We start from the raw sequence: 72,089 nt of genomic DNA on the forward strand, positions 1-72,089 counted from the left end.
CATCTCTCCTTGGTTATTAGAAGGTCAGCTCTCAAACTGGCCGGCCTGTGCTGCCCACCGCTGCTGCCCACCATGGAGCTGGATGTTCAAACAAGATATTCTGCACTTCCTTGTGGACTACCTGGGACAGTAATAAACATCCATGTAAAGACCAAGCCTCTTTATTCCACATCCATTCTTAAAAATCTTTTGTACCTTGAAGCATTTAAACTTCAATAAAACTTCAGCTGTTAGGAAAAAAAAAAATTAAATACTGTTATCAATTCTGCTGCTTCCCTGTATCCTTGTCTAGGAGCTGCCTACGTGTTGCCCGAGGTTGGTACATACCACTGTGGTGAGAGTGTTGTTCTGTTTGTCCAGCTCCACGCTCAGCAGCACTTTGTCCCCCGATTAGGATGCCTAAGCGAAGAACAGAGCAGGTTTAATTGAGGCTGTGGTTTTGCCATGTGAAGAACAGTGCCCACAACCTAGTGGTCCTGCTGGAGTTGGAAAGCTGAAGGCGCCAAGGAATACTTTGACCGTGGTGGTATCTATGCTGTGGAAACTTGTTTTATTTCTAAAGGAGTAGATTAGGAGTGTGGGGGACATCAAGTCTAAACCAGCTTGACACTACTTGGCAACATCCAGTCGTTGTCCACGTGATCTATGAAAATCATAGAGTAAAATGAAAACACATTGAAAAGACAGTCATTATTTCTGCAGGGTAAGAGCTTGAGCCTGCGAGTACACTGTGGCAAACTTGGACCTTAGGAAACACAGGAGGGAGTGAATCTGCCAGATTAATTTTCCTTTTGACCCAGTTACTATCGTGCTGCTTGGTGGTACTGACGAGAAGTGTGATGGTAATAGTCTTTTGTACCTGTGCTCCCCTTAGTGCACACTTTTAATTTTGAAAACACTCATTTTGGATAGAACGCATTCAGTGTTACTGACATCTGATGGCTTTGACTAATGGTTGAAGAGATGGTGAATCAATACTGAAGTTTGTTCATGTTGTTAACTGGTAACAAGGAAGCAATAACTCTGATGTTTTCACTCTTAGGATCATCTTGTCTCTAGGCAAAAAGACCTACTAGCTTCCCTACAAGGATCTGGAGTAGTGCAATGTTCTTACTTGTTGCAAAACAGGTTTTTAGCAGATGTGAGGAAGTTCTTTTGTCTCAAGTAATACCTTTACTTTCTACCTTGTATAATGTTAGTATCAAGAGCTCCACCTTTATTCCATACCAAACAAGACTTTTTTTGACGCATAGAGCGCGGATATAAATCAACTCAGGGATCAAAACTTGTGTTCAGTAGCTGATTGCTTAGTGGTCTTACCCTTAAAGCACAAATATTAAATACTTTTTTAAAATTACAATGTACTTTTTACATCTTAGCCACTTGATCCTGGCTGATTTGGTTAATATTGGCCAACATATAAAATATTAAAGACAAATAAACTGTCTCTGGGTTTGGAAATCCTTGAGCCACAAACTGCTGGAGAGCATTCAGAGGAGAAAAAAAATCATTAAAAGTCTGCCCTGTTCTTATACTCTTCTCTTCACATCTAATATTGGCCATTGCTAATGACATTGCTGGGCTGGATGAATTTCTGATGTGTCCTGAAATGGCTGCTCTTAAATCCATCATCCCATCCTGGCAAAGGGGAAAGACTTACCCTTTATAAAAGCAGGCTTCGTGTAAATGAACCAGCAGCGTGAGCCAAAAAACACAGTTATATCAACTCAGGTGCAGATTCTGCTACCTTCCCTTCAAGTGACGGGAACTGCACTCTTGAAGTACTGCTATGGAAATCGGTGTAACTGCTCAAGGAGGGAGTCTCTACCCCATGTAAATAAGAATGTCCCTGAATAATTTTGTTCATTTATTTCACATGTTAAAAAAGTAATTATCAAAATAATTTCAAAAACAACTTCATCCAGTCCTCTTGTGGGAAATCTCAACAGACGACAAGTCAATTGAATTAGCTACGGTGTTACCAGGGTAGACATTGCAACAGAGCCAGAGCAAAGGCACTTCTGCCTTCTCCCTGGTCTGCAACAAACACCTCCTGCAGACAAATGAGGACTCTTGCTCTTAATTATGCACCCACTAATAATCTCGAGGTTTGTTCCAGTAGTGAAGTTTTTTAGGTGTGGCAACGAGTGAATTGTGTTTAGAAGACTTCTGAGAGGACATGAACTTGTCCCCCACGCCATGTTTTCTCTCATGCAGCCAGATCTACGTCAACGGTTCTGGTGTTTTTTGCTCTTGCCTTTCAGAAAAGTATAACTGGAAAGACACATAGACAGCTTGGTCCTACTTCCGAAAAAATTCTATGCTTTGAACTTTGTGCCTATAGAAGATCTTGCCTCTCAATACCACGAATACCATCAAATGACAGTCTTCAGAAACAGACCGTCCCATTAATTTGTCAAAAGACCGGAGCTAACCAAGGGACAAGGGAGGCATTAAATGCTACCAGCAATAGAAATACTCACATTGCTTTATCTTCCATTCAGTTCAGAGTATTACATTAGGAGAAAACTGGCACCAGAACATGAAGGCTTGGACGCACGCTCAATATTGCTTCTCACAGTTTGAAAAACTCTGGGGTCTTCCCATATCTGTTAATCAGGCGCCTGGATAAACCTAATATTTTTCCAAGAGGGGCTTTTGAAAGATCTGATTGCAGTAGCAAAAACGAACATGACACACACGGGGCTTAGCGAGCTCTCCCACGTGCCAATGCTGCTCAAGCAAACGCCAGATGCAGTGGGGTAGTCCTCTGCCCAACCCAATACGGATCTGCTAGCTGAGAGGCCTCCAAATCGGAGCTGACTCACCTCCGACATAGCGCAAGCGGCTGGCCAAAGGGCTCGAGCTGGCAGCACCCAGCTGTGCAGATAGCCTCCAGTGAGTTAGATGGCAAATGCAGAAAAAGCAACTAAAAAAAGGAGATGAGTTAATGCCAGACAACAGGTTATTCAAGGCAGCAGAATTGCCTAGTGCTGGAAGAGACCCAGGCGCTTCTCCTGACTTTGTTTTTAGCCTGTGAAGTGACTGACAGGGCAAACATTTCTTTATCTCAATATTCCTCGCCTTTTCTGCAAAGTGTTTTGGGATTTACTGGTAAAAAGCAACACCTTCTAGAAGAGTGATATGGAAAACCAGCAATGTAATTATAACATCATTATTATTAAAGCAATCTCGAGCACTGTAGCACTGCATTGTGTCCAGATACACTGCTGAATAAGACTGGATTGTTTTGTACGTGGGGAAAATACAATGGAAAAGTGAATAGCCAGTATAATGGAAGACGACAGAATAAATCATAATAAAGGTCCATTTTGTCTTTGTCACCAATGAATAAAGCTTTGCATTTCAAAGTCTCCCTATGAGGTTGCTCAATGCTATAATACGTCTTGCCAAGACAGCACGTACATGACAGCTGTGGTTGGAGCCTTAACTCATGATGGAAAGAAAATAATTTTATTACTTACCTGAATTAAAAAGAAAAAAATCTCTTTCCCCTAGGAGATACAGACCAAACCCAAGTTACATCAAAGAAGTTAAAGGGGAAAATCCGCCCCCCCCAAACCCCAACAACTTATTCTGTGCTGTCCCCCAAACTCTCCTCTCTGGAATCTTAGTATTTTCAGAGTATCGATGTCACCAAGAAATCTGTAATGTCATCGGGAACTGAGAGGTTCCTTTGCTGGCAAGCTCCTTTAACAAAGACACCAAGCATCTTGCAAAGGATTCTTTAAAAACTTCCTGCCATCTCCAGCAGTTACAAAAAACGCAGACTGCCTTTCTCAGTACAGACCTGGCAATGTGCATTATCGCCACCGCTCTAGCAGTAAAAATAAAAATGGAAAGCCTTTAACGTGGCCAAATGAAATATTATGAATACCCACTTTAACTGGTTTGGCCTTTCCACTACACCCCTCGCCTGCTAATTTGACAAATGCTTTTCTGTATACTTTCTTCTCTTTTGGGAATACTAGCTTTGCATGCAGAAAAAAAGTAAATACATCAGTCTATGTAGAGGTGCTGTTCCCTGCCAGGAAGTGTTTATGATTTGTCCTAGGTCTATAATGAACAAAACTTAATTACAAATACGGTTATATCTTTAAATCAAATCATAATCAACTGCTAGGCTTTGACTGGCGAGACTGCAATAGGTGCCTGGGACAGCTTTCAAGCTTTTTGCATTTTTATTTGCTCCCAGACCAACTAGTGAATCAAAGATTTGAAGCCCTAAACCCACTAACCTACATAGCTGAAACTTTAGAGTTGTGGTTTTCAGGCTTTTTGATTTCCAAATGCCTAAGGCCCCCTTATGAATTCAAGTCATCTGATAATAGGTTTGCTTTTTTTTGTTATCTTTTTATGAAGCCTTAAAATCCGTTCATGAATCATGAGGGTTTTGCAGACCACAGTTGGAAAACCACTGTTTAAGGGGCAGCAGCTTGCCCACATTACGTGAGTCAGACTTCGCATCTTAACTCTGCGAATCATCATCATTTAAAAAACAAAATAATATTTAGGAATAGTAAACAGACTGGGACAAGGGTTTCTGGAACCCAGCCTATTTAACACATGCCAACAGCAAGTAAAACAGAAGAACCTCTGTAGCAGACTAACATGCAATAAGAACAATTCTGAACACAGTTACAGACTTGGAAGCTGAAGCTGTTAGTCCCCCCAAACAGGCTAGTCAACTGAGTTGCACGCTGCTTCTTCGTAAAACCATTTTCTTTGAAATGTTTCTCATGAAGAATGTTTCCCCCCACCCCCCACCCCCCCGAAAGAGGCGATTGTGTTCTGAACAAATACAGTCCTTCAGCAAAGATCGACTCTCGCCTGCAATGCACACCTACCTGATACACCCAGTGGCACCGGGTCGCCTGCCCTCCGGCGGGAGATGCAACGCCCTTCTGCCAGCAGGCTGTTAGTGATTCAGACATCAAGCCTGAATCAGTGTTTCAACTGAAAGAAACCATTAAACCAGAGATAACTGCTTTAAACCTTCTAGATTCAAAGAAATGGCACTTATTTTTCTGATTAGCTCTATCTGGCATAGCCGTTCCCTGCGTCATCCACCCCATCTCCCAGTTGTTCAAGGATAAACAAGAGCAATGGCTGCAAACTACCGTAGCTCTGGCGGTCCCCTACGCAAACACTGGAGCAAGCCCCGAAAGGCAACTACAGCACAGACTGGGGAGTCCAAGATGAACTAATGAGGTACAGAGATGAAAAAAAAAAAAAGGTCCCAAACCAAACCACAAAATCCTTTCCTGAGTTCCTAACGCATCAGAAATGTTTACAGGATGGAAACTAAATTTCCAAAGATGCTTTATTTTATCACAGGAGTCCGTTAGAAGTTATTTTTCTTTAGCTTAGAATCTACCTGCAATTGTAGGTCTGGGACTGGGCTGGTCTAACACAAACTTGTAAGAACAGAAGTGAGAACAGTAGGTCTTTCTGGGACACCAGCAAATTAGATTTCCATTCTAAAGGTCGATTTGTTTATATTACCTACATACATATTTGGAGGCTTCTTTAATAAAATGGTTTGCCAAGTAGATTTCTCAGTCCCATACCCTATTTCTGTGACTCTTTGTAGCATAAAATGATTAGGATTTAGATCAATGCCAAATTCTCGTTGCTGTCTCTCAAAGGGCCTCCATCTGAAAAGCTTTAGTTCACTGTGCCAACTAGTCCCAGCTTTCTTTTGGAAAATACATGTAATACACATGCCAGATTATAAAGATCTCACAGAAGATGTGAAGCATTATTCAGTGTGATTGTTTATATTCCATAGAATAAGAGATTTAAAACAGCTGTTGAATGATTTTATTTAAATATTATTACAGTGATTATCTGAAGAAAATGAGGGTGTCTCTGGAACGTAACATAACTTACTCAAAGATTAATTCAATGAAAAGGATTCTCTGCCTCAACGAAAAATAGCCACTGAACAAACGCATCTCCTATTTTGTTATTTCAGACATAAAAAACTTAACAAAAGAAGGTCAATAATTATTGTGAGGAACCACAGGAATATACAGAAAACAAGCCAATGGTTACTGATAATTTTGTCATTCTCCTTATCTTAGAAATCAGTCGACCCATGAGCACCAACAGCTGGAAGCAGCGGGAACCAGAACACACGGAGGTAAACGTGAACCATCGTCGGCAGAAGGCACAGACAAACTCTTCCTTCACACTCAACAACCCTCTGCAGAGAAATCACGAGGGGTATGTCATCTAAAGCTGAAGTGAGACAGGATCACAGGGGCAAGTGGGATTGTTGCAATGACCGGAAAACTTCTCTCTCCTACTTTAATAACAAGTTCAAGGAAAATAGTTAGCCACCAGCAGTAAGCGAGCTTTTGCTTACACTGAAAATACCACAGAGAAGCCGTGATCTAAGAGAGAATTAACAAATAATATTCAAAGTGGTAAAGAACTTACAGCAACTGAAATATTGAATTTATTGGCCCTCCTGGTATATACAGTATATAATGGTCAGTTTAAACAAATGATCATGCAGCAAAGTTTCTCCTGCAGATGCTTAGGGTTGACTCAGATTAATGTGAAAAAGGTCGGCTGCGTGATAAGCAGGATCATGGGAATTAACATCGGGTCTGAGTTTTGCTGGCCCCGCCTGCCTACCGGACACACAGAATGTGTTTCATTAAGTACTACACAAACATTAACCAAGTTTAACAACCTTCTCCTGAGATGTCCCAGGAAACGAGGTAGTAAAATTAAAACAGTTAGATGTCTGCTGAAAAGCAAATATATTTATTATGCACTTTCATATACACAGGGATTTTTGCTTAATATAATACAAGGAATAAAATAAAAATTTTACAATGTGAAATTCATTCAATGTACATTAAAGGCTATTTACAACCCACTCCAGGAAAAACAGTCTATCTGCAAACCAAGTTAATTGAGGAGTTCAGATGGGGAATATTAAGCATAACAGACATTTGCATAGCAGAGTAACTGATGAGGGAAAATACCTTTTTATTTTTAAATAAATGGTAATGTTTTCAATACTGATCACAGAGAAGACAAAAATGCATCAATTGTGCCTCTGTATCTCTTAATGCATTTCTCTTTTGAAGAGTTTTTCCACATGCACACAGTATTGATATCCGTGTCCACAAAACAGCCTTTTCCCTAGCGCTCCCATCAAGAATTCTAGACGTCTTGTGGAGACAGCCTCGGAAGGACCAGTGAAATGGGATGGAGAGAAACAGGATTCATGTTTTATTCAGGTTTTGCAGGTTGTGAGAACTGTTACACTGCCAGAAGAAACCGTGCTGCGTCGCAGCTGTGCAACTCCATTCACCTCCATGTGATTGTACAGATGCGAGAGCAGAGCAGAACAGCGCAAACAACAGGGGGAACGGCAACTTTTCTTTGTACGCAAAACTCTCACAAATGATGATATTAAAAAACCACACGCAACAGCAACGTGGAATTACACAGACCTTCTGAGAAAGTGGATGTTTTAAAGCAGATCGTGCTCTGTTCCAGATGATATTCAAAATCTGTAAGAACTGCCGTCCTGAAAACGTTTCACCAGGCCTACTTTCCGCTGATTTGGGTATGAGGTTTCCCTACCAACTGTTTCAAATGTAAATATCATTCACACAAAACCCACCAGGCTATCTGTAAGTTGTGGCCCCTTGTGAAACTGGCCATATTTTTACGTCCTCTGCCCACAAGGTGCAATTAATAACAACACAATAAAATTAAATAAATATAATCCCAATGACAGTCAAGGTCAGTAGAAAAATGTCGGCATTCAGGGATCCCTTTCTACAGAGCAAAACATACATCTAATAACTAAGAAAAGCTGTATTCTTGCACAGTATGGCAAATGTACTGTACTTGAGGTTCGGAACAAGCTTGCCGAGAACATTTTGGTACTCTCACTTTACTGAGCCACTAACCCTCTTAAGGCCATTCTGCTAGACTCCTGTTATGTTTATTTTATAATTGTCCCACAGGGACAAGAAATTCAATACATGAAACATTCAGAATAATCAATATTGCCATGTGTCAACTTTCAACATCTAATTTTACTATATGCTGAATGCCTAACTATAAAAGATTCTTTTTACATTTAGTAACAAGCAAATAAGCATGGAGGTGCAAGATATTAAAAAAAAAAATGCTCTGGTGATTGTTAATAACAAGACACGGAGCCCTTTAGTGCCTCAGAATATGCACTACATATACATCCAGGGGCCATTTATCAAAGTTTAAGGATAGCCATACATCTAATTAATCCTCTAAGAAAAATAACCTTGGCTTTCTATCATCTTATTTGTGGAATGATCAGAATTAGAGTATGAAAAAGATGAATCCCAAGCCTTTAGAAGAAATACTCACATACAAAAATAGGCTTATCTTCTAAAGAGCGAGGCTGTGTAATGGTGAATAGTAGAATATAGCTTGCATTTTTAGAAGAAAATATCCCACTTGTTTCATTTTATCACTCACAGAGCTGTGCAAGTAAGATGTGCACATTCACAGGAAAAATTCATACTGTTCACTTTCACATCAACGGCCTTGATTTTGCTCTCTTTCATACAAGTAAAATTCTTCTGCTGTAAGAGTGGGGGACCAGCCTTCCGTTATCCGTAGATGGACTATCCAGGCTGCCGATTAACCACGCTCCAGGTACAGAGATACTCATGCTGGCTCGACCTCATCCATCTGAATCCGTAACCACATTCATACGAGTTTGTGCTTTAAAGAGTTATCGCCTCAGGACGAGGCCAACTCAGTAATCTCTGTACTCCCCAGACAACGGTAGTACTAACCGTTTGCTTTTCCATTGTACTCTCACTGTCTATTCTCTCGGCCTCAATAACAAAGCGTCTGTATTTTCCATGGTTTGTTTTACTGACATTGTCAATACTGTCCTTTGCTTTGGAAAAAAGAAAGAGCTGTTTCTAACGTATAAAGATACACATGAAAGCAGGATCAGACCTTTTACTTTAGCACCTAAAACATACCCATATTCAGTTACCTCATTACCATAACAATAACGGAGGCTATTGAAGCTCAGGTGTCCAAGACCAAATTTGCCCATTGCTGTCAGCGGTCACAGTCTGCCATCCAGCTTCGGTGCTGTAGTACCAGACGGGATTTTGTCTCTTAAAAATCCCAAAGATACTGCAGACGGTTGCGGTCCAACTCCTTTGCTACCACTGAACAGCTACTACACAGACAGAACACACAAGTACAGTATTTATAAAATACTGTTGCAAGACTTGTATTTCTGGAGAGAACTTTTTGAAGTACACAGGGAACTGACCATACATTACAACAACGCAAATATGACAAACCGTTTGCTTATTTTCTTTAGCCACAGGAAAATAAATACAAAAAGCACTGCCTTTCCATACACAGTTCACTGTGGCACATGCACCTCTACCGAGCATTCTGGAATAGGAAATCAGAATTCCTTGTTCTCATCATTTTCAGCTGTTGTCAGGGAAATACAGCATATTATCTTTCTGCAATTAAAAAAAGTGCTCGTTCTGTGTATTACATACAAAGTACACAAAATAAATTTTTGAAGCACAGAGGGCTATACTGAGAAGGCAGCCTGAAAATGTAGGCACGTTACAGTAATTAAGGTAACTGTACTGTAGTAATCACATTCTTGAATTTCTAGGTGGACTAAACAAGCATTGTATGCTTTCATCCCAGCCAGCTGATAAATCATTCGGAGCAGAAGCGCTTCTGTTCATAGCATCATGGAATTGGCCTAAAAGTACAAAATAGAAACATTAAGTTCTGAAATATTCCATAACACAAACAGTGTTGTCAGAGCGCCGTATCGTTTCTAATTAAAGTTAAAAGCACGCAACAACATACCAACGATGAAAAGTATTTCCTGCCTAACTCAAATCCCATGATTGATTCCCTGTGCTCTCCACCATCCAAAGCAGCCGCAAGGTCCCCAACAGCAGGAGAGCTTCCCGAACAGAGCTCGGAAGCGGCAGCCAGGGAAGGAAAGCCATTCCTCAGGTGCTCCGGTAGAGTATTTCTGATATGATTCTCCACAGGTGACTAATGTATTCACTGGTCAGGGAAATTACTGTTTTTGTGCTTGAGACTTGGCAGAAGAGGAGGTAAATTATAGCCTGCGCCAAGCAATTCATAATCCACGCAAAACTGTTTTAAACTTCCATATTTAAAATGAAGCTATGAAAAAATCGTTAGAGAAATGGCAAAAGGAACCATTTGGTTATCCATCACCTCATATGCTTAGCTACTTGCATAAACAAGTACTTCACAGAAAAAAAACCCGAATTTTCAGTAGAGCACTATTTGTTCCAGGATAAAGCAAAGCCCAATTCGAGTTTCAAAATTATATGTGGGATGTTTCAATTTTTTTTACATGCTTTGCTTACATTTTAAAATCAACAAAGATGGAAAATTCATGAAAACTCTTGATGACAGGTCAGGTCAAATCAATACGTCCTACGTCAGAACCATACCATTTATTTACAATAAAGAGTAACATGAAAGCAAGGACTGAACATCAGGCGCTGGTACAGAGGAGTTAGGAAATACAATCCTTAATTATACATTTGAATATGTTTTAGGAAGGTAGGAAAAAATTTACAGACATATTTAAATCCTGTTTGGACACAATGTAGAACTGTGGGAATCTAAAGTCCCTTTGACTTTTGGGAAGATTTAGGGCCCATTCTCTCTCACCTGCCTGTTCCTCTCTACGCCTGCTCCTGTCATCCTGCCTCTTCACTTTTGCCTGCCCCACAGCTCACCTGACCCTTTGCTAATATTTGGATTTTATAAATGTGCAGGCTCTAGTATATAGTTTTTTAAAAGTCTGTATTGTTTCAAGTATTTTAATTTAACCAAAATGCCAACCCCAAGGAAACATCCTGGAGTTCTGCAATTCACAGGAAACCTCAGCTACCTCTAGTGATGCATTCCATTAAAGTGAAATCCATTTCCAGGGCATTTTGGAAAAAACCCTGTCTATGTGTTTTTGACAGCTGAAAACCTCCCATTTGTGGATGCTGCACCACCTGCAATTGTCCAAGAAACCTGCAGTCTTTGAGGACTTGCAGCAGAACTGAGTCAGCCAGCAAGAACACTCTTGCTTTAAGGAGCAGCAGTCTGATCTGTAAAAAATGCAGCATTTACACAAACAAAATATATGCTTTCAAAAACAATCAAATAAGCAATAAGAGATGTGCATACATTTAATAAAAATGCCGCTGCTTTGAAATCCAAATAGAAAATATATTAACATATTCCCAACACCCTAAAAAAGATAAACCTCATCACGAAGAGGGAGAAAAATAGTTCTATTTTAGCTGACTCACTGACAATTCAGGTCTGAAAAAGCTACGTAAAATTCCTTTTTCAGCTTAAAATTCAGTATGGGAGAGAAAGTGAGCAATCTAAATGAATTCCACTGATTAAGAACTACAGAACGGTCAGAAAATTGCCACCATAACATAGATTCTAATCTTGCTCTGAGGAATGCCATCTCTTTTATAGGAGGGTTACCTTCACAGTAAGAGAAATATAAAATCAAAGCTTTAGTGTATTTTAACTTTTTAGTGTATTTTAACTTTTTAACTTGTAGGTAATTATGCTATTGAGATTTCACATTTAAAATCCAAATTCACAAAAGTAAAGTGGTTGCCTGTAACTTACAAGAAACTTCAGAAGCTTCCTGAAAGGCATTTTTGTAAACAATGAAATAATCACTGTATCTGAAAGTATCACATATTAAAATTCCCGGCTATCCTTGTGTTTGAAAAGAAAAGTCTAAATCAGTGCTACATGAAACCTGCTGTTTTATTCAGTCAAATATCAAAGATAGTGGGGTATGATTTGTGCAACGAGAATTCAACAGAAAATGTGACGGTGATCCAATTCCTCTACAGTTGATGCTTATAAGCGACATCAAAACAAATACTAGCCAGGCTAAGATTTTAACATTCGTGGTTTTCATTAAGAAAGCAGTTATTATGATAAACGACAGTGAAACATAATCTTAGCATATTTAAAACGCACATGATGACATACATGCATTTGCTTCCCTTGTGACTGGAGAGGTTACCTTTTATAATGGTGTTTCCTTCTTGTAGTTGAAACTTGGGTCGCTACCTTCGATCTGAAGTTTTAAGGCTTGCTTAAGGCTGAGTTCTGTCTCTGCGGGAGGATAGCCTTCCAGTACTTCCTGATGCCCTCTATCCTGCACTGTTCGTGGGACAGACACCCTACCAAGAAAAACCTGATTGCTCTGAAGATGGTAATTTGGATTCGTCATAATTCCATTTCTCTTCTTCTGTTCTCCACTCTGTTGGTGAATTAGGAACTGTTGCGGAGATCGACCAACTTCTTGCTGAGCTGGAGGGACCAAAATTTTGCACTGTGGCTCTGCCGGCATTGATTTAAGCGGCACGCTTGTCCCAGATTTGGCAACGGGTACTCGTTTATCAAACTGAGTCATTTCGTACTCTAACACTTTTGGTTGGGAGGAACTACTTTGTTTTATTTTTTTTCCAGCTGACCCAGATTTGCTGGAGCTGTCCGTTTTCCCCCCTTTGTTGGCTTTAGTTGATTTCAAACTAGGTTTTACTTGGCTCCATTCAAATTCACTACTTGGTGAATTATGATTTTGACTTAGGGAATGAGTTGTGGAAGAAGGAGAAACAATAGACTGCCTACTTCTGCTGCGTGGCAGGGAGTGCTGCTGTATTTGCTCTGTGAATGACAGGCTGTGGAAACTATCAATGGGCACCGTCTGAGCAGTCGCAGTTGATGATGTGGTGCGGAGAGAAGAATTTTTGGAACTCTTCAGGGAATTATTTGATAAAGATGACTTCTGACGGTCAACTGTAGAATCAGGTGACTCTGAAGGAGAACTGAAGGCATGAGCAGGCCCATTAGATAAGCCACGCATACTAGGCTGCATATCTCCACCAGTACTCCCTGAACTATTTGACTTCATTGTTAATGACTGCATTTTAGAGGAAACCGACTGTAAGGGTTTTTGCTCCATTGTGTGGACCGGAGATGGCGTGCAACCATTCAGAGTAGATGCACCATATTTTTCCAGTAATTTAATAATCTGAGAGTGTCCATTTTTGGCTGCAACACGCATAGCAGTGCGCCCGAACTGGTCGGCATGATTTGGATCAGCACCATGCTCTAGTAATATTTGGACAACGTCAATGTGCCCTTCTTGGGCTGCAATGCAGAGTCCAGTAGCACCTTGATTACATGTATGGTCAACCAGAGCTCCATGCTCAATGAGAAGCTGCACTACCTTCACGTGACCTTGCCATGCAGCAGACTGCAAAGCAGATCTCTTCTCGTTATCTGCAGCATTCACATCAGCATGGTATGTTATCAGCACCTGTACCATCTCCAAATGGCCCTGCCAGCAGGAAACATGGAGTGCCGTTCTTCCTTCAGCATCACTTGCTTCTACGTTTGCACCATTTTCTAAAAAATACTCAGCCATTGTAAGCTGGTTTTCTAACGCTAAGATATAAAGTGTTGGCCGGCCATCAGCATCTTTGTAGTTTACATCTGCTCCATGGCTGAGCAGTAGTTCGACTATATCTCTGTGACCTTCTAAAGCAGCAACCCGGAGAGCATTTCTCCCATCATAGCCTCTCTGATCAATGTTGGATTTATTTTCCAGTAATATCTGCACACAATCATAGTGACCTTCTTGTGCAGCTAATATGAAAGGTATACGTCCATCATTATCAATTTCGTTTGTTCTAGCACCTTGTTCTATAAGAGCTTCACAGATCAACCTGTGACCTTCAAAAGCTGCCATATGCAAAGGTGTCCAGCCTGCATCATCTCTATGATTTTCATCTAGTCCCCTGTCCAGCAGAGTCCGTACTACTTCAACATTGCCTTGTGCAGAGGCTATGCTCAGAACTGTTCTCCCTTCACTGTCGATGCTATCAACAGCTGCACCCCAAAATAAAAGAGTATTTACAACTGAAGCGTGGCCCATGGAGGCTGCTGCCAGAAGCGGTGTACGACCGTTGTTGTCTGTGTGATCAACATCAGCTCCTCCTTCTAGAAGCAGATCAACAACATCTACGTGTCCTTCATAAGCAGCTACCAGCAGTGGAGTCATGCCGTCTTTATCGCAATGGTCAACTTCAGCACCACGGTCAATTAGAAGACTAACCACGGAGGCATGTCCCTTACTGGCTGGTACACAAAGCGCAGCCACAGACAGCGCAGTCCTTCCATCCACATCCTCATGGTTTACCTCTGCACCATGATCCAGCAGGTGCTCCACAATCTCTTTATGCCCCATGTATGCGGCTGCAATCAAAGCTGTTCTGCCCTCATTATCAGCTTTATTAACTTCAGCACCATGTTGAAGCAGATTCAGCACAATATCTTCATGTCCTCCCCAAGCTGCTGCTCTCAGTGCCGTTCGACTGTCAGCATCTGCACAGTCCACTTTGACTCCAGCATAAAGGAGGGCAGAAACCACCTCTGTGTGCCCACCCCACGCTGCAGATCGCAATGCCGTCCAGCCATCATGATCAGTGTGATTAACGTTAGCCCCACATCCGATCAAGCAATTGACAACCTTGGTATGTCCCTGCCGAGCAGCTAACGTAAGTGCTGTTTGCCCATGAGTATCTTCTATCTCTAAATCTGCTCCCCTTGAAACCAGTAAGTTAACGACATCGAGGTTGCCGCTGTACGCTGCGTTTGCCAAGAGCGTTCTCCCATTGGAATCGCACTGGTTCACTGATGCTCCGTTGTCTAACAAGGTGCGAATGGAATCTTCTCTCTCCAGAGCCTGCCGAACAATGCAAGAGGTGCGGTCATCTTCACTGTTGACGTGAGCACCAGCTTTTACCAGTAGCTGTAATACTTCTTGTTCTTTAGGAATTAAGGTTGACAGGGAGTCTTTGACAGGTGTGCCATTCCATATCATCCATAAAGCCAGCTCTGAAGTCTCTAACTGTAAATTTGAATTAATTAGATGCAATGCAAACTCTTGAGCTTCTAATGGTGTTAAATCCTTTGCTCGGCAAGTGTAACTCATTGCCAGCATTCTGTGTCCCTCTGCTGCATTACACAAGTATTTCTGCGTACAGTGCTTTACATCTAGCAACCATTCTGCAAAACTGTAATGAAACAAGATTTTTGTATTTCCAAGTCCATCAATGAGGACTTTTGACAGGACATCCAATTTGCGTTGAAAGTCTTCCATCGTCAACGTCATGTTTTTGGTCCACACTGCATGATACAATTCCGTTGTGGTTAACGGCCTACAGGCTGCAAGAATTACGTTAAGAATAGGCTGGACCTTTGCAAATTGTTTTCTCACAAAAAGCCTCTGACAGAGCCAAAGGTATAGGCCATTTAATGTTCCGGGAATATCACGGATCTCTCGTAACATAATAAAATTCTCCACAACTCCATCTAGGACACGTTCCAGATACAAAAAGCAACCGCTGCTTTTGATGTGAAGCTGATTCAGCATTTCTGCAGTTTCTTTTGTGAGATGTTGTCTCAGCGCTTCCTCCTGATCTAAACGATGCAGAATATATTGTTGCACATCTTTCACAATGTAAGCCTTTCGTAGATCATCCAAACTCATTTTTCGAAAACCTATTAAAAGGGAAGAAAGTTATTATTTCTGATCTAGTTTCATTTAACTCAATGTTAAAAAAAAAAAAGAGACATTTCTGGGAAGGGAACACCCACAACCATGTATTTGGTGTATACACACAGTGAAAGTAAATTAATCATAATAGCAGAGAACTTTGATAATAGATGTATTTTATCATCATCTACTATTAAGATGAAATACATGCTACCTAGGAAGAAAACTTAAAATATTACTTTGAATTGCGTGTCTTCCTTGGACAATGCTAAACACCTAAGCAAAACCACCAGAACTGCAACCAAAATAAGATTATTAAGTATTATTATATTATTAAAGGAATAATCTCTTCTCCAATGTGGTTAACAATGGAATTCCAAATAATTTTCAGCTATTTAGATTAAGACAGCTATTACATTCATATAATTATAGAAGAGGTTATTCACACCTGGTGAATAGGTACATATGCATGGTGAAATGTACATAAACCACTTCAACCTTATCACCTTACTTTCTTTCAAAAGGTTTTAAGACATGGGAGACACAGACCCTCAAAAATAGTTTTAAATATCTTTACACCTCTGTCCCCTGAAAACTACCTTTTTTTTCCTTTTTTTTCAAGTAAGGACTGAGTTTTAGATAAACACCTCTGTTCTTTGGTAGGTGACTCACTGTATGAGGAAACAGGTTTTCTTATAGTCATATGATCTCTTTGTTTTTACAACCTGTTTACTATTTAGAGGAAAAAGGGAAATTATTTCATACATGCATACTGTGTACATCTCCTCCCTACACACGTACACACACACACCCCCCGCCCAAAGGAAAGAACACGATTTTTAGCAGCATGTGAGAAGTCCCTAGGGCAACCTCGGTGGCCATAAGGCTCTCAAGAACGAGACGGAATTCAGATAGAGTTGTACCCACTACATGGCTATCCCTGTCATTTGAAACATTTGCCTTGGTAGTGCCTAGTTAAGCATTTCATGAAGACCCATCCTCTTTGATTAACAACACATTACATTTTTTGAACAATACTCTTATGGAAGCTATTGCAAAACCACAGAGGTCACAGACACAGAAGCTTAAACCACTGTGTTTTAGGCCCGAACTGTACCCCATTTCTCCAGGGACAGGCTGTAAGCTCTTCCTCCAGCGTAGCAGATTGCACACATTTCCTTACAGTCAGCTCAGCTAGTCATAAAAACCCCCAACTTTGCTTTTCAAACCAAAGCAGTTACTAACCTCCAAATTACACTCAAGGAAAAGCAATGCATTCGATGCAATTTTGTCCCCCTCTCCATGGAGCAAATAATTTTAAGGGAGTCTCTGAAGAATGTTATTTTCAGGTCTATGTTTTTCTTGTATTTAAACACTCTGTGGACCAAACTGCTTAGTCTGTGAGCTTGCTCTGACAGAAAATGCAGCCCGATAACAGAGCTGTGTTTTTTGTTCCTGAGTGTCCTCAGCAGAAGTTTTGAATGTCACATCAAGCTCACACTGTTAATTGTTTAGTCTACATGAGCATTGTACAAACACAACGGATTAGAACTGAGAGGCAAATTATGGTGGTGTTACTAAGATATTTCTGCTTCCCTTATTAATTCTGGTAGCACTGCAAATCTAACAGGACTAAATCAATAGAATGCCTAAAACAAAATCATGCTTCTCCCCAGAATAAAATCAATGGATAGGACACTTCTGCACAGTCACTTCTCAGGCTAAGACTACGCCAATAAGGTTGTCTACCTGAAGATTTCTGAACGAGAAGGCCAGGAGGCAGAAAGTAATTATTCTGGGGGATCTTCCTCCATTCCACAGAAGCATTTTTTTTTTTCTGCTTTCAAAAGCAATACAGAACCATCTTGATCCACCATAAATTGTCACAACTTCAAGTAATGTCCTAAGCTGACCTACAGAATGGCATAATTCATCAATTTACTATGTATTTGATTAAAATATCCTGTATGCAACTCTGTAAAGCCCTTAATTCTTGCACATCAGCCAAGTAAGAAACTTTGCTCAGTAAGAACAGGCAGTGCCCTGTGATTCTGCAGATCTCAAGCTTCCACTTCAAATGAAACACTGTTTGTAGGTTATGATGCTTCAGAAGATACAGAAGTGAAAATAGAGGCATTAAAACCAGAGCGTAGCTTGGTGCATGCATTCAGCCATATGCACACACAGAGCAGTAATTAGACACAAGTGTCCCTTTGGTCATCTTGGGAGCAGGGAACAGCTCCGTTTCGCTCAATTCAGAGCAAATGCAACCACTGCGTTCACTCACCTTCCAGCTTTTTGAACCTCTCTGCTTCTCCTAGTGCAGATTTGTCCCTGTCACTTGGCTGAATGAGAACAGGTTCAGAGCTCTGTAAACTCCTTCTCCATGTGTTGAGTCATGAGCGACTCTGCTCACAACACCCCCATCTCTCACACTAATCCCATGCCCACATCCTTCCTTCCAATATATATCTGCACATGTAAGCTGTTTTTATTTTTAAATTACTCAAGTGTTTTTTTCAGGTTTTACAGCAGTGGATTTCATCTCCCCCAGTGAGCAAACCCCTGACTGACTCACATGACAGCAATCCTGAGATTTCAGCTCACGTTCAGTGTTGACTAATGACTACACTTCGCCTCCCCTGACTCCCAGCCTTCACATGAAAACTTGCAGAGTGATCACTGTTTAAGCATCTTCAGTCCCTGTATGTGTGATTCAAAAGCAAAAAATTCTTGCTTATCTTGCAGTGTTCTTTGAATGCCAATTTTAATTTTGCTTCCCAAAACGGGTGGGGAAGCGAACAAAATCATAATTTTGGATGTGATTTAAAAAAACAACACCAAACCCTCCCAAAAAAGTAGAAAAGGAAGGGGTTGTGGTGGCTCCCCCCTCCCGCAAATGAGGCTGTATCATTACTTTATTCCATATTAGGGTTAAAAATATTGCCCTACTCTGTATTACCTGAGACATACCAAATGTCTAAGCACTTCAGCCAAGCAAATAAATTTCAGAAGACTTCTGAGCAGTGAATATTCCAGAAGTCAGTAATTTAAACAATTTGGCTGGCTGTATGTTCGCTGAAGCTAAAACCTGTTTCTTTTCTTTTGCAATATTTCCAAATATTCCTTGTTAATGAGATCCTATATATCATATCTGAAGACAAGTTTGTATAGCGAGAAGCACACTACGCTCATACAGATCTTCACATATACCAGGGATGTGTATCTATATCTCTGATAAAGACACATGCTCCTTAAGGGCTGGGATGCTGGGATTAACAAACTGCCGTTGTAACAGACTTTTGAACAGAAATAGGTTGTTAATTTTAACCACTGCACCATGCCATACTATAATAAGCAAATAACTCAAAAAAGGCCTTACAATTTTTTTTTAAAGCTCAAATTCTTGTTGCTAGCTTGAAGGAGGGAAACAAAGCTGTATTTTTTTGCCCAAACATCTATCTAAATGAGGTCGTTTTACATTTCCAAACAAAGATCCTGTAAACTCGCTTTTCAACCCTACCAGATACAATAAGTCACTTTCATGGACAAGAAGCACCAAAACATTAAGAGAAAGCTCATTTTGTTTCAGAGGCATTCCCATGAACTACTTAAGCTCAGCAAAACAGAGGAGTGCAGTAGACAGAACTTGCAGTCCCACGACCCTGCTTTTTGCATTGTTAAAACTATTCTTACAACACACCACTTTCAACCCAATGGGAGCTCCAGTATGGACTTTCCCGATTTATTAAATTCCTGGCAGTTCTGTAAACAGATCAGTTCCAAATGTATTTCTTGGCAAGATCTAGGGTCATTCAAAGGAGAAAAAAAAAAAAAGGTATCTTGGCTATACAAATACCTTTACAGTATGTCAACCTTTTCAAACTTTAATAATAAAAAATAAGGTATTAACTGGCAGGTTCCAGTAATTACTTAAAAATATCCTTCTATTTTCATATCTTGAAATACATTTATGTAAGTAAGCTACAAAAGTTTTAAGTACTTTTTCATATATTTCATTTAACTGACCTGTTAAATTTAATCTAAATTACTAAAAACATGGCAGTGTTTTGGCATTAATAATTTACACTGCTGACCCAAGCATATACTAAAGTAGGTATATCTATGGCCATTTAAGCACACCTGCTCAAAAAGAGTAACGTATCCAGCAGAGTAAAACGCAGCTGAAAACTCAAGCAGCACACTTAGCTTTTAGTGCATTTGCAGTATACCATGCATTACAAATTTCACTGCGTCTACCTCAGATGCTAAAAGACACTGAGGATGAAATCTGCTGCTCTCACTGGTCCGTGTCATTGCATGGAAGTTTATTAAGTTAGATTTACAGGTAACAGTCCATTTAAAACAATTTAGTCTTCCCTCTTTAATTACAAAGGAAATAAATTCAACATTTACCCACAGCTTTTTACTAGGAAATATGAAATTCCCTAGTATCATGTTTTCAAAGTGGCAATCAGAAGAAAGTGGTAATAAGAAAGGAAACAGTAATTAAAAGCTCCCAGTTTATTTCCCAAGCCTTCTAAGTAATTTTCTTTCCAAAACCTAAACAAGAAATTAAATTTTTCAAAGCTTTGACATTATAGAAGTGAATTTTAAAACTACCAAGTTATATAAAAATTATTTTTAATAGTAAAAATCCAACTCCCATGATGACTTCAAAGCAACATGAAACCACCCAAATAAATTCCAACGTACACCGAAAAATTTGAGGACAACTTAGATTTTCTTTTTCGAAGCAATTTTTTGAAGCTATCTCTCCTGAAGTGGTCTCATGCCATTTCTTCTCTGAAATGGCAGCTAATGAGAAAAAGGTTCAGTTCCAAAGCAGGCAGCTGATTCGATTTGGGGATTCAGCAATACAGCTACCTGAGTAGCTTCAATCACCGAACAGTATGACTTTTCCGGGCACAGAGTAGCTCAGCTGTGATTTTTACTATATTCTCTGAAGTTTTCACATTTTTGCTTATTTTTTTTATTTTAGGAAAGGCTACAAGAAAAACCACCCTGCCTATCTATTCAGACCAGAACCAACACATAGCAGAAATATGAGAAAGACTTAGGCTCCCAAGATTTCTAATCCAGAATAAGTTTGGATAAATATCAGCTCTTAAGAATATCTGGTTGTCTGGAACTGAATGATAGATAAAAGGATGAGTGAAAAATGAATGACAGACTGTCTGCTTTTGCCTATGGATAAGTGGGTGAATGGAGCTTAAGCTGCCTCTGAGGCTAAACGGAACCCTTTCACATCCGCTTTTGAGTCTTTTTGTTTCCAGTATCTTTCCGCTATCTAACATCAACTTCATTGAAACTACGGCTCCCTGAGATGTGACATCTGCGTGAGTTGTACCACACTGGCGCACTCATGCCTCATGCATGAGAAGGAATTCTTTGGATGAAGAATGTCAGTGTTTAAATGAGGGGTATAATCAAGCCAGATGCCACAGATATTTGATTTACGTGCGTAGCAGAGAAGAAGAAATTAAGCAAATGGCTATTATGAAAAGCCTCTATAAACCAATAAATATAGCATTTGTACATATGCACTTTTGTCTATTTACTTTTATGCTGTTATTGAGAAATTATCTGCTTTTCACTCAAACTTATCTGAATAAAATTGGCTGATTTTAAAACGTCTAAAGTTTTAAAACTAATACGATGGATGTTTAGAGAAAGGAATTTAGCTTTGTAAGAACAACTGCTATGCTTTCAAGATTTAGCCTCATTTTAGAAGATGCATTTTTCTTAGCTAATTAGCTGAAGCGTAAAAACTAAAATTGTATGCTCCGTGCCACTTCAGGTTAGCGGGCTTTTTCAGTTATGTAGAAGCACAAGGAAACCTTTTCTAACATTATAATACAAAGACTGGAAAGATTGCGTTCAATGTAGCTGCTGGCCTGTCCGTACTTGTAGCCAAATGAGAGCAAATGATGATGTGGGAGATAATGTGGACAATTACCGGTGCAAGACAGAAAATTGATACATTTAGGGAAAAAGTCATAAGAAAAACAAATGGGCCCGATGTGGCAGTTGGTGACAGTGCAAAAGGAGGAAGGAGGACACTCATATTCCCCACCTTTTTTACTCAGCTGGCTGGCTTTTGCTCACTGTGGAGGGTGACCACAGACTTACGAAGGCATCATTTTACATTTGGTTCATATTTTTGAGGTTGTCTCTGCAGCCACAAAAGGCAAAACCCCCCCTTTTTTTTTTTTAATTAATGAAAGCTGAGAATCTGAGTAAGGGGAAAAATCTGTAGCACATTGTGCTACTACAGAATCTGGGAATACAGAAGGGCCCAGAACACAAGCTGCAGCACATGCAGGCACAACTACTCAACTTTCATAAATAAAGTCATCAACAAAAGTGAAGGAACAAAGAGGACCAGAATAAACACCCGTCCTTTTCTCATTCTTGGAGAGGGAGTGATGATGTATTCACCACTGGCAGCAGCAAGATGGCAGTGGATGAGAAAGACTGAACTCCTCCTTCCACGTCATCACTATTTTTGGCTAGGGAGATGCTTGCAGAACTCTCATCTGTACTGGACACCCAAAAAAAAAGTATCATCAGGACCAGGCCACCGCAGCAATCCTGATCCCAGCCATTAACATCACTTTCTGACAAACAGGTTTAGCTCTCATTTCAGCAGATTCCTGAAGGAAGTTTTCACTGCATGAAAATTTTAAGTGAAAACTGACATAAGCTGATCGTAAACAAACTGACATCCGTTAGTATAAATTTCATATTGTACTCTAAAATTTTTAGCAGAAAGAACTATAGATGGGACGCATTTTCCTAATCCTAAAAGGATTCCAATCTATCGTACTAAGTTAGAGTGAAACTGATTTTTTTTTTTGGTTCCAAATTAAAGAAACACATTTTCTTCAAATGTACAGTGATTATATTATCATTACGGTTGCAATTTACTAGGAAATTGGAAGTATTAGAAATTCAGTACAATGGTGTCCCAGAGCACAGCGCACATTGCACACCATTTATTTCTTCAGTCATGAGTGCAAAAAATACCCAGCATTGATCTTGAATTCTTCCTGCCCACCAATTAAATAGCTTTATAAATTGGCTCAGCTAAAAGTAAACATTCAAATACCAGGAGAAGAGTTTGCCCCAGTAGAAGTGTTAACGACAGTCTATCAGGCTAGACCCAGAAATGACCATTATCTCAAGTTTTGCAGTGTATCTGGAGTTAACAGACGCTTCGGCCATGCTCCTCACATCCTCACTATACCTGTCACAAACTTGAATATTGACTGTAAAAAGGAAAATCATCCAACAGTGTATTAAGCGAGCAACTGTCACATTGGCTGTAATGTCACAGCTTTCTTTCATCATTGAGAAAAACCCACCACTTCCTCCAAATACAGCCTAAAATTTCTTCTTAATTTGTGTCCAATTATTTTGGGATTCATTCTTTCTTTGCTGTACCTTTTCCACAGTGAAGATGGGATTATAATATCACAAGCCAACGTCCTTTATACTATTCATCAAGTCATTCTCTGTGGAAATGAGAAATTAACTAATTGAAATTAAATTTAGTTTAAAGACACATCCATTAGTTCTGCTGATTTTTCCCATCAAGAATCTCACCTGGGAACGCACTTAGAAGACAACAGCAATTTTTTAGGACTAGTCTGAAACATTATACGATTCAATGGAAAGGAAATAAAACTCTGAAGAAAGTTTTGTCTGTATTTTTGGCAATGACAACGTAGCTAATCAGCCAAGCTTTGACAAAACTATTCCCATATGAATGTCCAAAGGAGCCCTGTGAAGCTACCCCAAAGTTTCCTTTAGTTCTCACATACTCCCAAATACCAATCTTCATGTCCGCCACTGATTAATACAGTAATTCGTTCCAAAATGCAATTATCCCATTGACCTTTTGCCACTGTGGAAACGAGCAAGCCTATGGGTCTATGTTCTATAATCACATTTTTGTCCTAATTGTTGCCTTAATACACACAGGCTTTATACACAGGCCTGGAATCCAGTCTAGATATTGGCCTTTATTAAATTTCAGAGAACTTGCAGTAACGGTGTCATTATACTGAAGAAATGTTCTCATGGCACAGTAAAGCCTGGATGAAGAAGTTGTAAAGATTTATTTTTTTTTTTTTACTGTGCAACCTCTGCCAAAAGTACAGCCCAAGAATCCACATCTACACTGTTCCCTGCCTGAGTTCCTTCAAAGCTTATTCCCCGCTTTCTGAAAGTAAGGGGAGAGATTTTAACGGGAGATGAAAAAAAAAATCTAAAGAAAAATCTGTTGAAGTTGTAAGGAATGGTTGTATGCAGCTGACATACTTATGAACTTACACATCACCTACACTGTTTCAACGCTTTTTAAAACTAGCAAAGCAAGAGGAAAAACTCAAGGCAGCCATATTCTTTGCAAATGTATTGCAAAGACATAATTTACCTCTAAAATACTTGGCCAATTTAAGTTTTCTATAGTCCTCAGTAAACTGGAATGTTTGTTTTTTAGAATTACCATTTCTGCGATTGTCATTTTTTAGAACTGAGCACGCATCAGTGCTTACTGAGTGGTCACTGAGGGTCTTGTAAATACTACGTCCTAGTTACAGGCGCAGGTAACAAACACTTCCTATGCTCTGTACCCACCTGTAAACATTTTTGTAACAGCTTTACTCTGCTTGCGGGCAGAACACAGGAGGAGCAGCCAGGGAGGGAAGAACTCAAAGTGGCCAGCTAAAAGCTCTGCTATTGTTCCAGATAAACTTGTAGAAGTCTGTTCGCCCTCGGAAACGTTACAGCCCTCGTCAACCGAATCTACGAGCAGGAAGAGGCTCTGCTGAGGGGGCTTCATTCCCAAGAGAGGGAGCAGAATGCACCTGTAAGGAACATGAGACAAAATCAGCATTTTAAATACATTTAACAATACACTGACTAGCATATACTCATTCCATCTTTCAGATGGCTATGATCGACTTAAAATGCAGAGTTATTTTTTAAACACTCCGAGGAATTTTTTTTTTAATAGTTACCACAGAAAATACCGAGGCAGACTGAACAAACAGAAATAGAGACAGTTTGAACAATGCTGTAATTGTTGCTTAGGCAATATTACTTTTTAATGAACTTATAATTTATAACAATACTTCAAAATGATGTAATGTTGCTCGAGGCTCTTTAGAAGACTTGGAAAAATGTTGCTTCGCTAAAAAAGAAGCTACTTGGCCTAAAGCTTAAGAACTTCATTACTGCTGTCTCTGCCAGAGTTGTTGTTATTGCTTATCAGGAACTAATAGGGAACAATAGTTGGTCATGAAACAAAAGTCTAAATAAAAGACACATGAAATATGATAACTCAAAGAGTTCAAATCTGAATGAGTAACAGTTTTACAAAGAACCATACCTTCACAAATGAAATGTAAAATAATTTAATAGCAGACTGAGGCATTTGGTAGTGACTTTGCTGGATCAGTTTTTATGTATATTCAAGTTGCCAAGTTCCTATTACTGGAAAAGGGTTATCTGCATTCTCAGGCATCTCTACCAATGCATCTCATGGTGCAGTTGAAGATCTCAAATTTGCAGGTATTGTTGGCACCCGTAATGGCACACCACTCTACAACTAAATGTATTTTTATATAGCTACTATGTAACTGTCACACGTCTATCCAGTATTTCCACGCCATGCTACTATTTTTGGGGAAACTTCCTAATGATTTAGGCCCATAAGTTTCACTGATTAAATTATCTTTAAATACATTTGGCAAGTAAACTTCGACTTTATAGCAAAAAGTTTAAGAAAATGAAACAAGGTGAGAAAAATATTATCTAACCGTTTACATAGATTTGTTATTTGCATATGTCCAGAAGGCATGCACGTCATAAGTACTTTTTGTTTTACTCAAGACTATAATAAACCTTTCTCATTTGTTTTACCAAGCAAATTTATCTTCAGAAGACTTTGGTCAACACATTACCTGCCAAGCATTTAAACTGGAACACAGGCAAATCTTGCCTGTTAAGGGAAGAACGCAACCCACTTCAGAAATGATTCTAAGTGCTGTTAGTGGAATGTTTGTTATTTTTTGGTTTTCTGACTGAGAAAAATGCCAAATGGAAGCAGAGTGGTGCACCTCTCATGTCCAACAGTAACAGCAGAATCTAGCGGCGCAGACTTGGTGATCACACTCGGAAAATTTCCCCAAAGGTATAAAAAGGAATTACAAAACACTTGTGTTCTGGAAGTATTCAGTATGAAATGGATTTTAAATCCCCAACGTTGTCCCCTCCTATTTTTTTTTTCCAGATGCACAGGACTACTGACAATTCTTTGGTGCTTCCCCAGCTAGTTGCTCTTTCAGAAGATGCCCAAAGTACAACTAAAATCACTGTTCACTAAGCTGGAAAGTTAAGCAGCTACCAATTTACAGAACAGGAAATTAAAGTAGCCATAAGGTTAAAATTACTCTCCTAAGTGATGCCAATCCCACAATGAAAGGAGGCATTTGGAAATGACCACATTTTCCACCCCTTCCCCCACCAGAATGCTGCCTTACCCCCTCAGCTATTTATGTCAAGGCATTTTCCCTGCAACATTTCTTTTTCTGTCAAAGCCAATTTTCTTTTCACATAGTTCTCCCTATGAAATTACTTTTCAAGTATGAATGTTACTATGAGATATGAAGAAATGCTAACGGTATCTTAAATTAAAATCTCACTTGAAATCTGTGTGACCCTAATGAAATGCCTCCAAAATATCTTAGGAGCACTCGACAACATTCTTGTGTCAGTATTTACCTGCTGGGAATACCACCAAGAAAAGCTAACCGTCCTGTCTGGGAAAGAGTCCCAAATCATTCTGCTTAATTCCTGCAGTACGTAGCAGCTGGCTGTACTAGGTCACATCAAAAGGTTCACCCTGTCTCCAAACGGGGTTGAAAGCAGATGTCGAAGGAATAATGTAAGCACCAAGCAAGCACTAAACCACATTTTCCCAGAACTCTCAGGAACCACAACCAGTGTTTCCAGTGACTTTCTGAACCAGAGATTCAGTCTTTGCATTTAACATCCCTCAACTGACCACACTTCTACAGGCTTATCCAAGTCTTCTATGAACCAATTTAAGCCTCCGGCATCCACACATCCCACGGCAAGGCCTTCTACAGCTTAGTTAAACACTGCATGAAAAAAATAACTTCCTGTTGTAGTTTGAAATCCAAAACATCCTGTTTCTTTTGATATCCTTTTGCTTCTGTGCTGGAATGGACAGTGACCAGTTACACAACATTCACCTTCTCCGTGCCATTTGTAATCTTCTGACACTGTAACAGCCTCCCTGATTCATTTCTTTCCAGGCAGAAGCATCCTACAATATTGGTGGTGCTTCATAAAAAGCTATTCCACAGACCCTTGTCTTCCTGTGCTCTGCTTTTTTCCACTTCACAATACTTGTATTTCTGAATCTTCACATGATTTAAATTCCTCTAGGAAAAATATATGCACGTATACATATATACATATGCATATTAGAAATGAGGCACAATAACTTCTTCCAGTTTACAGCAATATCATTAAAAGCATGGCATTGACAAGACATTGATAAGGCTTTCTCATAAGGTGCCCTTAGAAACCATTTGGTAAACTTCTGTCTTCCTAGACATTTTATATCTTTTGAGTTCAGAGTAGATGCTAAATAACATAACAGTGAAACCTTTCAGAGATGCCAAGTACTGTGCTAATTTACCATGAGGTACGTCATGTTTACCTCCATAGCGTGACTTAGTAATTCCACTCCCCTACAATTTCTTGCTTGCATAGGAAAATTACATAAATCAACACAGAATTAACAATGTCTTAAAGTACTTCCTTAAGCAGTGATTCATCTACAGATTGTTGTAACAGATTGCTTAATTTGCAGAGTGCCTCTCAAAAGATTAGATGTTGATTTTCTTTACCTTCTGAAAGGATAGCAGCTTTATCTTTATAACTTTTATACAATATGTATCAATACAGATACAAATGTAGCTATAATTACAGATGATTTCTGAAATAGAAATCGTGATTTAAAGCAACAAAATTAATTAGTCAGTAAAAAAAAATCTCTAGAGAACACAATTAGGTATTTTAAATGATGGAATTCATTTTAATGGCAATGTAATGTAATGACTTATTTATGCAGAGCAAAGATGTTTTACATGCTCTCTAACAAATAACGAGTCCTCAGAACAATGAGCCATCCCACAGAATTCTTCAGGATTGCTACTGAGTTGACTGAACCCACGCAAACATCATTTTCCACATATGGAAGGAATATATACAGGCTATGCTGAAGTTCTGCTTATGATTATCCTTGAGATTTTTAGATTGGATCCACAAAAATACCAAGACACAACAAAGCAGAAAGATAGTGGCATTGTCTGCAAAGGCTGAAAAGCGAGTCACAGCGGAATGCACATACTTGCTAAAAGAAAAAAGTAAAAGGCAAACACACACATGCCAAGTAACAGTTAATGAGCGGTTCTAGCAGCAAAAGTTGTTACAAATCCTAGTTTCTTATGAGTGTGTTCCTCATATTTGATTGTCTCTGATGTATAGGAAATTCAGTTATGTCCCTCCTTAAATTGTTTGATGCCTGATACAACGTAAGTGTAGCTTACCCCTAAAAGGGCTCCCCTTTTCTCTATCCAGCTGCTACCATTCACTACTGACAAACGCACAGAGCAAGTGTATAAAACTGATCTCCTAAGCAAGCCACAAGAGGCAAGGAAAAAAAAACCACACACCCCCACTATTTGTCAGACTCCAAGTGCTGCTACTTTTAGCAAAACATTAAATACTTCAAATTTCCTGACAGAAACGACTGACTTGGAAATCCGCTTAACTACTACGACAGCTCTTATATTTCTTTTTCTACATCAGTACGACAGTTCTTTAACACACTGCCTCTGAGTCTCCTTCTCACCAATAGGATATAGTTTAGCACTTGTATTTCCGTTACAGCTGCTGATGCTGAGAACCACCATCCCGGGGGTCTGTGTCGGGAATTCACAAACTCTCCTCTCCTCAAAGAAAGTTTGTGAAAAAGCAGACAATATCCTTATCCCACACATACCCTTCTTTGCTTTCTCCTCCTGCTTCTTGCAAATGCATCTACATCACATTCCTTGAGCAAATTCACCAGCTATTTGTCATACCCCTAATCCCTGCATGTTAAATTAGCCTCTTCGCCCTTCCCCTTCCTTCCTAATTATTGGGGGGTTAACTTTTCCTCCTCATTTTGAACTATTAGATGCCTCCAAACATTTTTATTCAGAGGAAATAATTTCTGTAAGCAACAGGCGGGAACCAGCTTCAGGATTAATTCTGAAAGTGGGCACGCACCCTGTCCTCTCGTAAAGGTGGAATGTGAAACTGATTTTGCAACCGCAGTCCAAAACCACAATATTTTCACCACTGTCACGGAGTGAAGCCTACTGTCCCCTTCCAAGATTCACTGCTACCTTCACCAAGCCTGTGGCGAGCCTCCAAAATGGTGCAAATGTAATCAGAGCGGTATGGCGCTTTGAACAGCCCATGGAGCAGGCCCCCAGCCCAGCAGAGGACACTTTTTTTCTACACCAGGTCAAAGCTATCGAACAGGTCAGGGATACACTTCTGCCCACACACCAATTGCTTCGGGCTGGATAGCAAGAAAGGACCCATATTACCCCCAAGAACGCAAGCAGCTTATTTCAGCTGCTGCTAACTTATGCTCAGACTCTGCATGTGTTGTTCTCTACTCCCACTCTGCCTGCCTAAGTCTTTCTTATGTACCAAGAGAATACCACTGAGCTGTGTGCTTATTCTGGGCTGGACCATGTGCAACGTTATCACTCTGAATGTGGCTGGATCTGCTGTTTGGGTTGTATTTTCTGATGTTGCATTTTGTCAGGTTGGGAAGTACAATCTCTCATTGGCAGTGCTACAAGATAAAAAACACCACTACAGGATGTGAGCACAAGAAAAGTATGGCAAACATCCCAAATGGATTTTTAAAAACGGTGCTAAGTGCTCCGAGTGATCAGATAAGGTCACCCTTATGCTCTATGCTTCAGCTTATCTGTCTCACTCATTCTGTCTTTGGGAGTTTAAAATGTTCGGAACATGGCATTCTCCTGCTTGAGTTCACCAGCACCTCCCTGCTGAGATCCCTGCAGATCATCATCTTTCCTAAAGACTATCTGCGTTTCAAAAAGGAAAGCAATATTCGTTGTCACTGAGACAGTTAATATGTGACATTTACAATTAATAGTAATGTCACTATTCTGTGTCATAACAATAGTGCCAGTAGGCAATCATGCAGGCTAACAGAATATAGCTGCAAACTCCGTGAGGACTGTAGGTCCTTGGAATTTAAATCATTCCTTGAGGATTGTAAATATATGCTGAAAAAAAATGTATTCATAACTCCTTGGAAGAATAGGTTTGGCAACTGAGGGTACATCGAGTTTTACCTGAATTTATTATTCTATTGGCAAATTTTTGCCAATAGAACCTCATAAAACATTCACCTTATATGAGAGAGACAATGCCGTGCTCTCCTCTGTATGAGATCTGAATACCTTGTAGAGTTTCCAAGGAAATTGCTCATTTGCACGTTTGATCTAAAGAATTATTGAAGATTAAAGTAATGGAGGAATATGCCTATATATATGTTGATGGATAACTTTATATATATACACACACATTTTTATACAGCACACTTAACAGTACCTAGTATATAACAAAACACACAAGTCTTTTAACACTAGTCTCAATCTTCGGAAAAGCAAACAAGCATCTTCCTTCTTATGGGTGGTTTACAACATGATATATCACAGCAGTTTACTATGTAATTTTTAAGACACTCATTTCCATTTATGCTGCATCAGAAAATATGGAAAATAAAGTACATAGCGAAACTGTAAATAAGCCAACTATATTTACATCAAGTTTTAGTAACTTTCTGCCAGCGACATAAGAAGTAGTGGGATTTTTGCCTAACAATCACACACAGACCTAGCAAATATCCTGACCAGTAAGTGGAAACCTGATGCTGGCTCGCCCAGCTCTGAATCAGGTGTTGCAGAAGGTCTGTCCGCCCCAGCCCACCGCTGGGGGCCACGCAGGGAAGGAGAAGGCTCTCTAGGGCAGTTAAGAGCTAGAGGTGCTGCATGACAGCGAACCGGGAAGGAATTATGTTACACAGGTATTACAGAGGGGAGCCCAGGCTGCTGCAAGATACCTAATGACATTGGTATCTAAGAGCACAAATCTATATACAGTGGGGTTTTTACTACTTCCACTGCTCACGGAATAAACAGAAAGCTTTGAAATGTATAAGAATAGAAAACAAAACGCAAATCTCCACATTTTTTTAATTATCTCTACTTAAAAAATTCTCACAAGTGACAGCAAATACCCCACTGCCTCATGAGCTTACAGACACAGGTTCATTTGTATATTATAATAATCCAGGGGTTTGTTAGAAGAATATAATCCATTAAGGTTGTCCCACCCCAGTTTCCAATTTGCATTTAAAAGAATGAAGCCAGTGAAAATAAAGAATGTTTGAATCTTCCAAAGACAGACAAATGCCAGTAGCTGACTTTCTCTTTTGTTTTCCAAACTGCATAAGGGCCATAGGTCACAATAAAAGAAGAAAAGGTAAATTTCACGTCTAATAAAATTGACAATTCCCGCTCCTCAGTTGATGAAATATTACCCTCTTTCCAAGACGACTTTCAGCAGCTGTATTCACAGCGAAAGAAAAACCGGAGCATCTTTACAAATTACTTGCAGTACTGTTTGTAGATAAGTGAGTTTTACTTTGTCCTATGGCAAGGCATTTGTGTGTTACAGATGATTGTCAGTAAAGTTTATTTACCTGCCTCGTAATGCATTCTGGCTAATGATTAAAAGGGAAATTCTAATGGTCAAGTCCAACAGCTGCTTTCTATATAACATCACCCCAATTCTTGGCACTACATACACGCATAATACAGGCCTTTGCTTCCTTCTGATCACCCAGCTCCTCGTGCTGGTAATAACATCCTGAAAAACATACACAAAGGACCCTTAGCAGTGGAAATATTTGAGAAATACAAGGGCTGTGAAGCATAGAACGCTTCTACTCTTAAGAAGTTGCAAAATCAAACATATGGCTAAGTATGGCGAAAGCGAACTGACTCAGTTTGGTGTGTGCACACCTGTGTACATACCGACAAATTTGATCAGGTTATTGAGGTACCTGTTCTGTAATTTTTCAACATGATAAAGTGTACTGCAACCAATTATGACTGTCTGACAAAGTGCAATACTGGAATTATACACACTCACAGACTACAGTATAATATATTGTTTCTAGTAAATTATTTATTTACAGGCTGCACAGAAAGACAAACAGTTCTGCCCAACTACAGTTAGTCTTATGAAGGAAGAAGCAGAAAGCAGACAGAAAAAATACCCCTGAGAATCACCTATTGGGAAAGCTCTAGGTACGGTACAAGGAAGTAAATCTAGGGTCTGGTCTTTTCAGAATCAGCGAATTAGAAACAGCAGGCAAGTCTTTGTGCAATTCAGTACCTGATTTTGCAATGTCTTAGAGCAACCCGTTTTATCTGTAATTGTAAAGCAGACTTGCAGCCCTACAAGGAGAGCACAAAAGCTAGCTCCAAGGTATCACACCAGACAACCGCAGAATTCACCGCAGAACCAGCACCACCAGTCAGACATAAACAGAGCATGCTGGATCCCTGTGTATTGGTTAGAGACCTCCTACTGTCTCATACAAATATATAGGTGATTGCTGTTTACAAAGCATTGCCAGCAGATCTACTAGTGGATTTACTCAAAATCTAAGAAAATAGAAACCTTAAGAGCAAATATTTTGGTGTAATAGTTGGACTGCCTGGAACAGTTGGCAAACACCTCAGCTATTAGAAGGACAGACAACTGTAGCTGAAAACCAACCACACCTGCTACCATGAGCAGGTTGACACTATATATTTTGAAATGGAACATATTTGCAATATGTGCTAACAAATACAATATGTTCTAAACTACTCAGTCTGACATACAAAATACTGCGTCCCTACCAAAGGCAAAGAGGAGGAGAGTACAGGAAACAATGCAAACATTTTTGTGAACATGTTGATATAAAATAGTAATTTATGCTACACAAACTCTCCCTGTTGTTTTTTAGTGATGGAGAAGTCATCTAGTCCAGTTCCATGCCTACAGCCAGATCAGCTCTACATCTGTCAGCCCTAAGAGATAGTAGCCTAGGCATTCCTGAAGACTTCCACTCATCAATACCCTGTCTCCCCATGCTTCAATATTCTTATAACTGAAAGTTTTCCCCCTCCCCCCATGTCTTACCTTAACCTGCTTTCCTGCAATTTAGACCTTCTATTTCTTGCCCCATTACTTGTGTTCCATGGATAACACAAGGGTCATTACAAGGAAGCTGGTGGTAGCCAAACTTTATAACCGTTTCTCTCTACTTAGTCAGGCAGACCATTAAGGAACATATCTAAAAGAGGCAGACACAGGACAGACCTCTATGAAACCCAAGATGATGTGCTGTGTGTCAGTATGAAAATGAACTACTGATAATTGCTCTCTAAGTCCAGTTACTCAACTCTCTTTTTGCATGTAGCCAAATATAGTTCTACCTTGCACAGAGCCTGTTTGCATGAGTCTCATGTAAGTATCAAAGCCTTCCTCGAGTCAAAATTGACATTTACAGTTATGCTTTATCCGCAAACACTATTACTCTGTCTCTTACAAAAAGAGGTTAGATTAGATTTGTCAAAACAAAACCATGTCACACCATGTTAGCTGTTTTTCAACTCTCTATCTTCCAGCTGCTTGCAAATAGTTTGACTGATTATTTGTTCCAGCATTTCTTTTTTCCAACTGATATGCTTCTAATTCCCCAACGCCTTTTTGTCCCTCTTTAAAGCAAGGCACTAAACACACATCTTTTCCCTTCAAGTCTGAATTTTCAGCCATCCTGATAAAGATAACCTGCCCTTTGAACATAATCAGTAACAGTTCATAGACTGAAAGCATCTCACCTGTTCTGTGGGATTGGGGTTTTTTTTTGTCAAGGCTATGTTTTTTCTGTAATCTTGCTTCTTTGTTGCTAGTTTTAATTCTTAGCTAACTGCAAAATCACTGTTTTTAGGAAAGGGCAATATACGCAAGCACTGAACATTTTAGCCTTCCCTGTGCTATCAGTTTTTCCTCCCCAGTGAACAGCAGACCAATACTTGGTGGATATTGCCTTCCTTCTGCTAACATATGTATGGAATTGATTTTTACCAAACAAAAGGCACCTCGCAGGAAACATGAACAACACACCTTGAACTTCAGTTTTGCCCTCATTTTCACATCACTCCTACTTCCATATTCAGTAGTTGATCTCCTTACTTTCTGCAGTCTTCCTTCTAATGTTTAACGCATGAATGATGAGGTGCTCAGTTTGACTAAACTGGACATTTAATATACTGCTTTGAGACTTCAGTGTTCTTTCCAGCTAATTCCTTTCTTTCATTATACTTGTCTTCAAGAGATCTTACCTACAAATTATCTGAGGTCACCAATATCTCCAAGTCCCCTGCTTTTAATTTTTCCTTCTTCTTCCTCCTCTTCTAAACATCATGCATTTAAATCATTTCATAGTCACTATCTCCCAAAGTTGCCTTTCATTTTCTCAGCTAGCTCCTTCCAACTCGATTGAAGCAAATTTATGTCTTCCCGCTAACTATTTTCTCCTCTTTGACATTAGAAATATGGTCACTGATAGACTCCTGCTTACATCACACTTTCCCCGCTGATGTTCATCTCCTATTTGTTCTATTATTAAAATTGTTCAACTATATAGGCATTATTGTGCAAATTCTATGTCTTGGATAACCCCCATCTGGTATCTTAAAGAAGCTTAGCTTAATTGATCTGGCTGGTTTGGTAGAGTAAAATGTTTGTATTTTAGGAAAGACATTATTTGGAGGTGTGGGAATCTCTCCTGGTTACTGACAACTACTACACTTCGCCAAAGCGGGTAAACTCTTAGATACACAAGATCTACAACTAATAGCGTAATTGGTAGGTAGTTTTATTTACAGTACATAAAAGATAACACTCGTACCAACAAACCTTTAAGTAGATATCACACATGTAAGACTATCACCACATGTAGTGTATATTTTATTCATAGATTTTTTTTTCCAGTAGCTTTATATTTAGTTTACTCTAGAACTACAAGCAAGCTGATGATATACAAAGCAACTCCAAAACAACCTCCTTTTTTTTTAACATACCAGTTATACAAGTTATCCTGACAGATCTTTTAGAGCATTTAAATCAGCCTTGACTTGGTACTAATATTTCCAGTTCTGCTTGTTTACCCCATACCTTTTTTCCATTAGTATAAAGACACCTAAGGCATTTGATTAACTACCTCACTTATCTTCCTCTCTGTCCGTCTCATGACCCTATATGAATAACCCTATTTCCCCTCCTCCTCCACCCCCAGTTTTTGAGCCATTGCCCAAGTTGCTGTTATTTATATTTACCCCTGGGATTTGTCATCCACCAGGTGTTGTTTAAGAGCTCTCTTTTATAGGTTCAAAAATCACTGCTTTTCTTTGTATTAAGCATCAATTAAATTCTCATTGTTTCCACAATTCAACCTCTTCCTTATAAAAATAATAAAAAGGAAAAAAAAAGAAGAAAAAGGTAGGAGGTGTCAAAGAAAGTACACATTACATCAAATGCATGAGATGAAAGCATCAAATCAAACTCACTGAAAACTATTATTAGTTGAAATGAGAGAATTACCTATCCTGAGCCTTATTTTCCATACCTACAAAGTTACAATAATAACTTACTTTGTAAATATTCAGAAGTCTGTGGTTGACATGCAACATGTAGGAGTGGGGTACCACAATAAGAAAACTAACAAGTTTATATATGCAACAGAATGTATTAAAATTACAAAGTTAGTTTTAAATCATTTATGAAACCAAAGGTACAGCAAAATAAGATATATAGTCTTTTCAGCTTTCCTTAGTAACTACCTGGTTCCTTAGCCATATTAAAAAAATAGTATTTTTTTGTTAAACAAAAATATATTTTCTTCTTTGAGCAGTGTTATCTGAACACAGTAGTATGCAACTGAATCAAAATTCTTGTAGCTTTACAGGCATTTGAAGTTGTTGGTATTGTTCTCTGTTTTGGAGATAGACAAAAATCCATTTCTTTCTTCTGGCCCAATTTATGCAGAGCATAAACACAACCAAAGAAACAAATACTGCTTTCCTTGTATAGGACTGTATTTGTTGACATGTGAGAAATGCTAGCCACAAAAAAAAAGAAATAAAAACCCCCCAGAGGAGACGGGTAGAAAACGGAATACATTCAGCTGTGTGGCTTTGTCAGGCTATATTCTAGTTTACTGTCCAGCCAGCCCTATGTTCTATTATTCTTTGACCGTGTAACAAAAGACAATAGCATAATGCACATGATACAAAAAGTCACTCTTATTACTGCAGTTCAGTCTGACAATCCCCAACTTAGAGTTTTCCTATGCATTTTATTCCGAGAGGAAAAAAACACACTACTGACTGGGAAGCACAGAGAGGTGCTGCAGAGGCTATTTCAGCAGTAAACTGTTTCTTCAGAACAGGGGGTTCTTGAATTGCCTGCCTGGAAGAACCAGGATAAACAGTATACGTTTTGAAATCTTGATCATTCCCTAATCAAGCTGCTCTGTACCTGCCGTTCTCATTTCTTGCACATCATCATAAAGCACCCCACACTTCAACTGTTGAACTGATTGCAGGATGTACTGTCCAACCTCATTTTCAGAAAATCCTCTGCACAAATGCCAGATGAAAAGCTGTTAAGATTTTACCTTACTAGTCAAGCACTTAAGACAGCTTTCCTCCCATGCTTGCGTTACCACATACTTTTCAACATCTTATTTTCTCAAGTAAAAGGGACTACCCTAACCTTTAATTGCACTGTCTTAGTTGAAGAGGCAACAGATGGAGCAGCTTTCGTGGGTCTAATTCAAAATTATTCTCCCATACTCCCCAAAGTAGAATCCACAGCATATGTTCCTCGCACATTGCTCTGGGTCCACATTAGTTATCCTGTGGTTTGTGGGGGTTTCTTCCCCTCCCCTGGCCCTGAACAGATACAGATTGTTAAGCTGACTGTAAATCTCCTATTGATCCTCTCTGTATCTTCTCTGTAATTTACTTTGAAAACCATTGTTAGGTTAGCACCTGATTCTATTATCTTACAGCAGTGATGCATTTAGCTTTGGACCCAATTCTACAGCTTTATATTTAGTAGGATCTATTTTTAGCCTTAACTATAATAGAACAAGTGACACAAATTACATCCACCCATCCTCCTCTTCTCCCCTCCCCCCCCCCAGCAATTTATACATAAAATGTTTGCTGTGGATGGCAACTTTTAAAATAGAAGGAGGTACTATGGAGAAAAAGTATACCTGAAATCGTAAAAATCAAACTTAAAGAAAATGCGCAGTACCTGCTACAAATCTTCCGGGGAAATACAATAACCTTTTTTCTTCATTTTTTAAGAGAAAGTAAGTGGAATGAAGCTGAAGCAAAGGAAGTAGCAACACACTCCAATACAAAATAAACCACATGAAACCAAACTGATGCACCTACATCTGTCAATGGAATGCAGTAGAAGTTTCAAAAGTTTACCTGTTTCTAGACTAGTCAAAACTAATGCGTGTCGGCACCACTGCCATCACTTACACCGTGCACTTACCAGTGCAACAGCGAGGCAACGGAACAGGAGAGTTTGTAATATTCTTCTTTCTTAAACTCACGGTGTTGTTGACTACTTAAGTTTCCATCTGGTAGAGCTGATATTCCTTTGCTAATTCATGGCAATTTACAATCATATAGGACACAATTTCTCTTATGGCAGACCTATAAACAGAGCTTTCTTCCAATGTCCTGTTGAACTCTACTTCATAAAAGCATAGAAAAAGGCTGGACAGCTTAGTCATTATATCCCACTCACCATGACTGCAGGAGAGCTAATGTAGCTAAACCTAGACTTGCTAATTAACTGTTTTAAGATGGAAATCATGCATAATCCCATTCTTAAGAGTTTTTTCTCATGAGGTTTATTCCTATCTGCCTGTTACTGTCATCTCTAAACTGCTGGTATTTTCCTTAACCAACCTAGAGCTTCCGAGCAGTTTCCTGTTTCTTCCAGGACAGCTCCGTGATTCTTCGAATAAGCTTAAATAAGATGCTGCTACGCTCTCTCCCTCTTAACCTCTTTGATCTACTAAGATATCACGGATCTTTAGCACATAAGCTTGCATCTGTGCAGCCAGATGCTCGTCTCCCCTTCTCTTCACATGCACCAGTATTACCAAGTCTTATTAGTATGTGACAACAAAAAAAAAAATCCAGGAAAAGATATTATTGATGGGCTGCGGACCAAAAGTCCACACACCTATCGTTCTTTATTCCCATTCTTCCTCCACTCCCGTCAATTTAAACAACAGCATCCAAAACTGAGCCAAAAAGTTTGATCTCCCAGCAACAAAGACTTTTCAGTCCTTGTTTTGTATGAAGGTACCTGCAAACATGCATGCAACATAGAGAGGACTTCAGTTGCAATTGTTTTGCCCCTTTCACTTCATCAGCTATGTAAATTTCACCATTTGCCTTCTTTTCTTTATCTCATTTTCAGTTGTTCTTTCATGCTTTCCCATCACATTTTGACCATCATCAAGCTCACCAGGAACCTCCCCACCTACATTCGTTGCAGCACCTCCTCTGCCGTACCTTTGAACACCCATCTACAACTCAACCCTTATTTCAAAGTAACTATTGTCTTTTTTTCTATCACACTTGCCTTTTTTCCTAATTATGTCTTTTTGAGCAGCAATTCTTCAATCATTAAGTGCTTCTGCATTAACTATTCAAAACATTCCTGCTCCTAGACAAAGACAGAAGATTTCTCACCATTCCCAGTGCATTGTACACATCATCACGCGGAAGAAACTGAAACCTCTTCAATGCATTGCTTCACTAACACTTTCTGGAGGCGATATTTCAATACTATCTTTTCCCAGTATATTAGACACACTAAGTCCTTTCTACTTCACAATCCGCCAAATCCTTTTCATTTTTTTTCATTAAAAAGGAAGAAAAGAAAAGAAACTTAAACCCTTGCACAATCTATGAACATGTGCATAGAAAACTGGAGGGAAGGGAAATAATGAACAAGTGAGAATTGCCATGAAGGTCCATCTAACTAAACAGCTTATAGGAAAACCTGTAAGGTTTAAGACTGAGCCACATAGATTAAAGGCAAAACGTTAATGCCTATAGAAGTAGAAGACAAAAAGGTCTGTGTAAGTTGTCATTATTAAAATGCCTTAGGGAAACTTTCTTATGGTAATTTAAACTGAAAAGGTTAAAACCTTAAATGGTATTATGTTCAGTCTGTATGCAGTGCTTCCATACAATGAAAGAAGAACGTACAACTTGCTCTTGCAGAAACACTAACTGTTGCTATGTGACCCGTTAACTCCACAGATTTAAGCGAAAAGCCTAAAGAGAAACGCACCACAAAGTACTGAAGCTTTAAGCAACGCTCAACTTTAAGTCTAGAGAGTACCAGAGCACAGTGTTTTCTATGAAAACTAGCATCAGTTAAAAGTCTAAAGCATCAGTTACACATTACACGTACATTCTAGGAACGATAAGCTCCATCAGAGTCAAGATGCTCTCACACGAGTGAGTTTATGAAATACCAATTCACCTTCTGCAACTTCACTTTCACTGAGCTGGAAATACAAGCTGAGTTGGCAGATTCTTTTTAACCTCTTGTGCATGCCCTTACAAAAACAGTTTTTCATCTCACCCATGAATTGGTATGGTTTTCAGTCAGTATCCTGCCTCTATTATTTCTGAGTATGAAATAGGTCATGTTACTTAATAATTACAGTGTAGGTAAATGTATTTACTAGACATCTCTAATATACACGACAAATATGTAAATACTTATAAATTAACGGACTCCTACCACACAAAAGTGAAAGTCAGCACAGAAACCGTATTCATAATTACTTGAACTGTTGTAACTAGTAAGCTACACTGAAGACAAGTAGGATTTTACCACACATTTAGCATTAATACACTGGAGTTGTTCACCTCTTCAAAGTACACCACCACACGGGAGACAGTATTAAGGTTCAGTGCAATACATTTGTTTTGTACTGTTCCTTACTTCTTTCATACAGACTGTCTTGTTCACCATTTTTCTTCATTAGATTTCAAAAGATGTTTTGATCTTGCAGATATCAGCTTACATGTAGCTGTTTCCTATAAAGAGTCATAAAAGGCTTTGTGCTGTGAAGTCTGTCTGCTATTTTTAATATTTTATGTCTCTCACTACACAATCACTAAGCGTAAGCCTCCCCAGTATGGGGATCAACCTACTAGGGAGCTAAAGACTGTAAAACTGCCCAGTCTTTCTGATGAAATCAATAGGAGTAAAGTTTTTAAAATGAAAAGGTACCTCAGCCACTTGATGTTGGAGGCACATATTTTTGACACAAACCTTCTTCACCAGAAGTAAGATACTAAAAATCAAAATCAAATTGTAATTATTCCATTATGGTTGAGCACAGATAACTGTCAGTGGTAAAGAGAGGCATGTTTCCCTTATGTTTCGGCACGAGTACGTTTGACAGTCTTAAGTTTTACAAAAAGCAGAGATACCTAAATCCTTTCACAAATCTAGACTTAAATCACACAGAATTGAGAGCTTGTCATTCTAACACTCAACTTCTGCAGAATCTCAAACTGAGACTAGAAACAGGCAGAAGACTACATGGGAGAGATCACCGAGAACCTCCCTTGCTAGAGCACTGCTTGCACTGCCCCTTTGGCATGGTGTAGGTGCTGAGAGCTTGAACAACTAGTCAACGCACCACAGGAAGTCTACAAAAAGGTACCTAATGCAAAACAACTTGCTTTTAATTGAAATTAGCTTGCTTTTAACTGAAAATGGTTACAGCTCCTACTAAAAGCAGAAATCAACCTTGTACCAGATCAAGCTCCTCTGAACTAGGGTCCAACTACCTTCAGGATTCTAGTCAAGCATAAGGGAAAGATGTAAGAATGGACAAGATTCTGGGAAAGTACAGAAGTAGAATGTTGCATATTTACACATCTAAAATTTTGCTAAGAAAAAATCCCTTTAGATACAGAAAACTTCATTAAGCTAAGGGATTTTTTAACGTCACAGTCTTAGGTGTGACCTCTGAGAAAAGACTAATAAGTTGGAATTATTTAATTTAAAGATGAGATGAAAGAGAATAAAGCAGTATTCAAACATATAAAAGGCTGTCCCAAAAAGGAAAGAAAGAATCTACTCTCCATGTCTCCGGAGAACACCGTAAGTAGTAACAAGCTCAGATTATAGCAAGAAAAAAACCTCAGGTTAGACATACAGAAAATTTTTTTCTGATACGAATTGTGCAGCATAAAAGCAGATGAAGCAAGCACCTCTCAGAAACAGACGTGGTTTCTTCTGCCTGGGGAAGGAGATGGTGGACTTGATTTTCTGAGGTCCCCTTCCAACCTTCTCTCTCAAGGTTGAAATCAGTCACTTGCATTTTGAGCTTCACATGTGGTAAATGAATAAACACACTGGAAATTTAACAACTTTCTTATTTAAAGGTCTTGTAAATTAATTCATTATGCATCCAGATCTTTCTTCACATGAAACAGGATACAGTTAGTCCTTGGCTTTGTTTCTACCATTTATAGCTCTACAAAATTAGAGAGTCTGACAAGATGTATGTTCACACTCTCCTTGTAACCGTTGCAAAGCTGCAGCTACCAATATTGTACTGGAGCTGCAGAAGCAGAGGGAAAGGTGGTGTAGCAGCCCTTTCCAGAAGAAAGAAGATCAGACAAAAAGACGTAGATCACTTCCAGACAGTCCTTGAGACTTGGGTGAGAAAAGCCAAGGTGTTCTTTTCTATAAAAAGATTAATACTGAATTACTAATGTCTTATACACTAAATTGACAGGAATCCCAGCAGCTTTCGAGTTTCCAGTAGCCCAGGCTCAGGCATTTATAAGGGTCTTCAATGTGCTGCCTCTCGGTGTATCTTTTATTTCACTCTCTCCTAAGCTCACAGTAAAACTAGGCTTTTACTAAAGTAAAAAAAATAAAGCAAGAGCAAAGTAGCCTGAATATCACATGCTACCACTCACCCACTCCAGAGCAAAATTAATGCTGCTTATTTTCACAGCAGTCACAGAACTTGGGTGCTGCGAACAGCAGCGGAAGCACGTACACTTGTTAGTTCACTACAAACTGAAAGTTTGTAGGGTAAAATATCAAAGAACTAAAGAGGACCTGGCCTTCAACTTTGCAGATTTACTCCAAAAACCACTTAAGTTTCTGCAGTTAAGAATAAGCTATTCTAAAGCAGTGAAAAGCTCACTAATTAATTGTTCAAGAAAGCCTACACAATCCATGATAATTTTAATTACATTACCGGCTTCAAAGACAGTACAAGGAGTTCTAAAAAGAACAACTTCTTGACACTTCATCTGTTATCACACACAACTCAATTTCTAGACATGTTCCTTCATCCATACTAAATAAATGGCAAGAAAAATGGCATTTCAGTGCTGCAGATTTAAAGTCCCCGGACAACAGTCACAAAACATTTGCTGAACAAACCTGTGTTTTTCTACATTGTCAGACAAACAGTCCACAACTTGAAATAAAACTTGTTTCCCCTTATCATTTAGATAAGGATAAAAGCTCTCTCAGTCACCTGCAATTTGCAACTTTCTGATCACATACCACTCTTGAGGGAAACAGGGAAATAAAAAGAAAAAAAAAATTAGTAGCACAGAAAGCCAATGCAGGTGAAGGGCCGGGGTGGAAACGCTTGTTAGCATTGGTTACAAACCAATTTTTTATTTACTTTGAATTCTGGTGTTTATGAGATTTCCGTCATATTGCCAAACACAAAACACCAGAGGCTCGATCCTTTGGAGTTCTCCTCCAAACAGGTAAGAGCAACTTGACATAGATAACAGCTATTGGCACAAGATTTGTTTTACTGTAATGCTGTCCAAACAAATGACTCATACAAGAGGACTTTCAATTTTAATCAACATAAAACCTTGCTTCAAACTTGCAGTCAGCATAAAACCTTACATGTCCTCTCACACTTTTTACAGATATTTGCATATTCTAGAGAACTATAAAACTGCTTTGCTTTTTATATCACTTATTGGTCGCGCTCCATTACAATGCAAACCTGTTGTGCACACAGACATGTAAGAACTGTAACACTGATACTTAGTACAGTTTCGTAAAGCGCTAGGGTGTGGAGAAACTGCAACATCCAACAATTCTTTATTGACATTATTTTGATGTTTTGGTGTGGATGCCTCTTGATGTCTGTCCAGCTTAGTTAACTCTGGGGTTTCCCTTTTCAAGTACAAGTAGCAGAGATCAGAGCCAGAAATAGAAGAAAAGCTGTGATTGTCTGGGAACCTGCAAAAGGAAGCATGGCACTCAATTTAGCACCAATGTGCACAGAAAAAGAAATAAATCTGCTGTCCTTTTTGAAAAAAGGACACTTACGTACTGGGGCGTAGTTTCTATTGTATTAATTTTCGGTAAAGAAGACGTAACAGCAGCTTGAGAAAACTTCTATGAAGTTCTCACACAAATTTGTTCAGCTGCTTTTTTTAAAAAAAATATTGTTCTTTTCTTGGGTCCCTACTGATCAGGGACAGCTACTTGCACGAGAATGCAATTTCAGCAATGCAAATAAGTGGAAATCTGAATTCACAGCTTCATTTTTTCCCCCAATAAAAATCTCTTTGAAGAGACCATTTTATATTAAAGTAATTGTATTAGAAATACTTTAGTAATGAAGTTTTAGGACACTTCACAAGTAAAAAGCAACTGAACATTACTGACCTAAACTCAATAGGTAAGAAATCAGCGTGTGAAAAATTTCACAAGATTTGAAGTTTCTTGAAAAGACATGCAGAACACAGCAAGAAACTTCAATTTTGAATGATAGCAAAGCAGCCTCATCTGCACCAACCTGCTGGGAGCTGTGGAAATTCACCACACACTAAAGGTAAGTTTAGTGCAAGCTTAAAAAGATTCTGTTACTTAACAGAAATGTTCCATCTCCAAATCCTCCAAAACCAATTCAGGAGCTCTGGTCATGGATGTCTTTCAAACTCAGAGCAATGGCTGCAAAGGAAATCAACTCTGCAGGGTAAACTAGGTCTACATTTCCAGTAATGTCCACTTTCTGGCTGTGAATTAACGAAGCTCTGCCTTCCACCACTAATCCTCACAACACATGGGAATTAATGTGCCTTCCCCTCCTGTCTGAAGGTGCTTAATGTCATCTCCTTTGTCTGAAAAACATAAACCAGGATCATACGGGTAAATGTCTTTTTACAGCCTAGTTTGCCCAAATTTCAGCCTTATTCATCGTTTATATCATAGTTCCTCTATGTCCTCACGGCTTTGGATAACCGGGAGCTGCCTGTATTCCTACTTACTGCTGGAAGTATAAACTTGCTGTGGCAGAACCAAAACCAACCCCCACTCACAACCCTGGAGATAGCATTGCAAAATTTGGGTTACTCTGATTTTGACTTTTCTATTTAAATACGAAAGAGTAGCCTAACAGACCTTTGCAATTACATTCTTTCAGTTTAACCCATCATTGCTTTTTACTTTTGGAGTCCATAACACACTCTGACATTTCCTTTACATTTTCTGCTTCACTTTCACATAAACTTTGAATGTGAGGCTTCAGCATTCTCCCTTATGTTTAAGACCGCCTTCTGCTCCAGTACTGCATGCGTGAGAAGAAAAGTGCCTCAGAAGCGGTGCTCTAAGTAGCAGTTCTTTCTCCCAGCTGTCAGTGCAGCAACAAATGCTCATTAAATACATTTGTATAGATCAGCCCTTCCAGCTCTTCAAATCTGCAAGATCTGCCCCTGAAAGAATTTTTAGGACATGTTAAGATTATAAATACATGAGATTTTTAAAAGAAGACATTCAAACAGGAAGAGGGAATTCTTAACTCTCTGGGTCATCACTTGCACACATATCGCTCTGACCATCAGGGTTGCTGAAAACCTATTTAAAAAAAAATTCTTCAGAAAAAGATTCACTATTTTAACTAATGAACTTTATGTTGTTTATAAACTGGCATGTTACAAGGCAACAGAAAGTTTTTCTTTCTTATTTTTTCTAGGAAAATTAGCACAAAAATAGACTGGTGTAATCTTGTTTAGCACTTATGAAGAGAAGTCTTTCCATTTTAGGCCATGAATACATAGCTGGGCCTGGAGCAGCCATGCAGAGCAGAGCAAAAATTTGATGGTGTCTTTAAAGAAAGATCTTTCCCCTCTTCTACTGAATAAAGAAAATTAAAATAGGGTAGAATCAATGGGGCATTGAGATGAGAGCTCTATGCTGTTTCAGTGCCTTTACACAATGTGAAAGGCGATCAGCTGACTTAAGTCTTCCTAGAACTCATTTCATATTATAGCAACTTTCACTTAACAGAAAGCATATATAAACACACCAGACCAGAATACCGAAATGCTTAGTGATAAGTTTTAGAAAACATGAAAAATACTAACTTGTATTTTTGTTAAACATTTCTTGCATGCTTTATATATCAACAAAAGTTTAATTAACAAATGATCAAGGTATTTGATGGTGGGAAGGGGGTTGCCAAGTTCCTCTTGTTTGTGGACAGTGATTGTATCATACAGGCAGCAGAACAAGCTCGCGGTACTGCTGTCAACAGCCATCTCCTGGTCCCCTGCCACAGTGCTGGAAACTTATATTCCCAGTACAGCACCTTGTCTCTAACACCTCATCTCCCTTAAATCTGAAATATGAGAATGAAGACCAAGTACCACAGCAGCTTTTGAGAGCAGGAGATCAGGGAAGGTGGGCAGCAAGGGAATACATGAAGGGCCAACAAAAAAAAAAATCTCCTTGATGGAAGCTGTTGTACTACAACATTAGTATTTTCAGTGTAATTATTAGAGTTCACAATCACTGCTGCAAAATTTGAGAAGGGAAAGACTAGTACCAGATGTTGTGTCATATTTTATTTTTCCAGGACAAAACCAGGAAACCTGTACATTGACCTAAATACTCAAACAGCCCATCATTAAACCCCATGTTCATAAAAAGCAGTCTTAACTTAAAAGTCTTAACTAAAAAGCTAAGCCTGACTCACAAGTGTCTTTTATATTTCTATATTGCATTTTTGTCTAAAGACACTTACCTAGCTCCTGTTCTTTGGAGTAAGGCAATCATGTTTAGAACAGAGGAATGAATCCAGTTCTTAGAGAGAACTTGCCTGGGCTAAATTAGTAAGATTTCCTTGTAATAGACTTTTAAACATAAACAGGCTCTTACTCACCAGACTAATCCACTTCCATGATTTTAAAAGACTGCCTAAAGCTAGATGGCCAGTCTGCTATTCCATTTATAGACACTGAATTTCACCCAGGTTTTAGTCATTAGAAATCGAGAGGGCTTAATACTTCTGAAATTAGGACCTTAATAGTTGCTCGAAGTTACATCTTCACTTAGCAACAAACAAAAAAAAAAATCCAGATTTAGTCTTTGTTTAGATAATTTGTTTTAAGACACTACACTGAGAACAATGTCGACTTGCATCCTGTTTATTCAGCGGGCAAGGACGTAACAGCCATCAGTACTGGAAGGCTCTTTTACACCACCATGACAATATCAGCAAGCACCACAGTTCAACCTCAGTACTTCCCAGTCTTAGTAGGCAGGAAAAAATAAAGAAAAAAAAAAGACACAGGGAAATTTTTTTATACTGCAAACATCATCCAATAAACCCTTAAGTACCACAAAAGGTTATGTCACTACACCAATAATAAACAACTTAGTTTAACTACTATTCCAGGAAAATTTTATACCAGCAACACAATCAAGCTAAGCTCTGTTGCTAGAGGCAAGCCTTATCCTTTCTGATTTTTCCTTCATTGCGACCCAAAGGAATAAAGACCAACAGATACATGCTCACGAATCCTGTGCTCAAGACAGCACATTGTTCTAAGTGATCTATGGATATACACTCTTACATACACATTAGAGTCCTTAACCGAAACAAAATTCTCAGTGACACACTAAAGAGATTTTGGTTTGTCAGGGAATGCTAAGTGAAAAAAAATAAATATATCCATTCAGCTTAAAGAGCTGAGAAACCTTCTAAGGGGCAGGGCGAGACCCTTGATAAATTTCTGATTCACTCAACACTTTGGAGTACTTATAAGTAGCAATAAGGATCTGACATAATCTCTGCATATTGTGAGAAGCAACATAAGGAGTTAATTGACATTCTCCTACCACATATTTTTAGACAAACATAAAACCAATGTGCTGGATCAGACCCAGAGATCCATTAGTCCAGTTTCCTCTTAAACAGAGCACAATATTGGAAGCTTTTGCGAGGGTCCCATACGGTCTGTTTCAGATCTACGAAGGACAATTGCCCTACCTTTATGGCACATGAATGCCACTGACTAGCTATCTTCCACTTTGAAGTCAATTACTTTAAAGTCTTTCCAAAACACCGGTTACAACTGAAGTTATTAAGATAAAAATGTAAATAAATTCACTATTAATAATAAATTTTGTTTAAAAAGTAAATATTTATTTACGTCAGCTATAAGGACAAACTTAGATTTTTCCATGGTAGGTCTGCAAGCTCTGACAGAGACAACAAGCCATGAAACAAACATGTTTTAAACCATCTGCATCGTAGACTCTTTGGAAGGAAGACCTAAACATTTCTTTTTTATTTGGGTTTTGTTTTCAATAGGGTGTTTTTTAATTTGTTTTTACCTTTTAAATGCTTCAGCAGGGTTCCTCTCACATTCCCCGGGTTGCAAGAGACTTTGAATAGCAGGATCTCTTAGTTTGTCCTCATATCCCTGGATCAGTCCACTGCGGCAGATTTGTGTAACTAAACCTCTAATAAACCCTCCGACACACAGTGTGTCAGAGTCTTGGGCCCTGCAGAAATGGAAGGCTAGAGCCTGACGATGTAAGCCTCTTTGTAGGTTTGCAGGTGAGCTTGGCCACAGTAACTCAGTACAGAGGGCTGTCTTCCCACTACCGGGCCCTCCTACCAACAATATACCCCAGGCAGCTCCTTTCCCAGAGACACCACCGGTATTATTCCCAGAATTCGCTACAAGAGATGGTTTGTTGGCAGCACTACTGCTGCAGTTAGCTTTCTCCTGGAGGCAGTGCTGAAGCTTGTGGAAAACCCACTCCCTACAGTAAAACGGCTTCCCCTGCAGCAAGCTGGTTTGAGCCATTTTATAAAGCTTCTTCTCTTGGGTTTGTCATAAGCAGTGGTACACCTTCAACATCCCAGAGCAGGGAGATACGCATTCATCTTGCACAGAAAAGTCTTCTGCACAGAACTTGACAGAGGTTAAGGTAATCAATTAACCTTTCTTGTAAAACTTAACAGCCTCTTCTCAGGAAGGCTGTCACTCCATTTGTATGCTTTATTATGATTAGCATAACACAATCACAGTTCAGCTGACATCATGAAGCGGTGTCTGATACCAACGCTCAACGATACTTCTCATATGGCTCAAAAGTTCATACAGCCCCATGGCTGCATCTGTAGTTTATGCAGTCGTGCGTGTTCCCAGTATACAGGGGAGACAATACATCTGGAAAAACTGAGGGAAAGCCAACTTTTCAGTGTATACTAAATGCCTTTCAACTCTAGGCATTAATCTCTCTGGATATACATCCAGAAAAAGCTGTCCATAATAAAATGTTCCTTCTGGGAATTTTGTAGAGAAAGTGATTTTTCTTCAGAGTACTATATACATACCACAAATGTGGATAAGTACCACTTACTAAGAAATGATCAGTTTGGACAGCGAGCTTTGCAGACTTCATACATCTGGGCGAGTGTCTGAGAAGTGCTTCAGATTATGGTTTCTTATGCAGTATAGAAGACAAAAAGAAAAAAACGTTTACAGCTTCTTATTTCAATACATTTGTAAGTGTCTTCTTCAGGAACTTGGATTCTTACTGAACCTGTTCTCAGGTATCTTAATCGCAAGATGTCAGAAGAGACAACATCTTCCCCTAGAGCTCTGAAATAAAGAAGACAGCACTTTTAACCCTACGTGCAAGTCATAGTTCAGTCAACTGCAAACGCAGACAACAAAGAATAAAGTCAAGGGCTGTTATTCTTTATTTTTGCTTGTACAGTTAATCTAAAAAGCTTTCTCAAAGAAATCTGTTGTTACAAGGTACGATTGGGCACATATAAAGAAAACCATAACAAAACCCAATAAACAGACATGACAGGGGCCTCAAAACCACAGGAGCAATAAGCCTTGCCTTTTCTCCTGAAGAGAACCGAATATACCCATCTATACCCATATATACCTATATATATGTACACATACATAGAATATATTCATCTTAGAAATGTTCTTCCTAACACGGCTTCACCACCAAATTCTCTCTTCGCCCTATTTTTCTACTACCGGCTACGGGTTTTTTTTGGTTTGGGTTTGTTTTCTTTTTTTTTTTTTTTTTTTAAGTTTATTTTACACGGGAGAGCTGCCGAGGGCTCTCTGCACACTTCTTTGTTCAGGACCGCCGGCAGCCGGGCGCCCGGCAGGCTCCGGGGTCACGGTTTAACACCCCCACCGCCGCCACCTCACGCCTCCCCGCTGCCCTGGTCACCCTGTTCCCCTCGGCCGAGCCCCGTCCCCACCGTGACAACCACGACAACCCCCCCTAAACAAAACCCCTTTATCCCGGGCTGGGCTTTAACCCCACGCTCCGGTTTCTTTCAGCAAAGGCACAGAGACACACACGGCTCAAAAGTCACTTCGGCGGCGCCCTGGCAGCCCCATCGTCTCCCTTTTGAGAAACCCCCCAAGTGAAGCGAGCAGCTGGGCAGCCCCCCCCGTCCCCGCCCGCCCTTCATCTGCTCCTCACACCCCCGGCGCGGAGCACACACGCCCTGTCCCCCGCTCCCCTCCCCCAGCGCACACACACACACGCCCGGCTCCGCACAAAGATCCCGGGCGCAACACCCCCCCCCCCCCCTTCCCGCACACACACACACACGCACAAGCACAACCCCGCGCACCGGTGTCAGCCCCCCGCTCACCTCAGGTACAGCCCGCCCCGCCCGCCGCGCAACGGCCGCCCCGCCGCCAACCGCCGCCCCGCCAGGGACGACCCGCCGCCGCCGTCACCGCCGGGCGAGGGGCCTCCCCGCCGCTGCTCACCTCCGCCGCCGCCCCAGCGGCTGCCGCCCCTCCAGACTCTCCCCCCGAGGCGAGGCGCGCCTCTCCTCTTCCTCCGAGCCCCGGGGCTCCCGCCGCCGTGCCAGGGCCGCCGCCACCCCGCTCCACCGCCGCCTCAGCCCCTATGGTACTCTCCTCCGCGCCTCCTTGACCCCCCTCCGCCCGGCCCCGCCCCTCCGCCCTCGGCCCCGCCCCTCCCCGCCCTCTCCGGCGCCCCGCCACGCCCCTTTCCTCTCCAGCGCGTGCGGCGGCGGCGGGGGCGCGGGGGGGCGTTTGGGGGGGGGGGCAGATGCCGCCCGACATCTGGGGGCGAAGTAGTCCTCGGCGGAGGGAGACGGGCGGCGGGGCCCCACCACCACCGCGGTCCGGCCCCTCCACGCCGCCCGCGGGGCTTTGTCCCGGTGCCCGCCGGGCCGCCCGCGTCTCCTCAGCGCCCGCGGCGGCGGGACCGCGACCCTCCCGGCGCGGCCCTGCAGGGGGCGGCAGCGCTGCTGCCTCCGCCGGGGACGGCGGGCACGGCAGAGCCGGGCGCCTGCGGAGCGGGCACTGCTGAGGCCCGGAGGTACCCGCGGTCCCGGCACCGCTCGAGAGCAGTAAAACTTGTTAAAAATAAAGATTCTGGCTGGAGAAAAACCAGCCCCGGGACGCCTCGCTCCCGCTCCCGGCTCTGGTATGGGAGCACCGTGGCGGGCCCTCTGCTGCAAGGCACGATTTGCCTCTCTTTCTACCCAAGCGCAGGCCTAATAGCTCCCCCCCCTCCCGCCGCACCGTCTCCTTGTCTCGTTTTGCCCCAAACAGGCCCATTTCAGTCAGAATTTCCTTACACCGACGGAGGAAGCGCAGCCTCACAAAAGGCGTGCAGCAATTTTGGCCGGTTTCTCCCCTCCCCGCCTTCCTTCTGGTGACGCACGGCAGCAAAATATCGTTTTCCCAAGGCTGCTGAGAGCACCGGGAGCTCGGCCCCAGGCAGGGCCCGGCCCCAGGCAGGGGGGTGGGGAGCAGCCCGCACCCCCGCCGCGGTAGTACGGTGACCCTCGAGCTTCACAATTTGGGGAACCTGGCAAACCATTAGAAACACGGACCTTAAGAGGGTAGAGTTTGTTCCTGGACACCTTCGGGAGGCCTGCGAAGCCCCCTCCACCCATGGCAAGAAAGAGCTCTCCTTTATATTGGCCGCATGACACCAAGCAAGGGAAGGATTTTCATTAAAATTCGCTCCCCTCAGAGCCGACTGCATTATTTATTATAATATACTTTTCCATTAACTGTTGGATCCAGTTCTTTATGATTACTAAATAGTGCCTTCATTTTAGCACAGCTCTGTATAGTTTCAAATACCCGGTAATTAAAGTATTGTGGAATACACACTGAATATATCCATATGATATAACAGAGTGATTTAGGGCCCTTCAAGGAGCGTCCCGAGATTTTCTGTAGGAGCAAAATGAAAAATTAAGTAACTTCAGTTGGTATACTGCAGAGCTTCGAAAAACAAGTCTGCCTGCTTCTGAAAACCAGTAGAACAAGTTTGAAGAACCTTTGGAAGCAGTGAATTACAAATTTGCAAAGCAATTTGGAGTGGGGGAAGAAACAGAAATAAGATTAGTAGTAAGAAATAGTTGTGCGGTTGTTTTGTTTTTGGGGTGGGTTTTTTTAAGCTTTCATACTTGTTTGGGTTTTTTTTAACCATGCACTTCAGGCAAATAGTCGTCTTTAGGCTTTTTTTTCCCTCCCCGGCTGCACCACCCTTCCATTGTGAAATGTTTTGAAAACTCAAAGAGACATCCAAAACTGATGCTAATACAAGAACCAGGAGACTTCAAACTGTAAAATCTTTTCTCCGCCCCCCCCCCCTTTTTTTTTTTTCCTCCTAACAGTAAAGGAATAGAGATAGGTAATATTTGGAGTGATGGAATTGCAGGTCTGGTCAGTTGAGTTGGCCAGAGAAAACAGAGCTTGATGGGGGTGGGGGAGGGGGAGAAATTGTAAAAAATCTGCAAGAAATAATTGCAGATTCCACACCTTGAGACAGATCTTAGGCACAAACATTAGACTGGTAGATGATCCAGGAAAAAAAAAAAAAAAAGGATGAAATTAGATGATGGTGACACCCAGGGGAAAGTGCAGCTTCAGCTTTTCTGACAACCAAGACACAAATGAAAACCCAATTTACATGAAAAGGTGCCACCAGATTTCACAATCTGGTGATATGAATACACCACAGCAAGAGGAATAGCAGCATGGTTTGTTAAAATCACATAATCGTGATGGAGCTCTAGATAATAATTGTAAAAATAATAACCTTTCCACACTAATACATAAATCCTACAACTGAACAGACAATAGTTTGATTTTTAGTGTGGGTCAGAGGACACAAAATAACTACCCCCACAAAACTAACTTGTGGGTACTACACCTGAGCAGAGCTTCTCTTCAGGATATCGCTTCTGCAGCTAACATGAGGAGTATTAAGGGCTTGTGAGAATGACAAGGGGAAGGAGAAGGGAAGGGAGCGGGGAATAGAAGTAGGGAAAAAAGCACAGCAGGTCCACGATATAATTATACCCTTACCACTGGTAGGATTTTTAGTCTTTCATTCGAAAGGCAGCAAAACATTGCAAGATCCAAATTATAACCTGCACAATTCTTTCCAAAGGGATGTATATACAACCTGAGGGTCGCTGGTTGCCTTGACACCCCCCCCCCCCAAATTACTAGTAGGAAGCAAAAGCATATAGACACTCTCAATGAGAAATCCTTATTTTTTTTTAAATCCTAAAGAAAAAGTTCAAAGGGTTTAAAAAAATGAGATTGTCATGAAGCAAGATGCACAGCCACTTAGGCTGGGATCTTTTATCTGTACACAAAAAACTAAGACCCTGAAGACAATCTTCAAAAGCAAGAAAGGCGTTTTGTTATCAAGTTTATTTGCGTACTACCTCCTATATATAACGTGACAGCTTAAGATGACATCATCCTAGTGAATTATTATAGCTAAGGGTCAGATATTACTGATACAATTGTGCAATGCTGTAGTTAATGAGACAGTATCAGGATAAGAACCAAACCTTATTTTGTGGTTTTGTATAACTTAGTTTGACATAGATAGCAAACCAGCCGTGATATAATTGGATGCAACCTTGCAGGCTACAAAACTGACAGATAAGACCTAAAAGAGACACAAAGAAGATGGAACAGATTAAAATTTCCTATCTGAAAAAAAAAAAAAAAAGAATCCTCCTCTCTTCTTTTAGCTTCAGTGGTCTAAAGCTAAACCCGAGCCACATTGCAGCACCTGGTTGTGTCATGTGTGGTTTTAGGTACAGTTTTACACTCACTTAAATATTAGGTTAAGGCCAAGAAGATAAGAAACTTTTACTAAAAGGATTGCATAAAAATTCATAGCGTTATGAAGTCTGCACCGACACAGAAACCTGAGGGGGTGGGTTAAACAAAAATCTGTTATGCTTTCTAGATGACTTGCCACATCTTTTTCAGAATATTAGGGAAGACTATTAGATTATTTTATAATTTTATTTTAATTATTTATTTATTTTATTATTTTAACAGGTTCAATATAATGTTCTTTGGATATGGAAGTAGTCAGTCCTGATGGGCAAGAGAACATTATTGATTACAATGAGAAAGGCAACATGAAGCTGATAAAGTCATTAAAATCTGAGCCATCATATGCATATGTAAGCTTTTGTTTCCTTTGGATGTAGTTAGGAAAGAGAAACTGGTAACAGCACTCCAGTTTCATGCATGACTCTGACCTGCTGCAGGTCCTGGCGTCTGGGTGCACACGTGTTCCAGCCAGTTTGGAGCTGGCTCTGCACATGATGGGAGCAAAGCTCCAAATCCTTGCAAGATTGTGATGTCTTTGGTAGAGCTTTTGGTAGGCAGGGATTTACATCCAAAAATAAGTGTTTTGCAAGGGTGGGCCTGAGGCTTGATTATCTACTTAAACGTAGTATTAATTTTAAGTACTTTTCTAAATTTAAGTTACTGATTTTCATGCATAATTATGTATTAATTCAGATAATTTCATTCTCTAACAGGTAAAATTAGTGACATTGATGATAAAGATAGTGTAGACCTAGTATAACAAAAACAGTAACATAAAGGTTTTATCATTTCCCAAGCAAATAGTGGAAGTCTTGTCACATGACATTTAGGCAAAGGCATTTCTCCGATACTGATGTATGGGGTCTCAGTCCTAAAGTCTGTATAGGGCAAGATGCGCTTTCATCTTGGGCTTCTCAATATCACATAAGATGCCTCAACAACATCACCTGGAAGTCCTGTACGTGGGCAGCCCATGTTCAGCCTGGCATCTACCATAATGTTTGTGGGTTGCTTTGGCCGCTCCACTGGTTGCTTCCCAGCCTGGGGAGATGCCTGAGGTTGATCTGTCCCACCCACAGCGCTCCGCACCTCTCCTTGCTGAGCTTCACAGGGTTGCTGCCAGTCTGGTTTTGACATTAAGTGAGCTCCCTCCAGACTGAAGCTTGCTGTTTGCCATGCTGGCGACACCTCCTGTGCAGCACAGTGCCCTCCACAAGTTGCACTGTGTCATCATCTGGGCTAGCAATGAATGTATTGGAAAACATCAGCCCCCAGTATTGATCTTGGAGCCCCCGCTAGTCACTGGCTGCCCCGTGGATGTTGTGCCACTGGTTGCCATTCTCTGAACCAAGCCACGCCACCAGTGTCCAACCCACCTGATCATCCATTCCTCCAGGCCATAATTCCTCAGCTCCTAAATGAGAGTGCTACAAGGGGATATCAGAAGCCTTGCTAGGGTCTGGTTAGATCACATTCACCATTTGCTGATCATCCACAGGGTCATAGTCAGTTGTGCTGGAAAAGCACAGTTTGCCGGAATACTTTGTCACATACTTGTAGTATGTGCTTCGTGAGCTCCTCAGGAACTAAGGTGAGGCTGACCATCTTGTTCCTTGCATCCTACTTCTTGCCTTTTTTGAAGGGGAACATAATGCTGGTTTGGGTTCCCCCCCCCCCCCCAGTTATCAGAGACTTCCCATCATCATTGTGATTTTGAATAGATGAAGGCAATAGTGTTCTTCTACATAAGAATATAGCTAGGAAATATAATAGTTCCTTTCAGCTCCTTCCTCAAGCCTTCCTCATTACCCAGTAATTTAGGTAGGAGTACTATCTATACCATCTATTGAAACTGGATCTCTGTGAACAAAGGACAGAAGAATGATTGAGCTGAAGCAAAATTAAACAAAAGATCCTGGATAGGATAATGTGGTGGCTGCAGCACTTGGCTGGGAAAGGAGGGAGCTGTATTCTCATTCCCCCCTGAAAAGGAAATTGTTCCCATTTCCAGGCTGACAGCATTAATTTCTAGGTCACTACAGAACTGCCACCACCACAACATATTCTAGTTACACTTTAGTAAAAAATGACTGTGCTTTGGGTTAGAAAAGGCAGTTATCTGCTCCTTGGTCCGTGCCCTCTTTCAGATAAAAAGCCCTGTCCTGTAGCCACAGAAAAGAGGAGGTTTGCAACCACATATCCTCATCCTTTGTACAAATACGTATACATGTTGAATACCCCCAGCAATTGTGGATGGTCGTTTGGTGGTAGCTTAAGAACAGAATCAAGATGAACTCAAGAGACCTGCTGCCCATGCCTGGAAAAGATCATGGGTGGGAAGAGAAGGCAGGTGGGGAGGGGCACCCGTACCGCCTGGCTCAAGGCACTTACTAGCTGGCAGCTCACCCTCCTCCACAGCACAGGAGCAAAGAGGCAGGGCAGGTAGGCCTACCCGAGCTGGAATATCAGCAAGAAGTAATACATCAAAGTACAGCCAAGCTGAGCTGCCAAAAACAGAGCAAAACACAGCAGTATTGCAGATACCATAATTACATGAATGCCGAGTAGCTTGGGTATCTTTTGTATCACATGTAGTTATAACTGTGATTATATCTACTACTATGTGATACTATCATCCTAGTAGTACAATTGCTCATCACCGCTACACTGTCAAGAAAAACGCTTTTCCAGATGGCTGTTCAAAATAGGAGCCTGGTTTAAATGCTTTGAATTGCTTCTGGAGTTGCCTTTTTCTTCCTCTCTTGACATGAGAGCACCATCCTCCCAATGTAGGCACCAGGATTGCACACTACATTCAACCAATAAACTGGGAGACACTTTTATGCCTCCTGGACAAAATCCCAGGCTTTGAAGATTTGCTGCAGCCTCTTTTTTTTAAAGTGTGTATACACAGACAAATATGCATCTGCACAGAACTAGGAAGAGATGAATCTTCTCTTTAATAATTGATACCCAACCTCTGATACTCATTGGGCATGGGTTTAGCCAGATGTCTGGAAGATGCATTGCAAATTTTAGGCAGCTAGACAAAAAAAAAATCCAAGATGACTGCTCTTAGCATCTAAGAGACGCATGCTGATGTTGTGCTCTGGAGTGCTATAGCCTGTTCCGCCTGTATCATTCTAACCTTGACTGTTGCTGTGTATACAGGAACATGAATATACTTCAGCTTCGTCCTGCCTTCAAGTAACATGTTACCCAGTGCTCGTGCGATATGAATTATGGTATAACATTACCATTCTGTTTAACAGCAGTTGACAATGCACAAATCCAGTCAAAATTAATAATAAAGTAAAATATTCTGGAAAACAGATGCTGCAGTTGGTAAGTAGTTCTGTTGAATGAAAACTTATGAGGAACTGGGCAAAATTTAAATGTCATTAAATGGTGGCATGAAGGTGTCTGGAGTGGAAGGAAAAAATCTGCAGTAGTAACCATTAATAGAAAGCTACTTCAAGAAAGTGACTTTTTATGCAAGTTAGACCACAAATATATTCAGTATCATTTTCAGACTGGCTGTGAAAAAAGTAATCAGTTGTCTAACAATATAATACTTCTATGAATAATCAGAATTACCACAATAACAGAAAACTTTATGCTGGCACAAAATCTTGTCAACTTAGTGAAATCTAACAAAATATTTGTTTTATGCAAGAAATGCGTAAGTTGTAAGCTTTGAGAAATTTTGTATACAAATGGCTTAAGTCTATACTATATATTCCTCATGTAATCTCACTGTTTATCAGTTTGTGTTACAAGCAGCATCTGAATGCTTGCCCTGACCTGCACTGTGATCTTAAGCAACTCATGTCACCTTACCCACTTCTATTTCCCCATCAGTAAAATAAAAATTGTCTTTCCTGTCTCCTCCTTACACCTACTCAAACAGCAAGCTAAAGCAAGACTTGCCAAAATATTTTGTACCACTTCAGTAACACAAGGGAGCCATAACTTGCTCTAACTGGCTAAGTTTGATTCACGTGTCATGGCATCAGCATAAACTATCCAGGCTGAACCATGAGTAATAAATAACCAAAATACATTCTGCAGTATATGCTCTTACAAGCTTCCACCCTAAGCCTATAGTGGCTCATAAGCTTTTATGCATGAAGCCATGCTGATTTACCATAGTCAATATAACTAATTTTCTCTCCATGTAGTTTACCCCCTCTCAACACAGTTTCTTGTTATTTGCAGCTTCATGCATTTTAAACACTATACTGCAATCCTTACGCGGGCCCGCTGCCCATTTGACAGAATCCCCCAGGGTCAGTAAGCACTTGCTGTTGCACTTCTGCTGTTCTTCTGAATGTGTGGGTGCTCCCTAAGTCTTTGTCCTAGAAGCGAGAAAATGCCAGGATTTAATTTTGCATCTCCTTTTAAACAAACTTCACCCGAACAGGGAGCAGCCCGCTCCATCCAAAGCTGGGGAGGCATCCTACCATTCATTGCATTAGCTGCAAGACTACTACCTCTATCAAATGCAAATCTGGTTTTATTTATAAGCTAAGCTTCCAGAGTTATCAGCATTTTGGGAAATACTATGGAATGCAATCATGCCCATCTTTATTACTTAGCATAAGGCATGCTTAAAATAGCAAATACAGCTCCTCCTTTCTTACGAGGAGACTCAAGTAACACAAAGCACGAGCAACAGCTCAGCGAGAGCAGTGGAGGGGCCAGGAGCAGAGGAGAGCAAGCTCAGAGCCATCTTGGTGGCCCTGGCTGGCAGCGTTGCTCATAGGGTCACGGGGCAGCTCCGGCCTTTGCCCTGCCCAGGCTACAGCGGGCAAGAGGGTAAAACACTGCTTCGGCCTCTTCCACCACTGCACTGAGATGTATTTGAAAAGTCATGCCGATTGCTTCTAGAATTATTTTTATGCTTACTAAGTTAGTAAATACAATCAGCATAATCCTAAAAAACTGTAATATAAACTTTTTTACAGTCTGGGGCCCCTAAAATGTTATAGACACTCAGAAAATGAAATTATTCATGACAAATTGTAATCAATGGGGATAAAGTTACAAGAGATATTTTTTAATCTGTTTCAAAGCATCTGTGAAATCACTTGATTAGTCCTTTTCTAACACATTTCTAAACACGGGGGAAATACATAGTGAGATGGTGAATTTTTAGAGTGTATTTTGGATAAGTTTGCTTAGATTAATTGCAGATCTTCTGGATTTACAAGAGGAAGCTAAAATATATTCCTAGAGATGTCCTATTAGACTTTGAAAATAAAACAAGGAAGAAAAGTTAACGTTGATTGAAAAATAGCATTTACATTTTGTGTGGAAGTTAATTTGGTTTGATCATTAATGTCTTTTGATAAGCAGAATTTCATCCACTTCACCTAAATACAAAACTCACTGGTTTCCATCTTCCAGATTATCTATTCCAGTGGATTTTAAAAACCCAAAATGATTCACTTTTTAAAGGGAATACAAAGGAGAGAATCAAATTACATCTCCTGTGGGACACAGTAAAATAACTCAAAACCTTAAATGCATACTGGAAGAGAAGACTATCAAAGCAACTAACTTTTCAACTTGCCATTTTCCAAAACAACAAAACTGTATTTCATAGACTAAAATTTAGTTTGGCACGCCATAATAGTAAAATTACTTTTTTCCCTGTGCCTATCAAACACACAAGTCACATAACCAGTTTACTTATACTTTACAAGCCGAAGGTAACTCAGGAGAGATTCAGAAAGTATGTAAAGTTGATTCATGGCAGATACTGACTTTGGATATTAAATGGTATTTGTAGAAATTCACAAAACCCACTGTTCTCCAGAGGGCAATGACTGCAGATACGTAGGTGGTGTTGGTGCAGATGCACGTGGAGCTGCACTGAACACTGCAGCATCAAGTAGGAAATGCAGGTAGCTTTGCTTCACAGCAGTCGGAGCAGGAGAATATTCTCTTCTGTGCCCGTGAAGGATGCAGTAAGCCACTGCAACCTAAATAGTAGCGATAATACCAATAACAGCAATAACTTCCACAAATATCCTCTTTTACAATAATTGGCAAAAAGTTCTCCTGAATTCAGAGACACATACTTTTCCAAAGTAGTTTGGATTTCAGCAGCATTTGTTCTGGACTGGTCAGCGTACAGGGAACTTGGAAAGTAAATGTGATGGTGGCTTTGAAAACAGCTCTTCAGCAGCACTGAGTGTGATGATGCTTAGTGAACAGTAAGATGTTCAGTAATTAACTATCTCCTACTGCTCAGCTTACATTACCAAATACCCTGCCTTTTCTGCATTGCACTAGCGCACTAGAGAAATCCAAGCTGAAGTCAAAATCCAGGCCATGTCTTCAAAGCTCGATGGATTTGGGTACAGGTTGTTCCCATGAGTGCTTCATCTTCATAAAATCCTGTTAACACTCTTACGAAGCAGACACCGAAGTAGAAACGCGTGAGAAGAGATGAAGGTCCAGCTTAAGCAGCAGATGGCTTATGACGATGGTTTATGGCTATGGTATACACTCCCCAAAATGATTAAAGGACATTTAGATGTGAGCAAGACTCATTTTAGCTTTCTCTTGGAAGCAAGTCTCAAAAAGAGTCTAAAAAGATGCAGATGGAGTTGAGGTTGAAAGAGAAAAGCATTAATAAGACAATACAGTTCCTCTGAAAAAATTAATAGTAGTCAGTGTTGAAAATGGGGTATTACACTAAACAGATTACAAGTCTGACCTAGTCACCTCCTTACAGGTGAATTCCTGTGATCCTGAACCTGCAGGAAGACTGGAGAACAGCACAAAGTCCATTTTGTTACATAGTCATAAGCAGCAGACAAAGGACAGAGAAATTGCCTTTGCTGGCTCTGCTGAGTCTTAACAAGACCAGTCCTGTACCTTAGTGCTGGATATACTTAGACACATTAAGAGGTGGCACATAGGACCTTGAAGCTGAGGATTTAGCTGAAGAAAAAAATAGAAGGATTTAAATGGATTAAGTAGGTGATGGGACTCATGCAGAAGGAGGTGGAGATAACTTTAGGTATCTAGTAGATGGGAAGAGGGAGACATGATAAATGGAGTCCTGAAGCCTCTATAGATAAGTTATCTGGGTGGGAGGCAAGTGTGAATTGCTGGGGAAGTGCAAGGACTAACAGGATTTTTTTGTATTTGCCGCTGTAAAGTAAATTCCCCTTCATGTGACATGGTCACAGTGGTAGAAATGCTTGGAGCTGTGTCTTCCTGTATACGTATTATCTAAGGACTGGAGAATCATTCTCAGCATGAGAAGAGAAGGAACCCTCAGTGTCTCACTAGAGACTGTGAAGTGAAACAGAAGGACAGCAGAAAGATCAACCTCGACATACATAGGAAAAAGTCATTAGTCACTATGGCAAAGAATCTATGATGGAGAGGATTGAAAGTAGTCTGAAGACTGAGAAAGCTGCCTATACAGCAGATAAATAGGCTGCAAATGTTGCTAGAAATCAATTACATATTCATGACATCAACAGGTTTTCAATCTCATTGCCAAGAGTCTAATTTTAAAATACTTTTGCAACTACTTTCAGATCAATCTTTATTTCTCAAGTGATAAGAATCTGTTTGGTGGCTCTGACTCCATTATCATATCTGCCATATTTTGTTACATGTATTTATTTTCTTCTCTTTTGGTGGCTAATCAAGAGGGTAATCAGTCTTACCCTTACAATAAATCAAAACGAACAGATTAAAGCCAGGTTTATCAGAAGTTCTATTAGGTTTTGTCAGAAAAATAGAAAATTAAATTACTTTCTAATTAAGAATGATAAATTGTATCCCTGTATTAAGCTACTATATTAGCTACCCATGTTAAGACACTAATTAGTGCCATTGCCATAATATAAAAACAATAATTGTTTCCCTCCTTTGACAAGCATTCCAGGTTTCAGAAATCATCAAAAGACAAGTAGAGACTTCCTACTTTGCAACAGCTTTTAAGACAAGTGAACAGTTAAGGGGCTGTTTAAGGAGTTTTCAGACTCACCCGTGTTGTCTCTTGCCCTATATTCATAACATTAAATTCAGTGGAAGAGAATTAAGTGTTTTACTACTAATTCAGAGTCTTATTACTGGAGGTAATAGCACCCATGGGTACCAACTGCTTTATAACCCTATTGACATAAACCAAAGTCAGATGTAACTAGTATACAAGCGCAGTGGTGACCACAGCAGTTGTCCCAACTTTACCATCCAGCAGGACTATGCTGTCATTTAGTAGAAGTACTTTTTCAATCATTTCATACTTACATTTTCTTCCTGTTTAAGCCATGCACCTTAACTGTGTGCATGGGCTGATTATCTTCTTCAGCATTTTGACTGCATTCTCAACAGAGGGTTAGAACCACTAAATCCCCTACTAGCTCGCTAAGTAGCTAACTTGATTTTTCTAAATGCTCCTTGAGATCCACCCACACCATGAAGAATAATTCCCTCCAAATGAAATCAAATTATATTTAATCGGGAAATTTAATTATGCCATGGCAATAGGTATTTTTTGAACGCCATAGATTAGATGGATTAATCAGATGCTCAGGAGGTAGGCGGCTGACATTGAAAAGGCAGAATTTGTTTGCACTGTATGTACAGACAATTCTGAAACTGCCAGCCAAATCAGAAAGGAAGGATTTGCATTGGTACTTTTAATGAGAAGTAGATTAGTAGAAGCTGTGCAGTTAAAACAAAACTAAAACAATCACCATTTTAAGCCAAGCAGAGGAGTGCAAAAACAGTGTACATTTTTAATAAATACAGCATCGCTGGATGCTGACTGACAGCTTCAATATTATCTCACTATAAATGTATAATTAGTTGGGTAATTCAGCTTTCTGAGGAACATTATTAGCTATATTAGAATTGCAATCAACTCAGGAAGTCAGATTCCTAAATACGCTGAAGCCAAGGCCTGTTTTTATACACAGCATCTGGGAGGGAGAAGGGATAATGAGCGTAAGTGGGGATAGGACAATTCAACACAAGTGCTTTAGGAACCTACACCCAGATTTTGCCTTAGCTTATGCCTGAACTGGAACTGTCTCCAGCTCCGCATTGGGGCAAGACCCCAGTATAAAAGCAGTCCCTGTCCTGGCAGCAGCGTGCAGCTGCGGCAGGGAGATGGCCCGAGATGCCGCAGGGAGGGTGCAACGGCAGCAACAGCAGACCTTGTGGGTATGGAGTCAGAGGAGCGTGCGTGTATGTAATTATATTCACGTTCTGACCACACAGCCAGATGTCTCAAACACATGTTGCTGCTGTTCCTAGGAGCATAGAAAATTCAGACCACACCAGTTGCCACTAAAAACCCCATATAATGGCTGTCATCACGCTGGTTTGTAAGCAAGGCATATTGTCACCTTTATGAAAATCTGCTTCATTAATAACAACATCAATGTGACATTTTCATTGAAACCTAATGACTGCATAATTATTAATTACAGTAGCTACAGAAGCAAAATCCCAGGGAACCTGGAATCTCAGTCATATAATTTTTCACAGTTGCCAGGTACTTTCAGATTACTTTACCCAGAAAAAAAACCTAAACAGTTAGCCACTGTTTCTGAGAAGCAGTCATGAACATAGAAGAATCTGCTACAGTCACCGAAGATTCGCCTATGTCAGGTTTAAAAAAAAGAATTATAAACAGCATTTTAAAAAAAAAATGTTATGACAACTCAGTTTATTCAAATCACACCTTGAGGTTGTCAATATATTGAACATACCCCTCAAATAATATTGTTCAGCATTGGATTAAATCCTGCTGAGTTAATAACTAAGCATGATTCTCATTATTAGCGAGTTACGAAATTATATTCTATTACTAATAACGTCTGGGCTAATTTAAATCTACTTTCTGCTATTTAAGCTTTTGGTACAAATATTTCATTTTTATCTGTGAAATAAACCTAATTTTTTTTGTTTTAATCAGTTTCAGATTATTTGAGCTTTGTTCATTGCAATTAGGAAAGCCCACTTTTAGCAAGTCGAGGGAGAAAAATTGGAATTACGTCAACCACACAGTATAATCTTTTACAGTTAGTTTTTCAAAATTACAGGATGCTTTGAGAGGAAGAAGGGTTTCTGATGCATTTCAAATTTGTTGATATTTACATACATTATTGGTTTTGTTCTTTTTGCTTCATTAAACAGATTATATATTTAGAATAGAGGTTGGAGTTGTACCACCCCTTCTGCTTCAAGTATTTTCCCATACTGAAGTAATGAGCCAGATTACAGAAGACAAAGATAAAAGTAGATGCAAAATGGATTAAGCTACACTAATTGTGCTCAGTGTGGTGGTCTGAAAATATATAAAGAAATACTGTAAATGCCATTTTTTTTATAAATGTCTCACAGTAGAATTTGAATTTGAAGATCTTTGTGGAATTAATTTTGAAGAATGGCAGCATTAGCCTGAAGTGACCTACAGCTAACTTCAAACTTCCACTTATGTATTTTAGAGCCATGTTTCAATAGCCTCTCTGCTTTAATCTTTACTCACGTGTCTAACTGTATGAGTGAGTAGTCTCACGGAGTCCAGCTGGACTACCAGTGTCTTTAAAGCTGAAGATGAGGTTCACACAAAGTTTTGGATCTGGCTATGTGTCCTAAATAACTGTGCCTACTGGCCTGGGGAGTGACATCTAGCATTTGCGAGTGCATATATTTATGTATTTATGCCAGAGGAAGCTATGTGCAGGCAGACATTTAATGTCTGCCTATCTACTACACAAAAATAGTAGATGCAGATGGGCCCATAACTAACCTGGGTTCTCGTAAAAGAGTACCTGTGCTGAAGATACCACTGGTAACTTGGACAGCTATTGAAAATTTGATCCCTAGAGCTGGATTGTTTTTCTTTTGGTATTTAGTATATGCAGCTATTCAGATTTGTACATATTAAATATATTCATGCGTAAAACACTGGATCTTCACTGACATTTGGGACCCTTTAGAACTTCACTTAATATCAAATTTGCCCTGTCATGATCTGTTTACAATACAAATAGGAAAACTTTACAAACTGCTTGGTAAAGAAAAAACATATTAACCAGAAAATCTTTGCTTAAGAATGAGTGGCCCTTAACATACCCACATCAGCATTGCAAAATTGAGAAGTGCTTATGAACCAGCACTCAGTGAGCGCCAACACTCCTTTGTTAAATGGGTTTACTAGCATCTATTTATCTGCAGAAGATGCTAAGGGTATGCACTGCAGTAAGGCAAGATACAGCAGCACAGCATCAAGAACAAAGGCATCTTTAGGAAACATGGGACTAGAAAGGCTGCGACTGTTACGGGTCTAGGCAAGCATTTTGATGAGTTACAGAGAAGCAAAGCACAAGACTATCTGGAAGGGTGGTTTTTATGGTCAAAAAGTGACAGGCAGGTGTGCTACAACAGTGTCTGGGTAAGAGCAGTGTACCAAAGGTCTCTGGAGTCAGAAAATTGAGAGGGGAGAGAAGTTAGGAAGCCTTGGTAGGGAAATGTGAAGTCTATACTAAAGGACATGAATGGTTTTGCAAAGCTTAGTTATAAGGGTAGAAGAAACGTGGTTAGTAATAGTAAGAAACAAGATCCTGGAATGGAAGAATTTAATTACAACACCAGTTATACACTTTGTAAAGAGTTCTGGGACATGGAAGACAATATAGCAAACAGGAGGACAGTGTAGGCTTTAATTAAACACAGAACATGGAACCAGCCTTCTAAATCAATCGTTATTTCTAGGAGGCAGGGACAAGTGCAGAGCTGTGTAAATGTGTGAACAGAATTTTGGGTAACAGCCCTGCAGATTTCTCCGAGGAAAATACTTTGACAGATGCCAAGTGGGACTACTTCTCCTTATGTTGAACCCAAAGGCAACAAAAAAATTAAAGTTACTTCGTGGTATCCAAGAAAAATCTAAAAAAAATCCTGATGTGTAAGGCTTGGAGTTTTTTTTCCCCCAGGTCTAGAGTGAGGTATTGGAAAGAAAACAGACTAATGGTCTGATTCTGATAAAACTCAGACACTACTTTTGGCAATTCAGGACAGTTCTCTTCCTGTGTAAAGACTAATTTTCTTGCTCTTGTTACATACTTAACTGCAGTTAAAGCATTGATCCAACTCTTCATGCAGTTTAAGCATGTCCACATCCATAAACATGAGCAGGAACATGCTTACTTAACTTTAGCCAAGGATCTTAAGTCCACTGCCTTCAGCAGTAAGTGGTCTGAAATGGCAGCCTGCCAGAAGATCAGAAACCTTACTCACTATCTTTATGCAAAAATCATATCCGAACAGAGTTCCCAGTGATAAACCATCACTGAGTCTTGTCAGGCGAGTTGACAAAAGCGCTTATTTTTAATCTATGAAACAATAGATTCTTGGTGATGACATTTGAAAATGCCTATCATTTAAATGGCAGGAAAGGGAACATGGTGAAGGTTTGTTATTTGCTAGTCAATGCTTTGCATCTCACTGTTTCTTGGAGTAATATTTCTATTCATTAACGTTGTCCTAATATAATGTGACAGCATCACAGTCTGAAGTAGCCAGTGGTCCGTGACTCAAGGACACCAACCATGACAGGAGCAGACTTTGGATGGGGAAGCAGATGAGGCTAAGACAAGTTAAAATAGTTCTGGTGGTGATAGCAGGAGACTGGACGGGTCCCATAAGGTACCCACATCCTAAATCAGAGTTGCATGGTTAAGGCTGTAGTAGTGTAGTAATGAGAAACGCACTGACCATCAGTGAATACAACAGAACTAGGATAAAAACGTCCAACATTTCAAGTCCTCTGCGGCTGGAACACAACCCTTATACCTCTTTCTAGGTCTGCTCTGGAGCAAAGCCACCCTTGCATGGTGTTAGTGGTACGGCTGTTGAGACAAAAATACTCGTGAAAGAACAGTTCCACCTCTGAACACATTCAGCATCAGTTTTCTCAGACAGTTGTCTTTGCACCTCTAGGACGCAATGAAAGTTGTTGGGCACTTCCTGAATAGTTTGTGGGGGGTTGGAGGAATAAAACTGTTTTCCCCACACACATTTCAGTCTAGAAAGGTTATAAAAATGTGTACATTTAAAACCTTGCTAGCTCTGCACAAATTTATGTTAGTTCATGAATATGAAGTTTTAAGCATGTAAAGGGCTTAGTCACTTTCTTAAAAATTCAGCGCTCTGTAGTAAAATGAACCTTCTGTTTCTCACTGATACGAGTCCTGTTCCATGCAAGTAGCTATGTCCAGAAGAAAACCATTTATATACCTGTAGGTAAGAAGTAAGCTCTGTATTTAAGGTTTTATATGTATTATCTAACATCAGATAGTAGTATGGCAATATTTGCTCGTAATTTCTTTGTTGATCCATATGGCTGGTTGGCTGCTCATTGTTGATGTGTATGTTTAATTCTTGGAAAGAAGAATCACTGAACATAGATTTAGGGTCAGAAGACTCCATGTTTTCCATGAAAGTATTCTATAATCCATCTAACTGTAGAAAAAATAATCAGGGAAACCAGTCAAGTACTTCTAGGACATGATAAAGTCTTCTTTTAAGCCTTGTTAGGAATTACTAGTTACTGGGGGAAAAAGGCTTTGAATCAAACAGGTGGAAGCAAATCAGTCAGAACATTCATGCAGCCTTTGAAGCAGAAGGCAGGTCAGAAAAATGACACCTCAGAGAATGAGTTACCCTCTTCCAGTCATCAGAACCTCATACATGTAATTTGTCTCAATTGTGCTGGTCTGCACAAACAGCAAGTAAATCACACTAAGGAATGCCCCACAATGGACCACTACAGATAACCACAGATATTATGTGACACCTCAATTACAATGCTGTATCTTTCAGATCTTTACTTCTACTCCTCTGATAGCAGGTACTAGAACATCTGTGCTATCTTCCACAAACATTTTCCATTCTCTTTAAAAAAGTACTTTCAGACATTTTTTCACTGTAGGGGACAGAGCTGGAATGCAAAGCTATCGTCTACAGTCAGAGCAATAGCTAGTATGCACTGGATCATGCTGAAGTGGCAGAGACCTACCTACTTCAGCAAATGTGGAGTTTAATACTTTAATCAAGTAGATAACTACACATATATTAAAGCAATAGAAGGAGAAAACATGGTTTCCTCTTGCTTTCCTTTGTAATGAGATGCAATAATCAGTTAAAGGTTTCCCCATCAGCTGGACATTCATGTTTCTCCCATATTAACTGTCTAGGGTTCAGTTCACTCTATAGCCCTTCCTTCAGCACGGACACTAATACTTAGTTTGCTAATTCTACAGAACCAGCAAGAACTTTGCAATTCTGGGGCCGTTAGTCTTCCATGAGATCTGATATAAAGTGGCAAATGGATTCACAGGTAATCCATTGGAGACAGACATTAAGACTGCCTGATTCCATGAGACATGTTTGTCTTAGGAGGCCTCATTAAGAAGGTACATACTTCCAAAAATACAGTTCCTCTTTTCAAGGCAAGCAGAAAACATACTCTGCAGTTCCAATGTAAATAGAGCATTTGAAGATAAGGCTAAAGGACCATGTAATTACATAATATCAGCCAACCATCCAGAGATACCTAATCTACAGCCATGGATAGAAGACTGATAGAAGCATTTAAAAGAACATTAGTTTAACAATTGCTTCATTTTTTCCATTTGAAAATTAAAATATAACTCATTTGCTTTGAAATAATTTTTTAATGTGACTTACTGACTTGTCAAGGCTTCCTAAGATAAATATCCTTAGATCTTTACATTTCCAGGATTTGAAGTTCATACTTAAATCTTTTGATTACTTTTTCCCCTGGAGAACTGAATCCACATGTTATGGCATAGCTTGTAAATTAAGCTTCTATTATAACTATGAGATTTCTAACACCATCATTAGACATGCCAGGTGGTTTTTTTTGTAGTAGTAACCAAACTTTTAATTCTAATAAGTGTCTCATAATTACACTATGCAAAATGAGCTTGCTAAGTAATTTTAAATGTTTGTTGTTATAAGTCAGGCTTTACTAGTACAGTTATGCCGGGTGGTTTAAGGGGTAAAAGATGGGTAAAGACTTCTTTCTGCAAAGAAAAATCCCTGTACAGCTGAATGAGTAGAAAGTCACAGAAATAACTGCACTTTTCTGCCTTGACTCTTTGTATAGCATGGGACAAAGTATTTCAGACAGAATATATTACAGCAATTTTACATTTAACTGAATAATTTTAAAATAATTATTTTCTTTCCATTTATTTTAATGTCTACAATCTCTGTTGCTAATACCCTGGGTTCTATGAGCTTACTTGCAGGGACAGGTGATTTAATGCTGTTATATGGTGCAAGTCCCTTTTCCAGGGTGAAAAGGATCCCCAGGGAATAAAGTAAAATTCCCTTCCTTCTTTCCATTTGTCCTGTCTTATTCCTGCAGCAATATATGGTTTCACTTTTCTAAGTATGTCTGAGAATACGTTTGATCAGGTAAGAAATGAATTAAGATTACATGCTCATATGCTTTAGGAATTATGTATTTCCAGTACCTGAGCTCTTTTATATCTTCCTGGGGCATACTGAAAAGCCCACTGGAATAGTAGTCTAGGAAAGAAAGTGTTTTGAGAACTTTAAACCCCCCTCATATCAGATAATTTATTTTCTTCTCTATCTACAGAAAGAAGTCTTGAAAATGATTAAGGCCCTTAAAGTTTGATTTTAATAATATTTCTGGCAACAAATTGTGTTTATTCTACAGGTGGTTCCATTGAAGTGGACTAAAGGATTATCTAGTCAGTCCTAAGAGAACAGGCTGTTAGGCCTTATCCCTACCTCAGGCTTAGAGTAACTTCAGGAAAAGGATATTAAGTATGAGTACGCTTATGCAAAGGAAGGCTGAAGAGTCACAACAGAATGCAAATTAATCAGTCTGGCTTTTTCACTAACAGCATACATCAGTAATTAGTATACCAGATTTTCAGATGATGTACCCTTCTGAATGGTTTCCAACTTCAGAGATTATACTGAGTGGCTCATGTGAAAGGACCAAATTAAACATCTATTACAATATACTTCTCATCTTTGGTCAGTCAATATGTCAAACACAATGTTGTTCAGGTTTCTAAGCCTGGAATTTTAAAAAAGAAGTACTTGTAATATAAGTTGGAATTTTGCCACGGGTGATAAATTAAGAGCCATGAACTGTTTCAAGCAGCATTGCGGTAATTTGCAGGAACATGTTAAAAGCAATGAAGATACTTGAGCATTTCTTTTTAAACAACAGTAGAAAGGGAAGTTACAAAATGTAACTTAAAGTATTTCTAGAAAAAGATCTAAATTGTTTGCATTTCCACACCCTATTGAGAAACTGCATGACAAATCACATTCTCAATCCATTTTCAGATAATCACTAGAAGGGTTAACTCATGAGAATTGTATCCTGTACATGATGTGAACCAGATGCAGGTGTATTAGTGCCTTATCTTTAAAGAAGAATTGGGTTTTCTGTATTCCCTAAAGTTTTCTAAAAATCATGTAGAATTTGAAAGATACAAGTGAATCTAAAGTGGGACTGGTAAAATTTCTTTTTCTTGTTAGTTACCTGCTTGCTCTAGATTTTCTGTGAATCCCATTAGACACTTGTTTAAACTTCTAGGTTCCCAAGTGCTCTTGCAAAGGTGGTGTTTCTTTTCAGAAATGCCTGCCTGAAATATCAATGGTTAGGCTCTTAGGTGAACATTTGCTCTGAAACAAGATTACTGTATTCAGAAGACAGGTGGTGTTCCTCACTGTGAAATTACTATGTTTTGATTAAAAAAACTTGCTGATATATCTGAAAAAATCCACCACATGAAGAATAGATACATTACTTTTTCAAAAGTCTTAGCTGGCAAGTCGAAGAGGACAGATTATGTGTCATATGGCATTGCTTCTGATTCCTTGGCTGACTGAATCTATCCTGTGAAGTCAGAAAATTAGCAAGAACTACTTTAATTACATCTCAGAGAAGAGCAGGAGGCATGATGTGCTCCTTGTCTGACCCTACTTTCAGGGCTGTAGGAGAAGCAAGGGGAGTACACAAGCAGGAGGCAAGGCACTCCTTTATACCTCTTGCATGCACTATCAGATCTTGATAAGGATGAGCTTTTGTGTTGCTGTATCTGTGTGCATAAAGGAGAGTCAGCCCTTCCCTGGCAGTCTCCAAAAGCATCAGGTCATCTCTTTCCTAACAGAAAAGTTCTAGGCAGGGAGAGATGCAATTAGCTGAAGATAGGCTGGTTTGGTCAGTCCTCCAGGTTCACACAGCAGAGATAAGCATCTTGGTGCTCATTCCCCACTCTTCTGCTATAGCCTCTCCCAGTCCATAGTGTCCCCCTGTGCCAGCTGCCTTGCAGCACTTCTTTGGTGAAGGTGTGGCTGGTGCCTTTCCAGGCCCTGCTGCAGAGAGGTGGCACTCAGCAGCATTTGGGTCACTGGGTGCTGGTGGGAGGCACAGCTGGCTCTGTATCTGCACCTACAATGCAGGAGTCACCAGCCACTACTCTGTTGGCTTCCAGCTTCCTTGGATTAGATTACCTCAAATCCAAATTAGAAGCAGCTTTCCATGTGCTGGCATACCATGCAGGGAGTGAGATCTTTCAGGGGAAGGACTGGTGGCAAAGACAAAGTGCAATCGTACTATTCTAAACATGTGAGGAATGAAGTAATATGGGCTATTCCTCCCACTCCTCAGTCTTTCATCAGAACTGCAGCCAGCTGAAGGCATTGATCTCAGGCTGCAGTCTGCTTGGAAGGTAGTCCAAAGAGCAGGGAATTCATTTACAGAAGAATTGAAGCCTGTTTTAAACCTCAACACTCCCCAGTCCAAGCACTTCTTACTTTTTTTGGCAGCCTTTTCTTCCTAAAGCCACACAGCCGAAACAAGCTCAGATATTTCCCCCTGAGGAATACACAGGGAGACGCTCATTACAGATGTTAACAAGTAGTTTAACCACCTATTGAAATACAACAATTTACCACAGGTATGGGTGTACAAGAAAGTGAATAAAATTGACATCCACTCATTAGCCTCCTAGTGAATGAGGAAAGGGCCAATCTATGACTGAAGTGCTATGGCAGGAATGCACTATTTTGCCCTTCCAATTACTAGAAAATTCAGGTCAATGACAACCATTTGGCACCATGCTTTACTATTTACAGCAATGAATACAGTAACTTTCAAAAGTCTATTATAAGTATTGAGCATCTCCTGTATGCCTTTCAGCCCGTCTGACATGATTACAGAATCATAGAATGGTTTGGGTTGGAAGGGACCTTAAGATCATCTAGTTCCAACCCCCCTGCCACAGGCAAGGACACCTTCCACTAGACCAGGTTGCTCAAAGCCCCACCCAACCTGGCCCTGAACACTTCCAGGGACAGGACATCTACACCTTCTCTGGTAAAGATGTGCCAGTGCCTCACTACCCTCGTAGTAAAGAATGTCTTCCTAACATCTAATATAAATCTAACCTCTTTCAGTTTAAAACCATTACCCCTGATCCTGTCACTACCTCCCTGATAGAGTCGTGTCCCCCCCCATCCTTTCTGTAGGC

General features: G+C 40.0%; 1 protein-coding gene across 1 annotated transcript; it reads right to left on the reverse strand.

The window, feature by feature from the left end:
* Nucleotides 1-6,777: 6,777 nt before the first annotated feature.
* On the reverse strand, nt 6,778-48,975 carry ANKRD50 (ankyrin repeat domain containing 50). The gene is made up of 4 exons (XM_075090212.1): nt 47,696-48,975; nt 24,338-24,567; nt 12,131-15,678; nt 6,778-9,790 (listed from the first exon to the last, which is right to left on the reverse strand). The coding sequence occupies exons 1-3, from the start codon at nt 48,172-48,174 to the stop codon at nt 12,134-12,136; spliced, it is 4,254 nt and encodes a 1,417-aa protein (XP_074946313.1). The 5' UTR covers nt 48,175-48,975; the 3' UTR covers nt 6,778-9,790; nt 12,131-12,133.
* Nucleotides 48,976-72,089: the final 23,114 nt, after the last annotated feature.

This window comes from Phalacrocorax aristotelis, chromosome 4, assembly GCF_949628215.1.
Source record: "Phalacrocorax aristotelis chromosome 4, bGulAri2.1, whole genome shotgun sequence".
NCBI classification, from domain to species: Eukaryota; Metazoa; Chordata; class Aves; order Suliformes; family Phalacrocoracidae; genus Phalacrocorax; species Phalacrocorax aristotelis.

What these genes read in the sequence shown, in the direction of transcription:
- ANKRD50 (XM_075090212.1), bottom strand. Translation starts at nt 48,174, where the DNA reads ATGGCTCAAACCAGCTTGCTGCAGGGGAAGCCGTTTTACTGTAGGGAG. An exon ending in CCTGCTGAAGCATTTAAAAG is followed by an intron (nt 24,568 to 47,695) that starts GTAAAAACAAAT and finishes TGTTCCTTACAG; the next exon opens with GTGCATTCTGCTCCCTCTCT. An exon ending in TGTTACAAAAATGTTTACAG is followed by an intron (nt 15,679 to 24,337) that starts GTGGGTACAGAG and finishes CCCTTTTAATAG; the next exon opens with GTTTTCGAAAAATGAGTTTG.